At 49.4% G+C, this 60,948-nt stretch overlaps 1 protein-coding gene across 7 annotated transcripts; it reads left to right on the top strand.

Moving 5' to 3' along the window:
* The first annotated feature begins 276 nt into the window (after positions 1-276).
* On the top strand, positions 277-28,889 carry SH3BGR (SH3 domain binding glutamate rich protein). 7 transcript variants are annotated; one of them, XM_037524930.2, is made up of 8 exons: positions 283-351; positions 6,784-6,969; positions 11,756-11,836; positions 17,179-17,253; positions 17,890-17,982; positions 26,525-26,554; positions 28,211-28,333; positions 28,513-28,550. In XM_037524930.2, exons 1-7 carry the CDS (start codon positions 307-309, stop codon positions 28,301-28,303), a joined length of 603 nt encoding a protein of 200 aa, XP_037380827.1. In that variant the 5' UTR covers positions 283-306; the 3' UTR covers positions 28,304-28,333; positions 28,513-28,550. The 7 variants fall into 7 exon arrangements, with proteins under 7 accessions (XP_037380826.1, XP_037380827.1, XP_054556241.1 ...); XM_037524929.2 differs by lacking the exon at positions 28,211-28,333 and having other exon boundaries at positions 277-351; positions 28,513-28,889; XM_054700266.1 differs by lacking the exons at positions 283-351; positions 28,211-28,333 and adding an exon at positions 2,904-2,922 and having other exon boundaries at positions 28,513-28,889.
* Positions 28,890-60,948: the final 32,059 nt, after the last annotated feature.

Raw genomic sequence — 60,948 nt, 5'->3', positions numbered from 1 at the left:
CCCCGCTTTCTTGGGGGGGCCCCCTCCCCTACCCTCCCCTCCCCTCCCCTCCCGGGCTGCTCCCCCGCCTCTGATTGGTGCGCGCGCGGCCTGGCCTTATAGGGCCTGCTGCAGGCGCGCCCAGGCGATAAGGGACGGGGCCAGCGGCCGCTTTTATCAGCCAATCAAATATTTCCCTGACAGATCCCACAAACTCCGGGCCAATGGAGGGGAAAGCGGGCGCGCCCCCCTGCCTCCCGCGGGGTCACGCTGGGGACCGGCGGACGCAGGGGTGTGCTGGGGGGAGCCCTCTCTCCGCGGGTCGACATGGTTATCAAAGTGTTCGTGGCCACATCTTCTGGGTCCATCGCGGTAGGTGTCCGAGGGGGTGGTCGGGGCTGGACTCGATGCTGTTTTCTGAGTCACTCAGCTGCACAGCGCAGGAGCCGGTGGCCAGCGTGGGTGCTGCCTTTCTTTTGGGGCCCCCTGTAGGTCTCCCCGCCTCTGCACGCGCCCTTGTTTGTTTGCCTGGTGTTGAAGAAATGCATAAAGCGCGTATGTTAACATGCCGCTTGTATGTTCACATGTCACCTGTGCTCTGGGTGTTGTGGAAGCAGAGGGGCGTGCGTTTCCGCCATTCATTCTGTAAGCCTGACACTAAAGGTGCAAATAAGTGACACTTTGCGTGATGTTTGCACCTGGGACAGGCAGGTGACGAACATGACTCCCCGTAGTAATTACTTGTGCATGCAACATAACCAGACCCAAACTTAGCCTGTGTAATAATACTATTATTTGAGGAAAATGATGTCACAGTGACTGACAAGAACAAGCATGTCTAAGGCCACCTTTTTAAATGCTCTAGGAATTCAAGCAGATGAGAAACAGGCGCTCAGCAAGCGCCTGTCCTGCGTAGCACTGCTTTGTCCGCTTTCCTTGAGCCCCCTGGCGTCACCTGCCCACCTCTCCCCTCCTAGCCTCGGTGCTGTGGGATACAGACCTGCCTGAAGAATAGGTCACGGTGACTCCCGTCCCCCTGGAGAGGATTCAGGCTTTGATTCTTGCTTTGAACTTGTGTCTGGGATTGGCGTTTGCACCAGCGATTCAGCAGAAGTTGGGCTGTGGACAGAGAACACTTTATTCGCCCTGAGAGCTGAAGACCCGCAGTGGGCAGTTTCCTTTTATATCCAGGTCCCGGCCCATCTCGGGTTGCAGCTGGGGTGTCTGTGCTTGCTCAGCCAGGACGTGGTACCTTCAGGCGGTGCTGGCTCGGGGAGCAGTCCCCAGGCCTGGCTGACTACGCTGTCCCAGCCTGGTCAACAGACAGGGAGAAAGAAAGGACCCTGACTGTCCCATCAGAGCCGAACTAACTCATCAGCAACTATTTAGTCATGTCTAGATCATCTTTGAACAGACAAAGGCGAGGAAAAATTCCAGGTGTAAAACTGCAGAAATCTTTTGTGACTGTTGAAGACCCCAACACCTTTACTTATGTACAACGAGCACATATTTTTGGATTATTTGGATGAATTGTAACTTGTTGAGGAAAGTGGCTTTACTTTTGAGGACAGTTATGCTGTCGATGCTCGCTGGAAACGCCTGGTATCTTCTGTAGCCCACCTTTGAGGGGCCCCATATAACTTCCTGAGACAGTGAAGAAACTCAAAGATTTCTTAGGGTTACTTGATAGGCTGCATTCTTGAAGGCTGGAAGCAGGATCTAGTTAGCTGTGAAGGATCTTGGCAACGCCAAGTTAATGGTTCTGCAAGCAAATGTTTTGGGGCCACTTGGGACTGTGTGACCTTGGAAAAGTCACTTCACTTTGCTAAGTCTTGGTGCCTTGTCTGTAAAATGAGGACCCGAATAGTCCCCATCTCATGTCATGAGGACTTAGGAAGGGGGTGTCCCTATGATGTCAGTGATTAACCAGGATTCAATAGGTATTAGTAGTAGCTAGTGTTACGATCACAAGCTGTTTTTAATATTATAACTAAGTTGATAACTAATGGTTAATATTAATTAATATAGCTGTAGTTATAATTATTACTTAATATGAATAGATCTGAGTTTACAAAGATTATATTTCAAAAGAATCGCCCCAAGTTACATAAATGGAAGTTTCTGTTTCATCCTAATAAGAACTGGCTAGCCCTGTGGTGTCACTGCTGGCGATTCTTCCTGGGAGGCGGATTTCACCCAGAAGCTTCTGCAGGAGAACCCTGGAGCAGCCGCCACCTTGGGCTGCCCCGGGTGGCGGTCAGTCTGCAAACCCATTACACTTACTTTCTTCAGCCCAGGTACTTAGAAGTGCTCGAGACCTAGCCAGGAGCGCTTATGATTTCTGTGGGATGCATGAAATAGATGAAAAGGAAAAAAGAAAAACAAAACCAACAAATTGTCATCTCTTTGGGAGGGTCACTGCCTTCCCAGCAGGGACAGAAGGGAACCTCCAGGCACTGTCCTTTTTTTTTTTTTTAAAGATTTATTTATTTATGCATACAAGAGCTGAGGTACAGGCCAGAGAAGCAGGGGGTGAGAGGACTCACCAGAGACAGAGTGGGGAGCAGAACAGGCAGACTGACTGAAATACCCTGCTGAGGGGAGCAGTGGGCGAGATAGGAGAGGTCTGCCTCGCCATGTGGGTTGCTCCCTGGCCGGCCGGGGATTGAACTCATATTGCAGAGGCTGTGGATTGCTTCATAGTGGCCTGCTTAACCCCTTGCAGCACCAGGGAGGCCTAGGCAGTGTCCTTTTATGACATGACAGTGACCTCTGCTGGAAGGCTCCCAACTGTACAAGACAATAAACTAGAGGTGCCAAGGGAGTGACCCAAAGGTCACTGTCACGCGTGATGGAAACTAGCTGTGGTGCCAGGAGACTTCTGGCCAGAGAACGGTACCACCCAAATAGCAGAGGGAGACAGCCCCGGCAAAGGCCCCGAAGGTCCCAAATGAGACTGACCACAGGGGCATGAGTCCTTCAGAGGGGCTGCCCAGAAAGATGGTGCAGTCTGGGAGCCACATTAGCCAAGGCACCCCAGAATGGGGGAAGGGGCTGGAAGCAGAGCTGGGGTGTGTGCTGCCCCTGGGGTGCCCCTGTGCCATTCCTCCCCTGGAGCCATAAAAGAAAGGGTAGCGCCCTGGGAGAGGCTGAGGTCTGTCCCTGCAGCTCAGCTCAGGAGGCCCCATGGGGAAGGGTCACCTGGGTGCCCTTAGCAGGGACCCACCAGGGGAGGGCTGCAGGGGGAGGGCCACCACGAGGGGAGGGTAGGCATCAGGGTAGGCCAGGGACCAGGGCCAGCTGGGTGAGCTCACCTGTGCCCCACTGTGGGGTGGGGGAGCGGCTGGCCCAAGACCTTCTCCAGCCCCAGGCAGAGCTCACAGGCTGCAAAGGGCAGCAGCAGCTGTGCATTGGCCTGGTTTGTTATAATGTATTTATTCATTTTAAAATTTAATTTAAAAAATCAAAGTGACTTTAGCATACAGTGCTGTATAGGTTTCAGGTGTATAGCCTTTCGCCCCAGCAGCTGTATCATCCGTGCTCACCCCAAAGGTCCATCACCACCCAGCACCCAGCACCCCCCAACTCCCTGCTTCCCCTTGGGGACCTCCACCTGACTTCAGGCTCTAAGTTGGCCCAGTTTAAATCACTGGTTGTTCGGGGAGCAGGTGGGGGCAGATTTACATCTCTTTTCACAGGGTTGGGGGGCTGAGCAGTAGCACTGACAGTACCAGGCATCCACCCCCCCAAAGCTCCCCCTGGGGGCAGCTGATGTCCCACAAAGAGCCACAACAGGTTCCCCCTTCGTCTTTCCAACTCGCTGACTTCCTTACAAGAAGAAAGCAAGGCAGGATCTGTGCTCGGGAGCTATGGAGGCCAGTGGTGCCCTGTCCCCCTCCGGGCCAGGGCCAGGGCCAGGGGAGAGAGATGGAAATAGCGGAGCCAAGCGGTGTGGACCTGGGCCAGCCTGATCCGGGCTCCTGGGAGGGCATTTGAGAAGGGTTTTGGAAGGAGGGTTTGGACGGAATAAAGATGTTGCCGTCTGAACACTCAATTAAAGGTAAACCCTCCTAAAATAAAGATCCCTCCTCTTGGTAACAGCAAAATTGTCTCTGAAAACATCTAAAGCAACGTGTGATGTAGAAATGGCCCTGACCAGCATGGGCGGCTGGAAAGTGCGTGCAGAGAATGTGGTTAACTAAAACGATAATTTGGTCCAACAGCCTGTCATCGGGTCGCATGGGGTTTTGTAATATTCAGAAATTCATCTGTCAAGCCCTGGGATTTGGAGTAGGATTTCAAGAGGAGGAGCGGAGGGCGGGAGCAGGGCCAGCAGCAAGGGCGGCTCCTCTGTTGGCTCCACAGACACGACCCCGAGGAAGGTGCCAGAATTTTAAGGCTCTTTCCAGCACCCACAATTTTGTTTTTTGTCCATGCTCGCCCCAGAGCCCATTAAGTGCCGCATCGCAGCCGGTAGCCGTCTTTAATTGATTGATTTAATGCTTCTGGGTGCAATGTCTTTGTTAGGTGATGGTACAAATGTTAATTAAAAAGTGTGTGATTACTCTGTATAGGTGCACATATAATTTATATATAGAAAATATTTACTTTATGTGAACTTTTAAATGTTTAAAATTTATCTGATATTTATATATTTGTTAATATATTAATTTATATTTATATTTATATTGCTACTGATAGCAAATTCTACATAAATTCTTTTTAAGCATAATTATATACAGACATGTTCATGGTACAGATGTTAATTAAAAATTAAGTGCGTGATTACCACTTATATGTATGTGTGGATACATAATTTACATACAGATGATATTTACTTTATATTTTTTAAAACTGAAAATATTTTAGTATTTATATTATAATGAATATACTATAGACAACTCATCACTGAAGACAGTTTCTATATAAGTTCTATATAAATATAATTACAGATTATATAAAAATAAATATAAGATTTATATAGAATTTGTCTTTGGTGGTGACCTCATTCCAGAGTTTAAGCACCCATATGTGCCTTGTTTTTCCTTTTATTAAGCAAGTATGAGTCATTAATCAAATCATTCATTTTAACAAAAATTAATAAAATAGATCTTGGGGTGAAGTGTATAGATCTCTAAAGGGTTTGAATCCAGAATTAGGTTTGAGCTGGCATGTGTGTTTTACAGCATTTTTGGGAACTCTCAAAGTCTATTCCTTGGTGGATAAATTACATGAAAATAGCGAGAGGGCTCACACCATGCAACATATTTGTAATGACTCCTTTTCATTATGAGGCAATATTCAGCTGACTTTAAGAAATTGAGATATTACATATTTTCATATCAATGAAAATGTTCATTTAAATTTCTTTTTTTTTCCTAAAGATTTATTTATTTATTTACACAAGCGCTGGGTACAGTCAGAAACGCGGGAGGCTGAGAGAATTCACCAGAGCCAGAGCAGGGAGCAGAGCAGGCAGAAGGACCGAAGTACACTGCTGAGGGGAGCAGCGGACGTGGCAGGAGAGGACTGTGTGCCATGTGGGACCCTCCCAGGCAGCCGGGGATCGAACCTGCGCTGCAGAGGCTGCGGGCAGCTTTGCAACCCAGCGCTCAACCGCTGCGCCACTGGGGAGGCCCTGTTCATTTAAATTGCTAATCTTTAAAGAAATGACCCTCTTTGCCTCTTTGACATTGTTAAGATGTCCTATATCTAGATTGTACAAACGAGGTCCCCACATTTTTCTCACCCAAATGAGTGGTTTGTGAGTCCATCCCCATGCAGAGGGCAGCACAGGAGTTTTGGGCAGAGCAGGGGGACAGAGGACTGGTGATCAGTGATTCGATGGACCCTCTGGACGTCTGTCCCCCAGTTCTTAAAATGGGCTCCACAGAGTCTGCTGTTCCTGTGTACCGTGTTTAGCAAGGAAGGCACCACTTATTTCCAGGAGCAAATCTTTCGATGAAGAGAGAAAATTGTTGGAGCAGATACAAAGATGTAAATCTGTTCTACCTCAATAAACATAATTTGGGAAAAAATGCAACCATTTAAAAAAAAAAATCGTGCTTGTTTGTTGGGAAGGATTTGTAAGCTCAGAAGGTGGCCAAGCGGATCCGAAATGGCAGTTGGTAGAGACAGTCTCTGCTTGTGAAGCCGGGGTGGAGAAGTGGCCGCGGGGTGTTTGCTACTGAAGAAGGACTCAGGTGTGGGCAGAGGAGGGGGATGGGGGACAGGTGCTGCATTGCTGGTAGGAGAATATCCACCAGTCTTTTCTATCCTTTTCTCTGCCCTTCCCCTTCCTACACCTCCCTGTGGGCTGTCACTTTCCTGTGTTCTTCCTAACACTACTTTCTTCAGTGTGACTGATAACTTTGAAGTGCGTTTTACAATGGTCAGACTTGGAATTTCATAGTAGATAGTCTTTCTCTCTTTTCTTCTTTCTCTTCTCTCAGTCATATCTCTTCTGAACTAATTTTAGATACAGATTGGCCATTGAAACTTAGCTGGGAATTAAAAGTATTTTGAAGACCTCCAATAAAAGCTACAATGAAAGCATTTCTATTCTTATTATGCTGGTTATGCCATGATTTAAACATTGTGGAAATTAAAATTTTAGAATTTAAATCATTCTTTTATCCTTTGTAATGAAGAGAGTATAATGGACCCATGTGATTTTATTGTGCTCCTTATTAAAATATTCCAGAAATTATTCATGTTATATGATAGAGCTGGAGACAAGATATCACATTTACATAATATTTTTCAAAAATAGTCTCATAATTATCTTTCTCTATTCTTGAACAGATTAGGAAGAAACAGCAGGAAGTAGTGGGCTTTCTGGAAGCTAATAAAATCGACTTTAAGGAGTTAGACATAGCTGGAGATGAAGACAACAGGAGGTGGATGAGAGAGAACGTTCCTGGAGAGAAGAAACCTCAAAATGGAATTCCGCTGCCTCCCCAGATCTTCAATGAAGAACAATACTGTGGGGTGAGTACCTGTCTTCTTGGAAGTTTCTTCTGTAAGTGTGTTTATCAGAAATTACTTAAAGCGGACTAATTTGGGGGCAGCTTTGAACATGGCTCGCAATTTTCAGGTCATGACCAGTTTACACCCCCCAATACCTGGATGGCAGATCTGTGGTGAATAATCAATAGTTAAGATTTAGATAATGATGGCAATAATAAAGTAAAGGTTGAACATTTCCATGATCCAGAGTTTCAGAAGGGGATTATTTTAAGTTCCTTATTTTATGTAGAAGAAATTGAGGTCATTTGTTAGAACTGATTGTGTTTTGCTTGGGAAGGAATGCTAATCAACCTCTCAGATTCAGAGGTGCACACGGTGTGTTAGTCATGAAGAAAGATTTTCAGGTGTGTTGTCTTTCCATTCACGCAAGGTAAAATTATCTAAGTAGTTTGAAATGGTTGCATTTTAGCTACAATGTCATTTTATTTTATACATTAAATAGTTCAGTTGACCATAAAATCACATTTTTTTCAGAGTTTATAGGTTCTACTTAGTAAATCAAATTGTTGAAAAGAAACATTTAAAACCCGAAAGGGCTTTAGAATGTGAGAACTGGGTGTTGTCTTAGGGGTTCTCTAAGTGTGTACTGGACCTTTTTCTCCTGCTGTATCCCAGGTAGACAGCGGGCATTGTGTCCACGAGCTCCATGTAATGGACTTCTGCTGCATGATGAGTGTTTGACTTGCTTCTTTCACCAACATATTTTAAAGATATATTTTTATGTATTTATGCATATAAGAACTGGGGTGCAGTCCAGAGGTGTGGGGGTGAGAAGATTCCCCAGAGACAGAGTGGGAAGCAGAACAGGCAGATCTACTGAAACATACTGCTGAGGGGAGCAGCGGGTGAGTCAGGAGAGGTCTGCTGCACCATGTGAGTCAGCTCCCTGGCCGGGGATGGAACTTATGTCCTAGTGGCTGGCGATAGCTTGATAGTGCTGAGACTTAACCCCTGTGCCCCCAGGGAGACCCACACCCATGTTGGATGGACCGAGAGGGAATTACATTCAGTGAAATAAGTTTGGTCTTTCCGTCACTTGGTGGTGTGCAGAGAAGCCAAGCAAGGAGATGAACTAAATTAAACAAAAAGAAACACTTAGAGTAGGAGACCAGTCAGTGGTTGCTGGAAGGGAAGCAGGGGCGAGGGGCCATTTGTAAGTGAAGCATAGAACTGGAATCTGGTTAACTTAACATAGTCCACGCACACATTGATTTTTAGCGACACCCACCTGAGACGCACCTAGTGCCATCACACCATGCTCTGCAGTGAGAGAGCTGTGTTCGTGTTGGTGGGCGTTGATGGGTTTATTCATTTTTGCAGCTCCAGAACAGACATTGGACTCTTCAGTCTATTGGGGACTATAACAAAATACTTCACCTGAGTGCTCATAAAGAGCAGAGAAGTACTTCCCACGGTCTGGAAGCCCGGGTCACGGTGTCGTGGTCCTCAAGTTCTGGGCGGGAGCCTCTTCCCAGCTTGTGGATGGCATCTTCTTGCTGTGGCAGAAGTGGTGGAAGGATTAGGGAGGAGGGCTGGTCTCTCTTATAAAAGCACCAACCCTACTTGTGGGCCTCCAGTCTTGTGACCTGGGCACCTCCACCTCTTATTTCGGTCATCTTTGGGGGAGGGGGATGGTTAGGGTTTCAACATATGAATTTTTGGGGAAACCAAGCGTCCAGACCACAGCACTGCTCCCAACAATGCTGCTAAGTGAATGCTCTTGACAGGCTGTTGCTGACTGGCGAGTTCTCCTAGGCGCCAACGCAGCAGTGGGGAGGCTGGTCCACCAGCATGTGCCATTGTGACAGGTAATACAACGTGTTCTCACACATGGCTCTGCCCACTCGCAGCCCATGGGTAGTGGCGAGAGTTTTCAACATCTCACATCCTCACCAGCCTTTGCCTGGACTCACGTATATTTCTGCAAACCCTCTCTTGCCTCTCCCTAACGCCTTAAACATCTGTTTTTTTTTTTTTAAATAGTATTTTAGTTTCTTTTTCTTTTCTTTTTTTTTTTTAAAGATTTATTTATTTATTTATGCATGCACTGGGTACAGTCAGAAGCGCGGGAGGGTGAGAGAATCCACCAGAGCCAGAGCGGGGAGCAGAGCAGACAGAAGGACCGAAGGACACTGCTGAGGGGAGCAGCGGGCGGCAGGAGAGGTCTGCGCGCCACGTGGGACCCTCCTCTGGTGGCCGGGGAGCAGCCGGGGATCGAACCCGCGCTGCAGAGGCTGCGGGCAGCTTCGCAACCCAGCGCTCAACCGCTGCGCCACCGGGGAGGCCCAGTATTTTAGTTTCTTGATCTTCATCCCATCCCACAAATTAGACACTTACTGTTTTTACAATTAATGTTTTTTTAAATTTAGATTTATCCACCTATCTGTTAATGCTATTGTTCATCATTCCTTCTGGCATCTTAGAATAATTTTTCTCCTATGTAAATACATCCTATAATAGATTCAAATGAGAGTCCACTGGTGATAAATTCTCTCAATTTTTATCTGTTGCAAAAAGATCTTTTTCCAGGTAAATGTCTTTACTTTGCAGGTTGGTGGTTATTTTTTTCTAAACATGTTGAACTTATTTTATTTTCAACTGACCCCTGTGCTGCTGTTGAGCGGTCAGCGTGGATCTCGCCAGCCGTCTGCTGCGGGGAGGCCGTTTTCCTTCCCTGCCTCCCACCCGCCATCCCTCCTGCCCTGTTTCCTCTCCCTTCAGCCTTTTTCCCTGACTGTTTTTAATAATCCTTCTCTAGGACATGGCTACGTTGAGTCCTTCTTATTTGTTCAGTTGAGGATTGTGTGGATGTCCCGAGTCTAAGGATTGGTATCTTCCAACAAATTTAGAAAATCATAGGCCATAACATGGTTGACTATGGTGTCCACTTCTTTGTTGGTTTTCATTTCGCTGCTGGTTTCACTGGTAGGTGTTTGTGAGAATTTTCCACTCTGTTTCCCTATAATATTTCTCTTACTTTTTTTCATCTCTTTATCCTTCTCTAAATAATATCTTTGGTTGAATCTTCCAGTCAGCTAATTTTCTCTTCAGATGTGTCTGATGAACTCATCCACATATTTTGGATTTTCTGTCTTAGTTATGGCATTTCCATTCTTGGTACTTTTTAGGTCTTTCCTAAATTTGCTTGATTTTTTTGGTCTAATTTGTTCATGTCTTTTTTGGTTTCAAGCTTCTCTCTCATTTCTTTAGATATATTAAATGTAGATAACGTACATTTTCTGGTAGTAATTCCAATGTCTGATCCTGATTTCTGATTCTGCCTGAATTTGTGGATTTCTTTGACGCTTGGAAATAATTTTTTCTAGTTTCCTGGGAGTGCCAGCAAAGATAGAACCCTTTTCTTTTTATTTATTTATTTATATTCCTTTTTTTATTATTATTTTATTTTTATAATCCCCATACAATTGCGACTCCCTTATTATGACCCCAATCCCTCCCCTCCCTGCCCCCCACCCCCCATAGAGTGTCTCTGGTTCATAGTTGTTTGTTGATTTTGATTTTTACTTTCTTATGGTTATTCTTTTTCCTGGTCCCTTATAAGTTTTCTAGATTCCTGCTATGAGTGAGACCATCCGGTATTTTTCTTTTTCTTTCTGGCTTATTTCGCTGAGCATGATCCCTTCCAGCGCCATCCATGTTGCTGCAAATTGCATGTGTTTATCTTTTTTGAATGCTGAGTAATATTCCATGGTATATATGTACCACATCTTCTTGATCCAGTCATCTATTTTTGGGCATTTGGGTTGTTTCCAAAGCTTAGCTATTGTAAACAGTGCTGCTATAAACATAGGGGTGCAGGTGCCCTTTTGAATTTATGTTTCTGTGTCCTTTGGGTAAATACCTAGGAGTGGAATTGCTGGATCATATGGAAGCTCTATGTTTAGTAGGTCCAGAAATCTCCACACAGCTCTCCATAGTGGTTGGACCAGTTTGCACTCCCACTAACAGTGCAGTTCCTTTTTCTCCACAACCTCGCCAGCATTTGTTGTTGCTAGTTTTTTTAATATGTACCATTCTCACTGGTGTAAGATGGTATCTCATGGTAGTTTTGATTTGCATTTCCCTGATGACAAGTGATGTTGAACATTTTTTCATATGCCTGTTGGCCGTTTGCATTTCCTCTTCAGAGAAGTTTCTTTTTAGCTCTTCTGCCCATTTTTGGACTGGATTATTTTCTTTGTTTTGTTGAGTCTCATCAGCTCTTTGTAGATTTTTGTGATCAGTCCTTTATCATTAGTGTTGTGTGCAAAAATGAAGATAGAACCCTTTTCAATTAAGAATCCCAGTTAAGATTTTCTGGACCACACATGTCATGGGAATTTGGAATGTGAACTCTCATGAGTTGTGACTGGTGACCATGAATTCTCAGGGAAAAGGTTTTCCCCACCACTGAGCACCAAAGTTGAATTGGGCAAGTCTGTTCTTCATGGCTCGGCTGTTTCCATTTGCTGTTACACTGAGGGCAGAGCCCCCTCGGGGTGCTGGAGTGCGTGTGAGTGTGTGTGCACATCCTCCCTGTGTTGTAATGGAATTGTAAGGTAAATGTAATGTTTGCTATTCAATATCTTAACTGTGGGGTTAGTCACCTTTGACAAGGCAAGTTGGGGTATGTATGCTCTTGTGTTCCATGCTAACTTATTGCCTGATGGATAAAAAGATCAGCTTAGGTAAATATATGGCTCGCAAGTGCGCATGGGGCTTAAACATTCTTTTCCTTTGCTTCAAGGATTTTGATTCTTTCTTCTCTGCGAAAGAAGAGAATATTATTTATTCGTTCCTTGGTTTGGCTCCCCCTCCAGGCTCAAAGGTAAGCTTGACCTCCATGGGGCCGGTAACAGCTCGTAGTAAATGAGGTGGAGATGAGCATCACAACTGTTAAAACATGGTGATCTTTAAGTTAACATGATTTTAATATTTATTATTCTGATGAAGCCTTGTGTATTGAGATAATACAAGGTTTTTACTAAGACACAAATGTTCCAAATTTATGCTTTTCTTTCTTTCTTCCCTTCCCAGATTTATTTATTTATTTACTTACTTACTTATTTATGCATAGAAGAACTGGGGTGTAGGCCAGAGGTGTGGGGTGGGTGGGTGAGAGGATTCATCAGAGGCAGAATGGGGAGCGGGTGAGACAGGAGAGGTCTGCTGCGCCCTATGTGGGTCAGTTCCTTGGTCAGGGATCGAACTCAGGCCACAGCGGTGATAGCACTGAAACTTAACCCCTATGCCATCAAAGTTATGTTTTTCATATTTTTTGCTATGATAACACCTTGGTACAGTAAGTTTTATAATACCTGAGTTACATATCATTGCGCTCAGTAATCTTAAATACATCAACTAAATATGTAAAAATATAAGTTCCCAGGTTGTGCTTACCAAATTATTTTGTCATTAAATTGACTTTCTTTGTGGCTTATATTGGTTAATTTTATAGTGAAATATGTCCCTATATCAACTGTGTTTAATATATATATATATATATATATATATATATAAAGTCTGCTAAAGAGGGAGAAAGTAAGATGTAGATTCAAGAACAAAATAAATTTCTTCAGTGTTTTCCCTCTGGTGCCATTTCCTCTCTGGGCGTGTGTGTAATTATGTCAATTAAGTAGAGAATTCTGCTACTGAAGCTAATTATGACTGTGCCTTTGAGTGTCCGTGGAGTCTGTGCCGTGTCTACCGCTTCCCGACCTCTTCCGAGAATCTCATCATCACTTCACAGATCCAAGTGCACAGTTTTTTGATCCATTTATTTTTTAATTCTTTTTTGCTTTTTGGATTGTACTCAGCTTCATGTCCAAAGAGATTTGTAGTGACTGAGTCTAAATCGATTCTCACTGTAGGAGAAACTACTGGGTGTCTTCCCTTACAAGGATGGGTGTCTCTTGGAGATGCCTGTCATGGCCACGTCGGTGTTCTTCAGGTAATGCCACCTGAGGTCTCATATGCCAGGTGAGCACATGAGGTGTGGCACGGATGCCTTCTCCAAGTGAGAACATATACGCTTCACAGTTGGTTAATGGCTCTGCAGGAGGAAAAACCTTCCCCTTTTAATGAAATCCATTTCTGGCTTTGGTAAACTTAAATGGATCATATTTCATACACTTTCTTAACTTAAAAAAGGGCTATTTGTTGTTAACTGGGTTGTGTGAGCTGAGCTGTTAGGTTTCAGAGTGGGTGTCTTGGTGGCAAACTCATCACTTGTATCCTGAAGATGGGAGAGAAAGGTGGAAGGGATAGTGTTTCGTACAAAGGGCAGAGCAGGTGCAAAGGCCCTAAGGCAGGAAAGAGACTGCGCGTTCTAAGAATTGCGGGAAGGGTCGTGTTGTTGGCAGTGGGGTGGAGACACCCCGGGAATTTGGAGCGACAGGTGGGAGGCTCGTAGGCCAATTCTACTTGGACCTACTGTTCCGAATCACCAGGGGAGAGGCCCAGGTATCTTCTTCTTTTTATTTTATTTTATTTTATTTTATTTTATTTTATTTTATTTTATTTTATTTATTTATTTATACAAGCACGGGTACAGTTAGAAGCGTGGGAGGGTGAGAGAATTCACCAGAGGCAGTGCAGAGAGCAGAGCAGGCAGACTGACGGAATACACTGCTGAGGGGAGCAGCGGGCTGCAGGAGAGGTCTGTTCGCCATGTGGGACCCTCACCTGGCGGCTGGGGATTGAACCGGCGTTGCAGAGGCTGTGGGCAGCTTCGCAACCCAGCGCTCAACCACTGCCCCACCAGGGAGGCCCAGTGTCTTCATTTTTAAAAGGTTCTTTGGTTGATTTGGATGAGTGCAGGTGTTTAGCAACCACTAAAACTATGGGCGAAGCTCACGAATGCTTCTCCAAAGCAGACCTGATATGTCATTGGCTTGAGCTAAAGAACCCAAGAGGAGCTGCAAGTTCTCTTTGTCACCCTCCCGGTCTTGTTTCCTGCCATCCTTGGGCGCCACCAACATGATAGAAATTTCAGAAACCATATAGAAAATCATAAATAAAAATGATTATCTCCATAAGCTGTACATCCCATTGTTTTATATTTTTTAACGCCTAATTTTTTGAATGTTCTACAAATTGGTTTTTTAACAAAACATTGTTTTGCCATCTGTCCACACTAATATGTATGTGAATCTGTTGCGCCTCTGCAGTGTCACTTCTCTCCCGTTAAAAACAATCTTATCTCTATTTTTAGATTTTGTCTTGATCTGTGCTTTGGTGCTGCCAAATTGCATGAAATTCTCTTTAAGTGGAAGAAAGAGATGATCGTGGAATCACTGCAGCCAGCCAAGGGGCACCTAAGGGGCTGTCTGGTCCAGATTCTTCTCTCCCGGAGGAGGACTGTGGAGTCTGAGGAGTTTATGTGATTTTCACAAAGACACCCCCCTAATTAGAAGGGTAGCTCGTGCGGGAGCTTCTGGGTGCCGGCACTGCGGGCTGATAGGTGTTTATGTGCGTGCCGGGGAAGGCCTTCAAGTAGCCTTTGGGATGACAGACACAGGATGATTTACTGCTTGTCACAATGTCATTTTGTTGTAAACAACATTGTGGAAAAGTGTCAGCAAGGAAATGAATCCCGCTCAAGCTAAAAATAAACCATCTTAGCATTATGCAGAGAACCTATGCTTATGTCACGGCGTAGGGCATCATGAACAGTGTCATTGCTCTTAGAACATTTTTCTTGTCTTAAGCAGGCTGTCCCCCACCAAATTCCAGGCCGGTTTCCCCAAGCACTGTCTTGGCGGAGTCAGCCCTGATACTTTTTTTCCTTAATGTGCTGTAAAATCATATTATTATTTTTTATTTTACTGGTGTAACATTGGCTTACATCTTCTTTCTTTCTTTTTTTAAAATTCATTCATTCATTCATTCATTCATTCAAGCACTGGGTATAGTCAGAAGCGCGGGAGGGTGAGAGGATTCACCAGAGCCAGAGCCGGGAGCAGAGCAGGCAGAAGGACCGAAGGACACTGCTGAGGGGAGCAGCAGGCGGCAGGAGAGGTCTGCGCGCCATGTGGGACCCTCCCCCGGTGGCCGGGGAGCAGCCGGGGATTGAACCGGCGCTGCAGAGGCTGCGGGCAGCTTCGCAACCCAGCGCTCAACTGCTGCACCACCGGGGAGGCCCTACATCTTTTTTTCTTAAAGATTTATTTATTGGGCCTCCCTAGTGGCTCAAGGGGTTAAGATGCAACCTATGACGCTGTTTGCAGCCTCTGCAGCATGAATTCATGAGTTCGATCCCCTGGCTGGCCAGGGAACAACCCACATGGCTCAGCAGACCTCTCCTGTCTTGCCCGCTGCTCCCCTCAGCAGTGTACTTCGATCAATCTGCCTGTTCTGTTCCCCACTCTGTCTCTGTGAGTCCTCTCACCCCCCCACACCTCTGGCCTGTAGCCCAGCTCTTTATTTATGCATACAAGAGCTGGGGTGTAAGCCAGAGGTGCCAGGGGTGAGAGGATTCACCAGAGACAGGGATGCAGAACAGGCAGACTGAATGAAATACACTTCTTGAGGGGAAAAGTGGGGAGACAGGAGAGTTCTGCTGTGCCATGTGGGTCAGTTCCCTGGCCGGGAATAGAACTCGTGCTGAGACTTAACCTCTGCACCACCAGGGAGGCCCCACAACTTAGTTTGGAATTTAGAGGTCTACGATCTCCCTTTCAGATGTTACCACACCCACCACCAAAACCACTTATATTCCTTCACCAGCGTCTTCTGTGCTCCCTCCTTGGTTGGCTCCCCCCCACCCCCCACTCCGTCTCTGGTAGCCTCAGCTCCATAGTCAGATTTCAAAGGTTAGTTTATTAGCTTGGCTTTATCTGAAATTTTGCTTGGTTTCTCCACATTCCACACCTAAGTGACACTATTTGGTATTTGTCTTTCTGACTTATTTTGCCTCGCATAAGTCCCTCCTGCTCCATCCATGTTGTTGTAAATGGCAAGAGTTTGTCTTTTTAACAGCTGAGTAGTATTCCATTGTGTATCCAGACTGCAGCTTCCAGACCCGATCCTCTGTTGTTGGGCACTTAGGTTGTTTCCATAGCTTGGCTGAGGTAAACAGCACTGCACTAAAATAGATGCACAGGATGTTTCTAGGTGCACTATTTTATTATTTGTTTCCTTGCCTTTTGCTTCTCTGTTCTATACTTTTTTACTTTCTTTGGGTTAATTAGATGCATTTAAAGGAATTTATTGACTTTTTAGCTCTCTGCATTATTTTTGCCATGGTTGCTCTAGTGATATATATTCTAAATATTTTGCAGTATAGTTACGATTATGATACTTTATACTGTGTCATTCATGTCACAGATGACATAAACATAATTGTCACCTGTGTCCACCATGTCCCCAACCTTTATGCTACATCCTCATATATATTACATTTGTATGTGCCATCATATCCACTATATAACTATTTGCAATGAGTAGTCCTATGTGTTTTTTTTTTTTAGTCCTATGTGTTTTAAAGAAAGAAAAGAAAAAGAATCTTTCATATTTACCCAGACATTTTTTTTTTATTTCTGGTGTTTTCACTCATTTATAAGAATCAAATTTCCACCAAGTGTCATTTCCTTTTGGCCCAAAGAACTTCACTGAGGCATTGCCTGCAGAGCCCTTCTGCTGGAAATGAGTGGGAGAGCATTTATTTCCAGGAGGCTTGAAGTGTCTTTGTAATAAAAATAACCTAATTCTGTCCCCCAGTGTTAGTGAGATATATGTAGAGTTATACGTTTAACATTATATTGCCTTGGAATGTTTAGCCTGACGACTTGAGAGGCACGTGTCATGTGAAGTGATGACCACAGGAAGTTTACTTAACAGCTACTACCCACATGGTTAGGGTGATTTCCCATGGCATGAGAAAAATATCCCAATTATTTCAAAAGATTGGAAACCACGCCATAAAGCAAAAGAGCATAAAGTAGGAGGCGTAGACCTGCCTGGTCCCTGACTTGCTACGTGACACTTTCTGCCCTTATTTCCTCGTCTCTGAAGTGTGATTGTCAGTGACTGTCCTGCTGCCTTAGGTTACAGCGTTGTGAAGAGAAAATGAGAGATGCAGGCGGACATAACTGAAATCATTAAAAGATGTTAAATGCAAGCTATTATGTTCCAGAAAATTCTCAAACAGTGTCAATTTATATGATGCAGGTGACAAAATCTCCAGAGGAAGCACCTTCCCTCCCCAATGGCGATGTGGTGGGCGAGGCACAGAGCACTGAGGAGGTAAGAGTGGTGTCTTCCTGCCCGGCCTCTGCAGAATAACCACTTGGGCCTGACTTCCTGTGTCTGTCTGCCTCTCTCCCCTACCTATTCCTATTGCATCTCTCCTTTCTGTCTGGTCTATTCTATTCTATTCTATTCTATTCTATTCTATTCTATTCTATTCTATTCTATTCTATTCTATTCCATTCCATTCCATTCCATCCCATCCCATCCCATCCCATCCCATCCCATCCCATCCCATCCCATCCCACCCCATCCCACACCACCTATCCTTTTTAATCTCTACACTTAGAGTGTCTCTCCATACAAGCAATAGAAAACAAACACTGCTTAAATATTAATCCTTTGGAGTTCTCTACATAAGCCTTAAGTGGGTGAATTGAGATTCATCACCCAGGGAGCTTAATACCCTACTGTGCACATGGTCAGGTCAGTGGACTCGCACCAGTAGAGCCGATCATTGATTTCAAGAGTTGACCGCCCTATAGAAACTAAGTGATGCAATACACAGGAGGTCTTGGCTTGCTTTATTTATATATTATGTATCTAAATAAGAAAACTTTAGCCCCTGTGGTCTGTTTTTTCCTTGGAAACTTCCCTAAAGTCAGTGATATTGTGGGCTTCCTTTGTGACCAGGGAACAGAGAAGGCTGAAGAAGGTGGAGAAAATGAGGAACAGAAGGAGGATGAGGAAGGTGCCGCTAACCTCGCTGAGCCCCAAGAGAAGAAAGTGAGTGTGTTTTTTTAAAAAATGTTAGTTTCATGGGATTTGGCTTTCTTTAATAAATGTTTATTGAGCTTCGCCTGGGTGCCAGGAATCTTTCCGGGTGCACAACCAAGAGCACAAAAGTAAGGAGCTGAAAGCAAAACTAGGGGGAAACAGCTGACTCTGACTTAGGATGTTAACTGCGGTGGCTGAGGCTCGGGGGCTCGAGGGACAGAGAAGCACCTGCTGCAGGCCTGGGGGGTGGGTGGGGCTCTGACAGTGGCTCTGCACTGGGGTGCGGTGAGGTGCTTGTGCTTTACACAGCAGGGGCCCTGCTGCCTTGGTTATAGGACTTGACAGACTCCCCGTGTTCGCCCCCAAGAGCATGCCTGAGGAATGGGGGACGTTCCTGGGAAGCCGACGGGACTGAGGTTAGAGAGGGCACCTTGCAGAGGGAAGCTGACATCGGTTCAATTTAATCGGGAGAATATTGATCCCAGCTGATCCAAGCCCTGTGCTCTAATTGGAAAGGGGTTCCTATTCAGGGGTTTCCCCCTATTGGGGGGAACCTGTGGTTTTAAAAGAGCCAAACTGAGATAATGGGGGAACTTGTGGGCCAATTACTCAAGAGATCCTCAAAAATATAGGTGGGAAGCCAGGCAAAGGGAGGCCCTGTGCAGAGGGAGCCTGATGGCGTGGCGTTGCCAGTGTTTGGCCGAGTTTCTGCTTAGGGACTCTCAGCGGGCTTCTGAACTGGATCAGGTGTGGCAAAGACTTCTTACCAGACCTGAAATGTTTGCATCTTTACCTGTTTATTGTCTCCAGGGCATGTATGGGCAACTTTGAAGATTAGTTGGTGGGCATGTATTTGGTGTAGCCATTATGGGAAGCAGCATGGAGATTCCTAAAAAAAAAAAAAATCATTATGATCCAGTTACCTTACTTCTGGATACTTCCTCAAATAATACAAAACACTGGTTCAAAGAGACACATCCACCTCCATGCTTATTAAAGCACTATTTACAAGAGCCAAAGTTGTAAATAACCTAAATGCCCATCAGCTGATGAATGGATAAAGAAGGTGTGATCTATACAGACAATGGAATATTACTCAGCTATGAAAAATGACAAACCCCTGCCATTTGCAACAATATGGATGGACCTAGAGGGTGTTGTACTTAGTAAAACAAGTCAGACAGAGAAAGGCAAACACTGTATGAATTTTGTCATCTGGTACAAATAAATGGACTATTTAAGCAAAAACAAACTTTTAGGCTCTAAGACCAATTAGGTTACTGGAAGAGAACGGGAAAGGAGTTGTGTCAATAGAGTAAATGGGACCAATTTATGGCAAAGGAGAGAACTGGACTTTTGGTGGGGAACTTAATGTAGTAGAGATACATGTTGGTTAATAATTATGCACACCTGAACATATAATGTGGTCATGCAATGCTACTTAAAAAAATTAGCTGGGCCCTGTTCCAGCAGGTGGATTGTAGTCAGTAAGGGAGTTAAGACAGACAACCACACTATGGGAAATGGGGTGTAGTAGCGTAAAGATCTATTTGTCTTTATCTCAGGAATTTAAATTTGGTAGGGATCCTGAGCAGTACACGCCCTCGTTTGTGAAGATGATGATTTCAAATTGTTGATCATTTAAGATTCTCTAAATTTTGTTTAAGAAAGATAAAATCTTCAGTCTTGCCTAGAAGTGGGGTTTCATGGTAGCCTATATAATTCAGAATTAATAAATTATTCTGTCTCTGACAGTTTCATTATCTTGTCATTAAAAAATTTCTGGGTTTCTGAGCCTTTCATGAATTGCCTAATGTACTTTTACATTATATTATTGATTTATACTTGAAAATTCAGTTTGCGTCTTTAAAGTGAGAGACACAGATAATAAACATGATACCCCAATCCCTTTCTCCCGTGAAACTGAAAAGATGGCAGCATTTTCATAATCAGATTTTCCTGAGTCAGGGGAATCTGACTTGCGGCTACCAGGCCAGGCCCATCCCCTGAGCTGGTGACCTGTTCAGCTTGGAGATTTTCCTTGTCACTATTTTGAAAACTTGTGAGTCCTTTAACAAAGTAAATTATAGTCTTGTGAATCCTGATAAGAATTACAAAATAATCATGCTTGTTAGTTTTGCATGGGTTGTGATGAACAAACAGCTGAGTAAAAGACGTTTTAATTTTAGATGACTATATTATTAACATGATCAAATTCATTTTCAACTCCAGTAGTATTTATTCTACATAAAGTCAGATTCTGACTTCCACCCTCTTAACAAGTGATGCTCTTTTTTTTTTTTTAATTTTTTTTTTTTTATAGAGGCATGTTTTATTTATTTATTTTATTTGTTTGTTTGCTTTGTTTATACAAGCACTGGGTACAGTCAGAAGTGCGGGAGGGTGAGAGAATTCGCCAGAGCCAGAGCAGGGAGCAGAGCAGGCAGAAGGACCGAAGCACACTGCTGAGGGGAGCAGCGGGCGGCAGGAGAGGTCTGCGCGCCATGTGGGACCCTCCTCCAGTGGCCGGGGAGCAGCCGGGGATCGAACCGGGGCCGCAGAGGCCGCGGGCAGCTTCGCAACCCAACGCTCAACCGCTGCGCCACCGGGGAGGCCCAACAAGTGATGCTCTTTGACCTACATTAATTAAATAAGAGCAAAATAATGAGTTGTCAGTAAACAAATTCAAAATGACATCATAATGTGGTTAGCTTTGAGACTGAGCACGAAAATCAATTGAAATTTAAAAAGGAGATGAAAACTGTAGTGTCTGGATGAGTCATGGACTTGGTTTTCTGATCTCCACACTTGTGAACACACACACACAACTCCTGTTTAATGGGAGAAATATTAATCTAAGAATATTACATTGTTTAAGAAAATCAGAAAGGGAGACAGAAACCATTATTTCCTGTAATCACATATATCTTATCTGACACCTCCCTAAGACGGTGGGGTTCTTAAATCCAAGATGCTAAGATGTATTTAATTGACTGTGTGATTATAATTATCTTCAAAGCCAAGTTTTCCTCAACTATTTGTCACAAAAAAGGCAGTTCAAGCATTGTATACAGGTGACTTGAAGGGTCGGCCTCATTCAGATATTTTATAATTCTGCGAGCTAAGGAGGGAAGCCAACGGGAACTGTTTTTATTTAACTAATAATTATTTTTGAAATAATCAAATCTATAAATAAAGAAGATATGCAAAATATAAATGCTGGGCCAGCATTTGAACAGGCCATCACCTCATGCTGAGGAGGATCTGAGCTGTCACTTCAGATGCTCCGTAGAACTTCATAGGCCCTTCCTGACAGCCAGGAAGGGAGAGAGGTGGGGGCGCAGAAGGCCCCTCAGCATCTGGGCACTCTCAGACAGGAGCCACAAGCGGGGGGCATCCTGAGAGCTTCACAACACCCTGGGGACCTTGCAACTTGTTCTTGTTTGTGTTTGGTTTTCACTGGGGAAAATGACTTGAAGTTGTGTTCTTTGCTGACTCACTGGTCCTCCCACCATCTTTGAAGACCTTAACTTGACCAGCTACATGGCGGTGGCCTGTAAATCAACTCTCTTGCCTTACTCCAAACTTGAGGAAAGTCACTTTCTCAAGAGACAGATATGTTGGCTCAGGTCCAGGAGCTCCTGGACCTGCTGGCAAGCGGCACAGGCCCTTCAGGGGAGGAGCCCTATCTACTCTTGCCCAGCTCTGACGCCGTCTCCCACTTCAGGCCGCTGCTGGCTAGCCCTCAGTGCCCTCCCCCACCAGCCACTTGTCCTAACCGGCCACTGCCTGACACTCACCACTGCCGACACCTGTCCTTGGTCCTGGCCACTTGCCACGTCAGCATCTGCTCCCCTGGCCAAGTTCCCAACCAAAATAGCTGTTGGCGAAGGTTCTAAGACTCCCTACTTCTGAGACGCCCCCGACCAGCTTTCTTAGAAAAACAACAAAATAAAATGACTTTAAGTGGTAGCTTTGTCACTCCAGTGGAGCATGTCGCACCCCAAGATTTGCAAAGGCTGGGGTTAGTTGACTGCGGGATTATAATAATCTTCAAAGCCAAGTTTTCCTCAATCATTTGTTTTTTTTTTTTTTTTTTTTAGATTTATTTATACAAGAACTGGGGTACAGGCCAGAGGTACGGAGGGTGAGAGAATTCCCCAGAGACAGAGTGGGGAACAGAACATGCAGACTGACTGAAATCCACTGCTGAGGGGAGCAGCGGGGAGACAGGAGAGGTCTGCCATGCCACTTGGGTAGCTCCCTGGCCAGGGATTGAAATTGTGCTGCAGTGGCTGTGGACAGCTTCATAGCTTGCTTCTTAACAGGGAGGCCCTCCTCAATTACTTGTCATAAAAAGTCAGCTCAAACATTGTAGACAGATGACTTGAAGGGTCGGCCTCATTCTGATATTTTATAATTCTGTGAGGTAAGGAGGGAAGTTTAAGTTTGTATTTAATAATTATTTTCAAAATAATCAAATCCATAATTCAAAGAAGAGATGCAAAAAAGATAAAGGGCATGCAAATATGATATATAAATAATAAATAAAATAATAAGTCAATATTAAGTGAATACGTCTCTTAAGAGGGACTTGAGGCGGAAGTGGTGGACACACATGCTGTCACTCACTGTGTTTTGATGGACCGGGTGCCTGGCAGACGTCCGGGGCCGGGGCCGGGCAAAGAAAATGACAAGGTCTGAGGTCATCCTTCTTCATTTAGGAAACATATTACAGACCAACGATGTGATCTTAATCGTGCTACTTTGAAAGAAAACAGTCAGATAAATTACTTTTGCTATCAGGAAGATAGCAATAAATTAGAGGATCAGTTCAGTACTCAAAAGAGCTTATCAGTGCTGGGAGTGAGTAAATCAGGCAAAGAGAAAAAAACATTATTTGTATATTGACTTAAAAAGTAGCAAGTAATATATGGTTGAAATTTAGGCTAATCCAATAACTTAAGTAATATTAATAATCAAATTACTAGGTGCTCAGCAAGGGGAAAACCCTGCTAAATTTCAATAAACTGTTGTAAGGGTCTTTTAAATTGATCAATTTTTGGGGGGATCTAATTTGCCATTGTAAAAAATGAAAGAACATGACAAAGTCTCTGCCCCCACAGGCCTTCCGTCCTGGTAGAGCTGTGATGTTAGTATTTAAGGTTTTCCAAAGCTTACTTGACCTTTGGAAGATAAATATTTCTAAAAATGCTCTGAGCAATTACTTTCTCTATTTAATGTGTCTTTCAAGAGAAATAAGGTCAATCCAGCTACTGCCAGCGTTCCCGGGTGCTTTGGGAATTGCTGCTGGCTGACCTGTGAAAATCCACACAAGCACTTACTCCTGTGAGGCCTCCCTGCTGCCCCCAGCGTTGTGCTAAGGAGGACCCCCCACCCCCCACTCTTCATAGTTGGTCATTCTATGTTGTTGTATTTTGTGTTTTAATTTGAGGTCATGTGGAAAGAAGAAAGTTAATGTTCTTGGAGATTCCAACAGCTAATAGCAGACTCTGTGTGCTCAGAGATTCAGACTTTTTTTTTTAATTTATTTTTTATTATTTATGCATACTAGGGTGTAGGCCAGAGGTGCGGGCGTGAGAGGACTCACCAGAGACAGAGTGGGGAGCAGAACAGGTGGGTCTACTGAAATCCACTGCTGAGGGGAGCAGCGGGGAGACAGGAGAGGTCTGCTGTGCCATGTGGGTTGGCTTCCTGGCCAGGGATCCAGCTCAGGCCACAGTGGCTGGTGATAGCTTGATAGAACTGAGACTAACCCCTGCGCCTCCAGGGAGGCCCCAAGATTCAGACTCTGAACATGGGTCTTGAGCTCACATCTTGGCCCCAGACAGTGTCCTGGTCGTGCAGCCTGAGGGACAAGGAAGGCCCCTGCTGTGCTCCGCAGGGCAGCAGGTGATGATTTGACAGCGCAGAGTCCCCACAAGACCTGTGGTCTTAAAACCAGCATTTTAATCGATGTGCGGGAGGTGCGGCTGATTTGAGCAAACTGTGTGTGATCCCCTTGGAGGAGGTGAGGAGCCATGAGGCTGGAGGGCGAGTGAGGGCCAGACCCAGGCAACCTTTCCGCCATCCTAAGGGTCACTGATGCATCTTGAAAAGATGGGAGTTTTTTATTTTCCCGATTTCCCCCTCAACCCAGCCCCTGGAAGCCACTTGTCTACTCTGTTTCTATGAGTCTGACTTTTTAAAAAACATTCCACACAGACCTGACACCATGCAGTATTACCTTTCTCTTCCAGGCTAACGCCCCTTAGTGTACTGCCCTCAAGATCAGCCGGGTTTTGCAAATGGCTACATTTCCTGTTTCTCAGAGCTGAATAGTATAACATTGTCTGCTGTCTGTCCGTCCGTCTGTCCGTCCATCATCCAGCCATCTAGCCATCTATCATCTGTCTATCTATCTGTCTATCTATCTAATCTCACATCTTCTCTGTCCCTCTGTCTGTTCATAGACACGTAGGTTGCTTCCGTGTCTTGTCTGTTGCAAATAGATCTGCAGTGAACGCGGAGGGCAGCGTTCTCCCCGGCATCCTGTTTTCTTTTCGTTTGGACACAGCCCCGGGAACAGGGCTGCTGGAGCTTGTGGAAGTTTCAGCTTTAACTTGTTGAGGAAACTCCCTGTAGGTGTCCGGGGCGGCTGCCCTCTTACACGCCCGCAGTGCCCAGGGGCCCAGGGCATCGCTCCTGCTCAGCCCCGTGTGGGCTACCCCTTCTTCTGGAGGCAACCGTCCTACCAGGCGATAGTGGTTTCTCATGGTGGTTTTGATTTGCATTCCCTGCCGACCATTCATGTGTCTACTTTGGAAAGATGCTTTTCGAGTCCTCTGTTCACTAACCAGCTTGCTTGGGATGGAAGTTCTGGAACAAGAGGGCAGCCTGGAAGCTTTGCTGTCTTTTTGGATGGAACCAGGTTGCAGCGGGAGGGCGGAGTCAAGATAAGGAGAACTGGATGCCATGGGCACTGCTCAGGGGCTCCTTTCACAAAGTTCGGTGGCAGAAGATGGCGGTCATGGCAGGAGGGACCAGGACGCACAGAATCAGGCGGTTTAAGGAGGTGCTTGCTGCACCCCTGCACCCTGGCAGCGCAGCTCTCCTGGCTGGCATTTCAGCGCTGACGCTTGGCGTATTGCCCGTGGTGGTTAGTGTGGGATTAGCGTGGAGGTTCCCAGCGCTGGGAGAGCCTCTTGGGCTGACTCAGCCTGGGCAGCTGTGCCAGGCTGTCCTTTTATTTTTTGTCCAACCTCAGAAAAGTGAGAGCGCTGCTCTGGAAGTAGCTGGCCGGGCACACAGGCCGGGCCTGCAGTGGGACAGTGAGAAGGGTTCGCTAAAACTTGCCTCCTGCTAGTTGGCTTTTCTGTTACTAATCTTGAGAGGCGGCCTGAGCGGGCAGGAGGCAGGCAGTGGGTTAGCAGCCGGAGATCAGCGTGAGCCCCACCATTGCTTGCTTGTCCCTGGCCTTCGGCAAACTACTTACATGTGTGGTCTCTGTCCTCCTCTGTCCTGGGAGGTAAGTGGACACTCGTCACTGCAGCACCGCTACGGCAAGGCCCCACTGCTCCCTGGGTCTAAGGCCATGGAAACCGCTGTCTCCCCTTAAAGCCACTGAGGTGCTGTGGACCCAGAGAGCGATCTCAGGGCCCCTTGGGAGGGACACAGACACTCTTACTTCCTCGCATTTTAGCAGAGGTAGCCTGGCGCCGTGACTCTGATCCAGGGGAGCAGAAATCCCAGTGGGTTGGCAGAGTGGAGACTTGCTAGAGCCTGGTATCTCTCTTACTTTGCCGGTTTCTCTCCTAAACCAAAAATTGGTGTTAAAAAAGTACCTCGTTCAGGGCCTCCCTGGTTCGATCCTCAGCCAGGGAGCTGACCCACAGGGCGCAGCAGACCTCTCCTGTCTCCCCGCTGCTCCCCTCAGCGGTGCATTTCAGTAGATCCACCTGTTCTGCTCCCCACTCTGTCTCTGGTGAGTCCTCTCACCCCCGTACCTCTGGCCTGCACCCCAGCTCTAGTATGCATAAATAAGTAAAAATAAATCTTTTTTTAAAAAAGCACCTTGTTCAGAAATGTTATTTTGTTCTGATGGAGGAACAATTTATGATCAACTTTTATTAGCTTCAAAGCTAATATTTATATGGACATGGAGGCAGAAAATACATAGTTTTGTTCAAGTGTTAAAACTGCTTACATAAGTTCTTTTTTTTTTTTTTTAGATAGTTCTGGAGTCTATAATGAGCTTTGGATATAGAGACAGAATTAAGCATATCAGTGAGCAGTATTAGTAGTTAATTATATTTTCTCAGCAGTGTGAGTGATGGGAGAATGTCTTTAATCTCATAATATTCTAAGAGTTTGAAATATGTAGACATCACTCAGGTGTCACAGCCTCGCTATTTATAGATAGTATCATTAAATTAATGTCTTTCATTTTGACAAGCATGAATTTTATCAGGGTTTGCTTAATTTTTGGATCCAACTGGTAAAACTTATGTGAATTTGTATTTTTTCTTTAATGTCTGCTCATGGACCCAAGGAAGAGGAGGGAGAGACAGCCACTGAAGAGGTACAGTAACAGGTTTAACAGCTCTGCTTGAGAAAAACATCATTTAGGTGCGAGCATGGCAGCTTTAGCCACACTCTCCTTGTTCTTCATGAAATGAAGAAGCAGACACAACCCGCACTCTCAGAAGGTTCTCGGGTTGTCTGCTGAGAGGGGGCATGGGAGCGGTTGGAAATGGATTTATCAAAGGAGATGGATAGAGAAATAAGGTGTGACTGTGGACCTTTCCGGCGCCTCCTGTGGTGAAGTCTGCAGTGTATCAGGTGGAGAGTTCTCCGTTCTCCTTCCACCCACTGGGTGGGCACAGTTGGGGCACCCTGCTTGGACCTTGGGCGTGCCGCTGACTGCCTCCTATTCGCCTGGTGGGTGAGGGAGTCTCTCCCTGTGGTGAGGGGGTGACTGCTACACAGCCCGCAACACCGGGCAGGGGAGAGGGATGCTGTTCGCTAAGTCACGTGGTCTCATAGCCCAGGCGAGGGGCGTCCTCAGGACAACCCCCCCCCGGTGCGCTTGGGAGCATGTGAACCAGCCAGGCTGTGAGGCAGGCTGTGTAGTAACTAGAGGCTGTGTAGTAACACGGGCCACGTGGTTGGCTTGTTCTCATAGTCCGGAGGACCCGAGTGCTGTGCCTGGCGCTGTCTCTGCTTAGGGGGTCTCCCGAGTGGGAGCAGAGGGCCTAGTGAGGCCAGGCACCACTTCTACCAGGAAGGGAAAACTGAGTCTGCACTTTAGGTCTTCCCCTCCGGGTTTAAGCTACATGAATGTCTTTCATTTCGATGAAATTTAATGTTAACTTGGATTTAACAAACACTTCCTTTAAATTGAATCATGCAGCTCATCATTAAGTGTCAAGAAGCGATATGACCTTGGGAATCCACACGGGTCAGCATTTCACGGGGGGAGGGGAGACCTAGTCACGGAGAAAATTATTGAATGGGAGGAATTTTTAACCCAAGTTGGGGTGACCTCAGCGCAGTGGTTCTCAGTCATCGGTGCGTTAGAGTGGCTGGTGGTGGGCTCGGGCATCCAGGCCCCTGCCCCCTTCGGCTGGTGAGTAAGATCCTTTGGGCCTGGTCCCGCGGGCTGTTGAGATGAGAGGCCGAGGTTCCAGGCTTCACTTTAGGGAGGAAGGGGTGGGATGAGAGCGGTCGTGACACTCGCTGGAACCCATGTCCTGAGCTCAGGCCTCCAGACCCAGGGCGGGTCAGAGAGATGTGTGCGCTGTGTGTGTGAGGGTGTTGCGTGAATGCTGTGTGTTGTGCCCAGTAGGTGTGTTGTACGTTGAATGCATGTTGTAAGAACACCATAGTGTGTCCAACATGTGTTGTGCTTGTGTACGTTGTATGCATGTGGGCCTTGCGTGGATGTCGTGTGTGTGGTATGAACGATGTGTGTGTGTCTGTGTGTATTGTGTACGTGTGGCTCTTGCATGAATGTCGTCTATGTCACATGAGTGATGTGTGTGTCTGTGTGTGTTGTATGCATGTGGGTCTTGCATGGATGTCGTGTGTGTCGTATGAATGATGTGTGTGTATGTGTGTGTGTGCGTGTGTGTGTTGGGGGGGAGCTGTGGGAGACCCTCAACTCTGGCCCGAGATTCCTCGCTGTGTCTTTTGACCCTTACCTTTTCAGTAATCCTCTCATTTGTGTTAAAATTAGACGGAAGGCGTCCCCGAGGAGGGAGCAGAAGGGGACGCGGAGCAAGAGGACGCTGAGCAGGGGGAGGAGGAGCCTGGTGCGGAGGAGTCTTAGGCCGCCCTGCAGTCCCTCTTGCTGCCCCAGGTAGCCTGACTGCGTGCAAGGTTGTTGATGACACCGCGCTGTCTCTGCGCCATTTCTCTTGCTTTCTCATAAAAAGCAAAACTGCCTTCGCTGCCTATTAAATCGTGAAGCCTGTGGTGCAGACGCTGTTCAGAAGACCCTTCAACAGACTCCTGTCTAATATTTTCCTTTTCTTTTAGAAACCCAGGACCCGAACCAACATTTCAAGGGTCTCCCCACAAACCACACTCCGTCAGAGGCGGCGCCCTGGGCTCTCAATGCTTGAGGGCTTCCCGAGTAATCGCCCCTCCCCTGTGCTCCCCGCGCGCGGACAGCCTCCCTCGCCTCTTCAACAAGAAGGTAAACGTGAAGACGACTTGCAACCTCCCTGGCTGCACGCCTGGGCCTTTGCTTTACAGTCACTACTTGCTCCTCACAGATCGCTCTTAAGAACACCCTGAAAGAGTTTTCAACACATAGAATCTCTCTGTGATAGAACAAAAATGTTTCTTTGTATGTGCCTTATGCTGTTTTCTCAACCTCGATAGTGAGCAGACAAATAAAGGAATTGCAAACGCCTGGTCTCCCCATGGTGTCTCCTTGTGGCGTGTCAGGCTGCTGGGGTGTCGCCGGGGCTGGGTGCTCAGCAGGACCCACCTGTCTGCTCCGGGATGGGTTTTTGTTGTGGCTCTGATTATTTGGACCCTGTTTCAAATGACCTGGTTGTCTTGTGACCTGAACATTATCCTGGAGGTTTTATTTATTTATCTTTATTTTTTATTGAAGTAACATTGGTTTACATCACTGCTTGAGCACTGCAAGTATAGGGTCTCCCCCTCAGGTGTTGCTGCCACACCTCACCCCCCTCCCACATGCCCATGTCCTCCACCACAGTCCACCGTCTCCCTCCCCACCTCGCCCTCCCGCCTGGCCCTGTTTCAGTTCTCAGGTCAGCTTTCAGGGGTTAGTTTTTTTGTTTGGCGCTCTGTGACCCTTTGTTCAATTTCCCTGCCTCCCGCTTGTGAGAGACAGCCCCTGGCATTTGTCTTTCTCACCCTCCCCATCTCTCCTCTCCTCTCCATGTGTTGCTGCCAATGGCAAGAGTTTCCCTTTCTGTCTGCGGAGTAGTTTTCCATTGTGTCACCAGACCACATCTTCCCGATCCACGCATCTGTCGCTGGGCACTTAGGTGGCTTCCATGGCTGGGCTGTTGTAGGCAGTGCCCAGCGCGCGCGGGAGTGCTGGCCCCTCTCTGAATTAGTGCCCACGGGCTTCTTTACGTGGGGCGCTGTCCTGCGCTGTCTGCTCCTCGAGAGCTCCGCTCCGGCGCCTGGACTTGCTCACCAGGCAGCTGCGTTTGCGTGTCCTACCTGCCAGCCCCACCTCAGTTTGCCAGGGGTATTTTTCCCTTCTTGTGAGATTTTGCTGCCTCCCCCCCCCACCCCGCGTGTGCACGGTCCTTGTGTTTTTCTAGCTGCAGACATTGCTTCTGTGATGCCGGAGGGGCTGACCTCCTTGCTGCTTTCCTGTTTAGTGAGAGTTTGGTCATTCAGCGCAGAGTGGCCACGAGCTTCTCCTCCCACCGTGTGCCTGTTGCTCGCGCCCCTGGCCCTGCTTGTGTCATTGGGAGACAGCTGGATGGCCGCAGAGCGAATGTGGGTCACGTGAGTGCTGGAAAATAGCTCTTGTTACACTAGTAACAAAAAGTGGCATTTGGGAGAGAATTGAGATTATTTTGTTCCCAGTCATTGAAGTAGATGACTTTAAAACATTTTGCCCTTGCCAAAAATAAGGTGGAAGACCATTGTGAAATGGAAATTCATAGAATTAGAAATTAATTTCTATTTTGGACGTCATTGCATTAAATTGTGGCCTAGCTAAAGAGACGCGTCATTTATAACAACTCCGCGCATGAGTAGGCCTCAGCTTTTTGCTGGAGCCGAGGACTGGTGCTGAGCTCATTCGTGGTCAAGTGGGATGGGCAGGTGAACTTCATCAGGTGCCAATTCCCCTCATTCCTCATATTTTTAAGAGAAAGTAAGTATTCTGGCTAAATAAAAGCAGCCCAAGATAACCATCGAGGCCACTTGTTGAAACTGAGTTAATAATTTTTCTTGTCTTCTGAAGCCAGAAGACGAGCTCTCTGGGAGAGCAGGCCTCTTCTCTCACGTCTCACTTTCTTTACAGTGTTTGTTGACATGCAGACACCCCTGAGCTCAGAGCCACGGTGCGCACGGGTCAGCTCTAGCCCTGTGTTGCCTGCCGTGGCCGGGATGCCCCGTGGCCGGGGCCTGTGCACAGTGAGGAAGATCCTCGTAGGGCCATGCCGGCCATCTTGATTCGGAAGTTGTAGGGGAAATGAAGATGCTCAGGCTTTTGTGCTGTGGGCCGCTGTGGCTCTCACCTGCGGCCTCGAATGCAGGAGGCACTTGGGGGTGTGGGCGTGGGGCAGGCGGGCCTGATGGTGGACACCTGGGGTGTGGTGTGGGCGTGCGTGAGTGGGCGCACCTGAGCCTGGAGGCTGAGCAGAGAAGGGCTGCATCACAGAGGCGGGAGCACAGGGTGCCGTGGAGAGGCCACGAGAGAGTGTCAGAAAGTCCAGAGAGTCAAGATTCGCCAGGGACTAGGAGGCCTGCCACCCTCCTGGCCCCCAGCCCGCCCCGGACCTGGTTGTCTCACTACAAATGGTGTAGAAAGATCATTAAAAGTCTCAAAAGTCTACTGAGGGCTCCAGGACTCTCCTTTACCCGTCTGCCCCGATCATAGAGAACCTGCCCCGTGCCTTCCTGCTGCTTACAGAAGTCCACAGCCTTATCGATATCGGACGTTTCTAGAAACTACCCATGAATATGTCCAAGGGTAGCACAGATGAAAAGCCGCAGTGAACAAGCAAATCATTCTGCCCAAAAGAGAAAAGACCAGAGAAACAGAACTCTTCTATGATGCCCGGGGCCAGGGGGTGTTCAGAGACTGATTGTGTCTTGGAGGCCCAGCCCTTCAAAGCAAGCCCTTCTGTTGTCTTTTCTTTCTTAGTGTAGGGTAAGGAAAAATGTCAGGCTTTTCTGCCCTCCCGCCATCAGGATAGATGAGGGAAACCTGTGATCCTGAATGCATGCCTGATGGCGGCACCTGGAGTGGGTGCACCTGGGCTGAGAGACTGAGTTTATAAGGGCGGCGCTGCGGGGACGCCAGCAGAAGCCGAGGAGAAGCCGAGAAAGAAGTAGCAGAAGCCGAGAGGGAAGCAGAGATCACCAGAGAGCCCAGATAGTGTGCGGATTTGCTGGGGGCTGGGAGGCCTGTCAGCCTCCCGGCCCCTCAACACCCCGGCCCCCCAGCACCCCTGCCTGCCATATGCCTGGTGAACCCCAATAAAATCCTGCAAAAAGCCACTGAGGACTCTGACTCCTCCTTCACCCGGTCTGCATGGGATCAGAAAACCTGCACTGTGGCCAGTCCTGCCCTTTGCACTGTGTCCTGTTCCTGACTTTACACTTAGTCAGAAAAGAAGCCACAGAAAATTCAAGTGCATTGTTCTGAACCACCGAACAAGGGCCCCTGTCCCCTCCTCCCTCTCCCCCACCCGCGCCCCCAGATTTCCCCTTGGGGTTGAAATCTTCCTCCGGCACGAGGCCGCAAGGCAATCAGGCTGGTTCATGGTTCTCATTGGGATCTTAGTTTTATAGATACACAGTGGTTGGCACAGAAGGACAGTAGGACACGTCCCGTCTGCAGGAGTCCTTGGGAAAGACTTAAACCATTTCCTTCCAAAGACAGGTTCAGCGTCGAGCCCGCAGGTGCGGGGACGCCACGAGTTGTAGTAAAGAGAATGACCACCAGGTGGCAGTAAAGGACAAACTTCCCAGTCCGGGGGTGCCTTCAATTAGGGGTGTCGGAAGGGAAGGGGGGTGCGCGCAGGGGTTAGGGGAACAGAGGTGTGTGAGGGCTCGAGCTGGCCTGAGTGGGGCGGGACCGCGTGCCCGTCCGTCCTCCAGGTGGACACTGAAGCCTGCAGAGCGCGCGCTGCAGCTGCTGCAGCAGGGAAAGCGGAGTCGGGGCGCCGCGGAGCCGCCGGCGGGCGTGAGGCGGGAGGAACAAACAGAAACCCCCGCACCAGCTGGTGATCTAACTAATGTGCTGTTTATCCTGCTTCACCCAAGAGCTCTTCTGGTGGGCGCAGTGTTGTGCGTCCTGAAAACCCATCGGGACCGGGCGTGGGGTCTGCGTTCACACCTGCGCGCCCCGTCGGGGCTGAGCGCGCCCCGGGGACACAGGATCCCCTTTCGCGGTGGGGTTCGGCCCCCCCCAGCGCGCGAGCTCGGCCTGCAGGCGGCGGCCCGCGCGGTCCAGGCCCTCTGGCCTGATGGGGACGCGTTTCCCGACGTGGGGAGGTGCTGGGGCCTTCGGTGGTTGCCTGGGGCGCCTGGCGGCTCCCCACCCCCCCGGGCTGGCGGGGGGGGGGCGCCGCGGGGTGCACCCCTGGCAGGGAGCTCGGGGTGCGCGTGAGGCTACGGGCACCTGGGCTGGGGGGGCGCCGCGGGGTGCACACCTGGCAGGGAGCTCGGGGTGCGCGTGAGGCTCTGGGCACCTGGGCTGGGGGGGCGCCGCGGGGTGCACACCTGGCAGGGAGCTCCGGGTGCGCGTGAGGCTACGGGCACCTGAGCTGGGGGGTCGCCGCGGGGTGCACACCTGGCAGGGAGCTCGGGGTGCGCGTGAGGCTACGGGCACCTGGGCTGGGGGGGCGCCGCGGGGTGCACACCTGGCAGGGAGCTCGGGGTGCGCGTGAGGCTACGGGCACCTGAGCTGGGGGGTCGCCGCGGGGTGCACACCTGGCAGGGAGCTCGGGGTGCGCGTGAGGCTACGGGCACCTGAGCTGGGGGTCGCCGCGGGGTGCACCCCTGGCAGGGAGCTCGGGGTGCGCGTGCGGCTGCGGGCACCTGGGCCGAGGCCGGGGCACAGCGGCGGGGGCACGAGAGGGCCCGTCTGGGCCGAGACCCGAGTCCACAGGGGCGGGAGCGGGAGGGCCAGGAGCGAGGCCGAGCAGCGCACAAAGATTCGCAGGGGCGGGGGCCGGTTGCCTCCCTGCACCCCTGTACCCCCCAACCCCCCGCCCCCAGCGCCTGGTTCCCCGAGACCCTGCAAAACCCCCCGGGGCGCCGGGGCCTCTGCCAGACAGCGCTGCCCTGTGCCCGCGGGCACCGCGCTTGGCTCTTGGGTCTCGGAGGACTTTGTCCTAAGCAGAAAACAATTGGTTGTGAAATCTTGAGAACGTCTCCGTGGTCAGGCGCCTTCTGGAAGGAGAGACTCAGGTTGTTCAAAGACCTGGAGATGCTCTTGGGGCTGGGCCAGGGGGTGCGGGCCCTGGGGTCGGGGGAGGGAGAGCCTCACGGCCTGCTGGGGAGTCTTCTCAGCACAGAGCGTGGCGTCTCCCGGGGCACCCGCGCATCAGCCCCCAGCTTAGGGTAAAATTAAATATTGAAATGATTCACTGTCCCAGCGTTTTTATTTGCTAATGAAATTGGAGGCGCCCCTGCTCCGCCCTAATGAAATTGGAGGCGCCCCTGCTCCGCCCAGGGCTCCAGCGCTTGGCCCCAGCCCAGCTGGCAGGCAGTGCAAGCAGCCGGGCTGTGGCATTTTACTGCCCACCCCACAGTGACCCCACTGGGGCTCAGGCTGCAGCCGGGCAGTGTGTTGGCGGGCGCCGGGTTCCCCAGGGCAGCAGCCTCTGCGTGGGTGGAGGGGTGGGGCCCACGCGCCAGCTCCAGGCGGAGGCTCCTCTTGCTGCCCCCGTGGGGAGGCTGGCTGGTGTCTGGGCTGGCCCGGCCCTCAGTGTGGGCCAAGGGGCCAATCAGCTGCCCAGTCAGGCTGGGGCTGGGGTGAGGGAGTAGATGGGGCAGGAGGGAAGCCCGCCTGGGGCTGCTGCGCTGCTGTGCTCGCTGAGACTGCTCCCCCGGGACTCACTGGGCTTGTTACAGGGCAGGGAGCGGGGCACCCAGAACCCCCAAACCTGCCTGCTCCAAGTGGGTTCTGCCACCTGCCACATCAAGACAAAACATGTAGACCTTTCACGGAAAGGACCTTTAATACAATTAGTGTGGGACGGAAAGGGGAAGACTAGAGTTTCCAGATCAAGCACCTCAAGTCACCTCTCCTCTCGTGGGCAAAAGTCCAGCCAAACAGAATTGGCCCGAGCAAGGCCTGAGAGCCCGCGGCAGTCTAAGCACCTTCCGGGGGACCCATAGAAACAGAAACAGCCAGACAAGTCTGGGATGGGAGGAAAAGAGCAAAATCAAAATCAAGATAACAGCTGCCGTGGTCACCTCGCGCGGGTCTCACCCACATCTGTGTCCCCTGTCCAGGACCAAGAAGCAACACAGTTTCTTCACCTGTCTCTGCCCCACGTGCCTCCTCCAGGTCTCCTTGCGCTCCAACCTGCTTCCTCCCCTGGCTCCACTCCAGCTTCTCCCCCTGCTCAGCTCCCCCCTCCTTTGGGTGGGGCAGGGAACTTGGAACTTCCCCTTGTCCTGGGCACCGCCCTGTGACAGACTCACTCCCTTGGGCTAGAAGCGCAGATGCACCCAGCAGCCGTGCAGGGTCAGGTGCAAGTGTCAGGCTTCTCTGCCCTCCCGCCATGAGGATAGATGACGGATCCCTGCGGGCCTGAGTGCAGGCCTGATGGCGGCACCTGGAGGAGGGTGTGGGCCTAGGTAGATGGGATTCACCTGGGCTGAGACTGGGCTTATAAGGGCGGCGTCACGGGGACGCCAGCAGAAGCAGGAGACCAGAGAAGCAGAGAGAACGTGAGAGAACATTGGAGAGCCCAGACAGAGTGAAGATTTGCTGGGGGCTGGGAGCCTGCCAGCCTCCTGGCCCCCCCGGCACCCCTACCTGCCATGTACCCAGTAAATCCCAGCAAAAGCCTGCAAAAGCCACCAAGAACTCTCCAGGTCTCCTCCTTTATCCCGTCTGCTGGATCAGAAAACCTGCTCAGTGCCCATTCCTGCCCCTACACGCCGCTTCCAAAGGGAGAAGAGAAAGTTCTGCCGAGGAGAGTGGGAGGCACTGCACCTGCCTCCGGACGCCCCTGCCATCCCTGAAAGGACCTGTGAGCCCTGGGCCTGGCATCTCAAAGAGCTTCTTGTTGTTGGCATGGGCCAGTGACTCCCAAAGCAGTAATGCTGGTGGCCACTAGTGACCGGCACTGCTGGCCAGTGCTGCCCAGCACTGCTGACGAGGGACCCGCGCTCTGTGTCTGGGCCAGCTCTGAGGGCTGTTAATCATCCAGCACCGCCTCCTGGTGCTGCTGCCTCCACTGTCCAGCGCTGGTGCTGTCCATTCTGACTGAGGCTGGGGCTGCGGCATCATCTCAGCAGCCCCACAGGAGCGCCTCCAGCTGCGGTCAGTCGGATCCCGGCCTCCTGCTTGCTGGCCGCCACGCGCTCCAGGCCCTCATTGGCAGGACGGCGCCATCTTGGATGAGCGGCCTTCTGTTTGGGACTCCTGGATGCTGTGGGCATTATCGGGTGGGGAGCTGCCACCTGTGGCCTTAAAAACTGTTTCCCCATTTGTTAAACCCGTTGCTTCCTGAGCCTGAGTGGCCTTGGGTGTGCGTGCGGGTGAAGAAGCTGCAGTGGCCTGCCCTCCCCGCACAGCCCTGGGATGGCTCTGGCCCCACAGCCCGGCTCGCTGCAGTTGGCTGCCCGCTCCGAGTCCGGCTCTGTGCCGGGCGAGGTAGTCCTGCAGCAGCCTGCGTGGTGGATTCCACCCTCATTTTATAGCGAGGGCAACTGAGGCGTGGGGCCTTCAGTGCTTGCCTGAGCTCATGCAGCCTGGAAATGGCCGGGCAGAGACTGAGGCCCCCTGTATCTCGCTCCAGGTCCAGCCTTTCCAAATGCCCTTTCCTCTCTGTCCTTGGCCAGGGTGGCATCCCCAGATAGTGCCTGGCTGGGCTGCGGTCAGTGGGCACCATGTCCTCAGAGGCCTCCTTCCCTGCTGTCGCTGGCCCCGACCCCATCTCTAGACCACGCCGGACCAACTGTTCTGTCTTGGGCTCCAGGCCGCAGTGCAGGCCCCCACCCCAGGTTCAACAATTTGCTAGGGACTCACGGACCCGGAGAAGTGCTACACGTATGGTTATAGTCTGTGAGGTGAGATCCAGGTGGACATCCAGCTGGACAGGTGCACAGTGCAAGGTTGAGAATGGTCCTGGGGAGCCTCTGCCCTTATGAAATTGGGATGCACCACCCTCCCAGCACATCCACGTGATCAGCAGCCAGGATGTTCCCCCAAAATTCATCTTTGAGGTTTTTTTTTAAAGATTTATTTATACAAGAACCGGGGTATAGGCCAGATGTGTGGGGGGGTGAGAGGACTCACCAGAGACAGAGCGGGGAACAGAACAGGCAGACTGACGAAGCACACTGCTGAGGGGAGCAGCTGGGAGACAGGAGAGGTCTGCTGCACCATGTGGGAATCTCCCTGGCTGGCCGGGAATTGAACCAGCGCCGCAGAGGCTGTGGACAGCTTCACAGCGCTGCGCTCAACCACCTGCACTGCCGGGGAGGCCCCATCTTTGAGTTTTTTCTAGTTTTCTACTTCCTAGGCCCGACTGATCAGATCACCGGCCATTGGTGATTGACCTCAATCGAATGCCGCTGGCAGAGGCGCAGGGATGCGACAGGAAGTGTTAAGCTTCTAATCCTTGGTGGTCTTTTCTGGCAACTGGCTCCCATCCTGAAGCCCCCTACACCCCCTCCCACTCCAGTCCTCATGAGGCCTCTCATGGTCCCAAGGGGCTTGTTATCAATGACAGAAGATACTTCTAGGTCATTCTTTTCTAGAACCATCAACTGGATTTTCAAGACAATGATTTACTCTTTTTTGTCTGGTCTTCAGCTGCTCAGTATGCTTTGGAGATTCATCCATGTGGTGTCAGTAATTTGCTCCTTTTCAAGCCGGGTGTGGGGTTCTCGGTTTGTTTATTCAGACATCTGTTGATGGACATTTGAGTCACTTTCAGTTTCTGCCTATTGGGAAGAGAGCTGTCACAAATACATGTAGAGCATGCATTTGGCACACAAGCGTTTTTATTTCTTTTGAGTAAATATCAAGGGAGGGATTCTGAGGACAGTCACTAACCTCTGTGGCCTGGAGTCTAATGTCTGGAGCTTAAATATCAGCATATTTCTTGCTCAGAAAAGGGAACTAACATTATTGAATGTTTACTATGTGCCAGACATTCTTTAAAAGACTTCCGGTATTATCTCATGTAATCCTCCCAGTGACTTCCAGTCAGGCCTAAGTGTTATGTTTACAGAATTTTATTTCTAGCTGTGGAAACATCGGCTCCTAGGAGGTAGTTAGCCGGTCCTGGAGCACAAACAGGTGGTCAGCTGCAGGACTAGAATCCAAACCCTATTTGCCTTCAAAGACCAGGCCTATTTGTTAAGCGCTATTTTTGACGTCCTATCCAAACAGCCGGGGCAATATAATTTGTGGGAGAATCCTTAAATTCTCCAGAGAAGCTCTGTGGGATCAGCAGATGCTTTCTGGCCACCAAACTAGGTCAGTGCGTGCTAAACGAAGCCCAAGAGCATGCCTGTAGTTCTGAGACTCTATTTTATTATATCATTTACTGTTAAAACTAAGAGAACCATGAGCTGGATTGAAAACTCTACCCATATTTTCCAGGTTGCCCACATTTTGCTATTAAGATAGTTACTAATTGCCCCCTGGTGGAAATCTGGACCTTCTTATTTGACTTACAGCAGAAAACACTGCCACAAAGTTGGTAGACTCTTCTGGGACCCTTTTCTTGTGCTATGGCGATCTTTCGAAGAGAAAGATCTTTGAGGAGACCCAGTACTCTTTACACCCGATCACCTCCCCCCAGTGCAGTCAGATGCAGGTGTTGCTTGGGTTGGAGCTCAGGCCTGAGCGGCCCACGTGGGGCTGGCCTGGGTGGGGCGAGAGGCTTCTGCCCCGTGATGAGCACAGCGAGGGGATACTTTGCGGAGCTGAGTGGCAGGCAGCCCGCTCCTCTGTGGGGCGCTGCCCCTGACTGTCCTGTGATCTGGCAGCGAAAGGTCAGCCGGGACCCGAGGGTCCACTGTCCAGTCCTGCTGCCTGGCCCCGTGACGTGAAATTGTGCCGCCATCTGAGTCTTACTCCTGGCTACAAGCTGTTTGCAAAACTGAAATATACGGGCCTCGGAGGGGGAGACACAGCGCAGGAAAGGGAAAGAGCAGAGACTTTCAGGAGCAAGTGTGTGCTTGTCTCCATGGCGATGCGGCCAGAGGACTGTTTGGTGGTGGTGGGGAGGGTTTCAGAAGCCTGCAGTGGCCTTCAGAGAACAGCCCTCCTTTGTGTTCCCCTAATCTTGATTAAACGCTGCTTTGGTTTGTCCTGGGGAAGACCAAAGAAACGAGAAATAAACCTAAAAAGTGAAAGATTTCCCCAAGCGCCCACAGAGAAAGCGCCTTCTTAGAGATGCAGCTGCAGACAAGCCCTGCAGACAGGCTCCATTTGTTTCATTAAAAGAAATCTAATAGAGGTTCCAGCAGCAGAATCTCCATGTCAATTAAGGTCAGCTCCTTGCCGTTTCGCTTAAACTTGACTCAGACTCCTGATTCCTTCCCATCATCCGAAGGGAATTTTCCAGGGACAGCGATGGTCTTGGTGAAATGTCATCTTATGAGAAAAATGGCACCGGTGGAATGTTTGTGTTTGCACATAGCGTGTGTTTTCATGGGTGTTTTATAGTTGCTTTGCCTCGTAAGTGGCCTAATTACTTCCATTTGATTAAAATAATTTCCTTGTCTTTATTTTTATTGAAGTAACATTGGTTTACACGTGGCTTATGAGTTCGGCGCCCGGGTGCAGAACCTCTTGAGATGTAAGCCACCGCCCGTGCCCGCCACCGGTGAAATAATTAAGTTAAAAAGAAAAGGAACAAAAGGACAAAAAGGTAAACAAAAACTTTTTAAAATGTGTCATTTTCAAAATCACAACGGCATTTGTGTGGTTATCTTGAGTGTCCTGTTTGGTCTACCTGGTCTGTTTTGTCTTAGTGAGGGGCCAGCCCTGCAGGTCAGTGTGTGCCTTCCACACTGGGCACGTTGCACTTCTCAGATACCTGGGCACCTTCCAGCCTTTGACCTTGCAGCTCTCTGCCTGGCCTGCCGTCCCCCATCTCTGTGTGTGGTGTCTTAGCGGCGCCTCCCCAGATGTCTGTGCAGTGTCATTTATGAAGCTCTCTCCAACCATGGGATTTAAAGTGCATTTAAAGTTTAGTCCCCAAGACTCAACATGGAGTTAGCCTCTGCCCCAGAACTCCCACTCCTAAGTGGCTTCTCAAGAGGTGCAAACACAGCCGTCCGCACAACTTGTCCATGAATGTGTGCTGCATTATTCATAATAGCCCCAACGTGGAATCAAGCAGATGTCTATCAGCTGATGGGGGATAAACAAACAGCGGTTAGTGGTCCTGCACGATATTACTTACTCACAACAAGGAAGAAACACGGCCCCTTGCTATAACATGGATAAGTCTTGAAAATAGCATGCTTGCAAACATTTATTATGAAGACAGACACAGCCTGGATGATTCCATTTGCATGAAATGTCTGGAATAGGCAAACCCCGAGACAAAGTAGATGAGTGGTTTTCAGGGCCTGGGAGTGAAGGCAGTGGGGAGTGACTGCTAATGGGTATATTTTTGGGGGGAGTAGCGGGGGGAATAGAAATGTCCTGGCAGCAGACAATGGTGATTGTACAACAAATACACTAGAAACCGCAGGGTTGGATAATTTAGAGGGTGAGTTACGTGGTATCTGAATGATACCTCAATAAAGTTGTTATAAAATTTTTAGAACTGCTTGTCTTCTGGCATTCCTGTCCCTCTCCTGCTCTGTTTTCCTAGCCCCCACCTAGCCTGCCATTTATTTTGTTTGCTGTCTTTTTCACCCCACTGGATTATAAACACCATGTGATCAGAGACTTCTGTCTATATTGTTCACTATTGGACTTAGAGCACACAGTAGGTGCTCAATAAATCTGTGTTGAATAATTGATTGAATCAATGTGATATCCAGTAAGCAGCACAAGGATGTAGTTCCAAAATTATAAAAAGATGGTTGCTCAGATGAGGAAATGAGATGATACACAGAGACACTTCTGGGTTAGAACTGGGTTACTGTAAGAATTAGTGGAACGAAGTCTGGAATGAAAGCGTCAGTGCTTTCTCGTCATCCCTAGAGCGAGTACCTACTGAGTGTCCGCTGCCTCCCAGGAGTAGTGGCGGCACCGGGTCTACCGTCTCATCAAGTCACGCAATGGGGCTTATTGTCCTTCTGCCGTGAGGAGATGGTTGCTCAGAAGCCCCTGTGGCCGCCCACGTGTGCCAGGTGGCCCCGCTGGATTGACCTCTGTTTGCCTGATCTCAAAGCCTATGCTGAGCCCCATGGACTTGGCCCCTGGACACCTCTTGCCTTTAAGTCTTAACTGCAGAAGAGCGCAGGGCTTGCCTGCAGCCCGGCCGCCACGCTCCTGAGGCATTGCTGGAGCTGGTGGAAAGTTCCCAGGTAGACACCAGTGTGTTCTAGGCATGTAGAATGGGTTGACCTGACCTTGTTCCATTTCTTGCTAATGTGTCGCACTCACCCCAGGAGCGGTGCAGGGGGTGATAATCCAGGAGACAAGCTTCTTGGTCAGCTGTGTTACTCCAAGAATAAAACCAACGGAAACTGCACAAGTACACGCCAACACACCTCTTTTCAAGCAGCATCTGTGACCTGGGAAGCACCCAACTTCCCTGAGAAGCTGTGACGCTCATTTTTCAAATCCAAATGTTTTAACAAGTTCGGTGGCTTTCCAAAATCCTGTTTTCACATTTCTTTCCTTTTCCAACGTGTTTTTTTTTTTCTTATTTAGCATCAGCAACCAATAACACAGGCCAACTTACTAGCCTAGAGGACTCAACTTGAAGCTTATAATTTTTCCGGGGAAGGACCGTGGGGGGCCTGGTAACCAAGGCAACGGCCAAGTGGCCTCACAGCCCAAGACCTCAGGCCAGGAGGCTAATTTCCACAACAAAGCCTTTCTTGTGTTCAAATTCACAGGGGAGAGCCTGGGTTGTGACAGAGGCCATGGCCAGCCTTCAGCCCAGGATCCCCAGGCAAAAACGTGGCTCAGTCGTCATGCAGTTCATGAGAAGATGAATGCAAAATGTTAGCAAGCCTGATGAGGTCCCAGGCAGCTAGTGCTCCCCTCCTAGGAGAAAGGCATCTTCCCTTCCCATGACATGTTCCTAAGGACATACACGGATTTGACACTCACCGTGCCTTTTTCTGGACCTGTTCTTGAAGTATTTCTCACACTGCATACCAAGGACAAGCATCCACGCTGTCTCCAATGCTGATGAGGGGTTATAGAAGCTTCCTGCAGAGCTTGTTTTAAAGTAGCTCCCTCTCAGCACTATCAAGCTATCCACAGGCTCTACAGCATGAGTTTGATCCCTGGCCAGGGAGCTACCCACAGGGCGCAGCAGACCTCTCCTGTCTCCTGGCTGCTCCCCTCAGCAGTGGATTTCAGTGGATCCGCCTGTTTTCCCCACTCTGTTTCTGGTGAGTCCTCTCACCCCTGCACCTCTGGCCTGCACTCCAGCTCTTGTATGCATAAATAAATAAAATAAATCTTTAAAGTAGCTCCCATGATTAGAATATTAGGCTTCTGTGAGGGGCTGGCTCAGTTCAACTCCAGACGAAGTGCCATTAGAAGCGGCACCTTCCTGGACGATGCTGGTGAAACAAGTAAGAAGCAAAAAGACAAATACCGGAGGGTTTCACTCACGCGTGGAATATGGAGAAACCAGAGGGTCAGGGAAAAGACAAAACTTGCCAGCTGACCACAGATCGGGGTCATCCAGCGGGGGAGGGAGCAGTCAGAACAGGGGACGGAGAGCACAAGGGACTGTGTTGATGGTCACGGGGGCTGTGGTGCTGGGACTGGACCTGAGGGGAGAAATCAAATATGCCAAAATGAACAATGATGTAAGAAAATAAATAAGAAAAGAAGCTGCGCTTTCCTCAGGCAGGACTCCCGGGGCCTGCTGGGGTCCCCCAGTGAGGCAGTGTAAAGTCAGTTGACAACCAGAGTGTGCTAAGTTTTAGAGAAAATAGGCCCCAAGTTAATGAGATGTTTTGGGATTGGCAGCACTGAGCCTGCAAAGAGGATTAATTTTGAATTCCAGAGAAAGAGGAGGTCCGAGTCTGGACATTTTTTTTTTTTTTAGTATTTTATAGAATTCTTACATCATTTTTCATTTTTGCACAATGTATGCATTTTCATTTTGATTATAATCCCCAGACAGTTGCACCCCCCTTATTTTGACCCTAATCCTTCCTCTCCCTACCCCCCCCGCCCCCCTGCCATAGTGTGTCTCTGGTTTATAGTTGCTTGTTGATTTTGGTTTTTTCTTTATTATAATTAGTCTTTTTCCTGGTCCCTTATTCAGGTTTTCTAGATTCCTGCTATGAGTGAGACTATCCAGTATTTTTCCTTTTCTTTCTGGCTTATTTCGCTGAGCATGATCCCTTCCTGCTCCGTACATGTTGCTGCAAATGGCATGAGTTTATCTTTTGGGTAATATTCCATGGTGTATATGTACCACATCTTCTTGATCCAGTCATCTATTTTTGGGCATTTGAGTTGTTTCCAAAGCTTAGTTATTGTAAATAGAGCTGCTATAAACAAAATTTTAGTGGCAGTCAAAATGCCTGAATTCCATTTCATTCTGATCTATGACAAATTCTCTGTGGGTGAATATAGGGTCAACGCTGAGGCTCTGTGGGCATGCCTTGTTTTTTTTCTTATTTGCAGGTTGCACCAAAGTCCCTTGTTCTCTTCCCTCCCTTGTTGCTTCCTCCCCCACTGGATGATCCTGATCTGTGGTCAGCTGGCAAGTTTTGTCTTTTCTCTGACCCTCTGGTTTCTCCATATTCCACATGTAAGTGAAACCCTCTGGTATTTGGAAGAAAAGATTTTTTTCCTTGTGATGAGAACTTTCAGGATCTACTCTGTAACCAGCTTCAACTATGCCAGTGTTAGCTACAGGTATGTTACACATGCCACTTAACAGTTATATTACACATCCCACTTATAAGTGGAAGTTTGTATTGTTTTGATGACCTTCATTCCCTTTCTCCCCACCCTAGACCCCTCCCTCTGATAAGCACAAATGGAATAACTCTTCCTAAAAATTTTAATTTTTAAAAAAGATTCTACGTATAAGTGAGTTCATACAGCATTTGTTTTGCTGCCTCTGACTTTTCTCACTTAGCAGGATGACCTCAAGGTCCATCAGTGTTGTCATAAATGGCGGGGTCTCCTTTTCATGACCGAATAATATTCCACTGTGTGTGTGTACTCACGCTTCCTTACTGCTCATCTGTTAATGGTCCTTTCATTGTCTCTGGGTCTTGGCTTTTTAACCAGTGCTGCTGTGATCCTGGGGCTACGGATATCTATTCTATCTGGATAAATTCCCTTGGATGATTCATTTGCAGATTGCAAAGCATCTGTTCAATAACAAAGACAGCCTAGAGTGGAGACCACGGGGATCTGAATTATGAATGATTCTGAACCCATTCAACGTGTTCTCACATGAGGGGTCCATGCCCCAGCCCACCTTCTCTGTCTGGTCGTGGCAGCTCCGGCACTGCTGGGTGAGGACAAGTGGGTTTTCTCACACCAGGGCTGGCTTCTATAGATGTAACGCATGCACTTACATGGTGGTCGAATTCACTAGGGACGTCTCTGCACAGCCTAACAGGCCTTTCATACACAGGCAGCAGGGAGACAATCAACCCTGCTTGAGAAATTGTATTTCAGGAAATGGCCTTTTTCTTGGAGAAAAAAGCAAAGTGAAAGACGCTTGCAAGCCTGTGGGAATAATGCGTGGTGACAACTAGGTGCTCATGGACCAGAGTGCCTTCCAGGTTAAGGGCCCAGGGTCGTTCCTGGTATATATGTGAGAGGGATTGAAGTGGTTTTTAAAAATGTTGAAAGGCAATTTTTAATCCATGACTATAAAAATGCCAAGCAAAGAATTTAAAATGCTTTCTTTTATAAGGTCGCAGCTTCTTCCTATCGGGTGTGGTCATACCCGCTCTGTGAAAAATTGCCTCATGAGGCTGGAGGGATACTTCTCTATCCAAGTCATTTAGGAGTCAGTATGATTCAATAATTCATCACTCATTAAATCAGACATTGCAATTATTTACAAGTCTCAAAACTTCCTTATCAGAGACAAAATGCCTTAGGGGAACCAAGGAATTCTGGTTAGCTGACGACAGCTGCTAAATGGATGGTTAACCTGAGTTCGGGGAAGTTTCCCGACTTCAGATCATAAAGGAAGGCGGAAACTATGAACCAGAGACACTTTTTGGCGGGGTGGGGTGGCGGGAGGGGAGGGATTGGGGTCAGAATGGGGGGGTTGAAATTGTATGGGGAATATAAAAATAAAATTTATTATTTAAAAAAAAAAAAATAAAGGAAGGCGGGCTGGGCAGGGCCTGTAACACGTCCACAGGAGGCTGCACAGGAGAGTCTTCGAGCTCAGCTTGGAAAAGTAATGGAGAGAGTGGAGGCCGAGGGGCGCCGGCCCCACAGAGAACTCTGATGCACGGCTGTAAGGGGACCAGGGGACTGCGAAGGGCAAGGCCTGGCCTCGAGGAAGCTTCTCTTGATGCAGCTGAAGGAGGAAACGTTCCCTCAGTCTTGGTCTGTACAAGAAGGACTTCTGGTCGGAAGAGGGGACAATGCAGAAAGGGAGGGGCACGGGAGGTGAGGGGGTGGTCAGGGACTCCTAGGAGCACTGAAGAGCTGAAGGGACATGCCAGCTCCAGGCAAGTCATTCCCACAGCATTTCTCAGAGGTCCTGCCGGGAACCTGGAGGAGTCACAGATGTGGGAAAAGTCTCTGGACACGGGTGGGACTAGTGTGAGTTCCCTTCAAAAACAGGGCAAGAATTGAGACTCCCTGGGCTGGCAAACTTAACATCAGGGCCTGGCAGCTTCTGGAACAGATGGTTCCTGAGCATTTGTAACAGGAAATAAAGAACACTGGGTGCCAGCTTAGTCTCCTGTGAACACAACCATAACCAATTAGCCTCATTTCCTTCTTGTTTTTAATTAGGGAATTTAAGAGTATTTTAAGTATTTCATTTCCTTCCAATGCTTGATGAGGTTTCTTAAAGAAATATTCTGAGATCAGGTGGGAAGATGAGGAAATAGGAGCCTGGAGACCAGAAGGTGGATTCTTACCTGATCAATGTCTGTCTTCAGACAGAGTTGATGAAGCATCAAGCAGAGCTGACATGGTATCGCTATAATCCTGGGCTGCCTGACTCCGTCCTGGGGTGGTTTTGTTGACACTAATGCAGATGGAGATGCAGTAGATTTGTTTATGAGAATCCAGTGTTCTTTAAGCAGTTACTGTGTCTTGTAAAAATCCACAAAACATGTGAGGACTTAATTAAAGACTTTCACGTAGCGAGGTATCAGCATCTGTTGACAGAAGAAGGGAAGAAACAACACATGTGAACTAAATTTGAAAATCACAGAAAGCCAAGTGGAAATTTCCATGGAATACTCAGATTTTAAAAACCTTTCTAAATATTGGAACATTTGCCAAGAATCAATGTCAGATTTAAAAAGAGGAAGCATCTATATCTGCTTCAGTTTTTTTGTCTCCTTCTTCCCAAGTGCCTGTGCAGATAAGAACTGGAGACAACTGATAATGAGCCAAAAATGAGACAAAACTCGGTGCTCTGTCACCGGAGGTCTTCAGGCAGAGTCTGGCTTCTGGGAATGTTATTAAAGAAGGATTCTGGATTTGGGAGGGAAGTTAATTTAGGAGGTTTGAAGATTCATTGATTTAGCAAATATTTGTTGAGCGCACACTACAAGGTTATGGCTATAGGGCTGAATAAAGACCAGTCCCTGCCTTTTCGGTGCTCTCATCCTGTGATTTAATGATTTTAACAAAATCCCCTAAAGCTTGCCAATGTGTGGAAAAACCCAAGGCATGTAACACCACAGGGAAACATTTAAATTTAACTTAGAAAGACCTGTAGTTCTGTTTTTTTTCCAGCAAAGAGTTAAGTTGAAAGAAAATAAATAGGGGAAAATGATCTTTATGAATTTAGGCAAAAAAATTGGCAGATGTATAAGGCGCTATCAAGTATTCTGAGAGATCTATATAGTGTTGGCATATGCAAGGGGATGAAACCACGATGTCTAATTAGCCCACAGATGGAAAACACTAGCAGGCGGGTAGGTTGGCCACCCAGAAGAGAGACACGTTGGTGTCTGTAGGTTAGTGAAGTCAAAAATTAGGCTTTTTAATGCCCTCCCACCATGGGTGGATGCCTGGGGCTGAGAGGCATGGCGACCGGCACGCAGGCCTACGGTTGTGGACACCTGGGCTCAGAGGCGCAGGTGTGTGCATGTGTGAATATTCACACTGAGCTGAGAGGCAGGGATGAAAGGGTGGCATCACTCTGAGCCAAGACCAGGACATGACATGAGGACTCAGAGGCTTATCTGCCTCCTGGCAGCGCCCCTCCCCCAAGACTCCCCCAAACCTCTCTGCCGGCGCCGCCCAGCCTGCTCATCTGCCCAGCCCGGCAAGCCTGGCACTACAGTGTCCTCTTTTACTCACTGGCCTTGCCAATGGGTGTCTGCCAAAGGGTGTTGGCTCAGACAGGTTTTTGAGCTTCCTTTGGGTGTCAGCCAGAGGAAACAAATTCAAACATTTTGTTGCCCTCAATGACTTGGGTTACTACAGGGCCAATGTTGTATTCAGTATATTCAAATTATGTAATTGAAACAAGTAGTTTAGGGATTAGAAGGATTCACTGGTATTATCTTTGAATTTAGTGTTCAGTTGAAAAAGCTTTAAAGATGTACAGTCAGGACTTCTATTTCTATCAGTTGTGTGATCCCCACATGCAGAAAACCCTATACAAATAGACCCAACCCCAGAAATATTGGATGCCTGTAGGGGAAATGAAGGTGAGGCCTCTGTGGCTCTCACCTGTGGCCTTGAATGCAGGGGGTACTTGGGGGCGTGGGCTCGGGGCACGTGGGCCTGATGGTAGACACCTAGAGTGTGGTGTGGGCGTGCCTGAGTGGGCACACCTGAGCCTGGAGGCTGGGGATATAAGGGCAGCATCACAGCGGATGGTGTGCAGCAGAGGATGATGGAGAGACCATGTGAGAACATCAAAGCCCAGAGAATCCAGAGGGAGTAAAGATTTGCAGGGGGCTGGGAGGCCTGCCAGCCTCCCAGCTCCCTGGCCCCCACGCCTGCCCTGCGCCTGGTTACCTCACTACAAGTGGCGTAGAAAGATCATGGAAAGCCTGAAAAAGCCACCGAGGGCCCCAGGACTCTCCTTTGCCAGTCTGCCTGGATCCACCGAGAACCTGCCCTGTGTTTCCTTCCACGACAAACCACACGCAATGCAAGGATCCTTCTAAATGTAAGGTCGAGCTTGCCATTCCCTAGGCGAGGACCTCAGGAGGTAAGCACCAGTCACCATCTTGTAACCAAGAAGGTTGTATTTTAACCCAAAATGCCCCAAAATAGATGACTGGATCAAGAAGATGTGGTCCATATACACCATGGAATATTACTCAGCATTCAAAAAAGATAAACACGTGCAATTAGCAGCAACATGGATGGAGCTGGAAGGGATCATGCTCAGCGAAATAAGCCAGAAAGAAAAAGAAAAATACCGGATGGTCTCACTCATGGCAGGAATCTAGAAAACCTAAATAAGGGACCAGGAAAAAGAATAACTATAAGAAAGTGAAAATCAAAATCAACAAACAACTATGAACCAGAGACACTCTATGGGGGGTGGGGGGGTGGGGAAAGGAGGGATTGGGGTCAAAATAAGGGGGTTGTAATTGTATGGGGAACATAAAAATAAAATTTAAATAAAAAAAATTAATCGAGATGTTTACTCAAAAAAAAAAAAAAAAAAAAATGAAGGTTGTATTTTAACAGCCAGTCTGGGGAAGAAGCAGAGTCTCAGGTCTGCTCAAAGGAGAAAACTACAGCCGGGAACTTCCACATAACCAGGGCCCACAGAGTGCTGCTCCCTCAAGCAGAGGGAAGACTTGAAAAATGATCTGCCCACAGGGCATGTGCCAAGGAAACACGTCTCCCTTGGCCAGGGCTTGGGGCGAGAAGGAAGGAATCTCCACTGGCAATTTGCAGCTGCTCCTCTGCCCTCGGGAGGGCCGGGGCTCGTGTTCCCCTCACCCATGGAGCCTGGCAGCCAGCACCCCACCCGCTGAACAGTCACCCAAGGTGGTCTAGGCTGGTCATCTCCCTGAGCTGCCCGCGGAAACCAGCTGCTGTGGGGCCGCCTCACGTCAGCCTGCACAGGACCACGCAGGGGGCTCCGTGGGGTGAGCGCACGTCCAAGCCAGAGCACACGGGGACTCGGTTTGCCTTGTAGGGAGGTCCCCGTCACACAGGACCAGACCTCCAAGGCCACACAAAACACTAGAAAAGGAACAATGACACGATGAAAAAGCACTGCAAGATGTGAGCGAAATCAGGCAGAATTTCTGTAAATGAAAATAGTTGTTGAAATGAAAACCCAAATGGAGTAAAAAAGGAAGTAAATGAAATACCAGTTAGATCTGAAGAAATCACTCAGAACACGCACACACACGCACACACGTGCACACACACACACGAGGGTGTGCAGGAAAGAGACCGTCAAGGCAGGCTTGGTACAGAGAGTCACTGAGTCCGACGCTTGGCCGGTGGGTGCTCCGGGGAGATCACGGAGGACCCAGCCCCAACTGCCTTAGAAAGAGCTTTGAAGTCGGTGGCAGAGCGAAGACGTGGGTTTCACCTCCACACACAGCTGGATCACAGCAGAACAGAGCCGAAGTCTCCTGAGGGAAGAAAAAGACGATTCCAGCACATGTGAGGAGCACTATCCAGAGGAGGGGGCGACCGTGAGCAGGGCTGGGCCAGCGGGCCTGCCCCGGCCGCGGGGGGAGCGCCGGTGGTGCTAAGAAGCCTCCTGCGCCGTGAGCATCGTGACGGGGTCCAGAAGGAGACCCCCGCAGACCTCAGGGTGGCTTTGGGAAGTTCCCTGGTGGGGCCAGAAGGCGAACCCGCCATAGCAGGCCTCACGGGCATCGCGCAGCCTCCCGAAGCGCCGGCAAGGCCTAACGCTGGCCAATGGGCACGTGATAAAAATCGCTCATTACTGCTGATCAGGGAAGTGCAAATCACAACCACGGTGAGATCCCACCTCTCCCGGTGAGACTGGCCCACATCAAAAGGCCAGAAACAGCAAGTGTCGGTGCCGATGTGGAGAAAACGGAGCTTGTATACTGCTGGCGGGCAGGTGGACAGGCCCCCGGAAGGCAGTGCGGCAGTTTCTCCAAGGATTAAAAATGGATCTTCCATGTGATCCAGCAATTTCACTCTTGGGTATGGATCCAGAGAACACAAAAACACGCATTCAAAAGGAAACCTGTGCTCCTGTGTTTCTTGCAGCACTCTTCACAAGAGCCAAGACACGGAGACCATGTAGGGGCTCAAAACAGATGAGCAGATCAAGAAGCCGTCTGTAGACACAGTGGAATACTACTCAGCCCTCAAAAGAGAGAAACGCTTGCCGTGGGCGACAATGTGGATGAAGCTGGAAGGGATGATGCCAAGTGTAATCAGCCAGAAGGGGAAAGACAAGCACCGATGATGTCACTTACATGGGGAATAGAGAGAAGCAAAACAAACGGTCAGATAAAACCAAATCAATAACTAACCCTAGACATTTGAGGCTGCCGGTGGGGGAAGGGTAGCGGCAAGACAAAATGGGGAGGGAGCCCCGTGGACTGTGACGGTGGACCCTGGGTGTCTGGTGATGGATGTAGCTTAGTAACAACACCTAAGAGGGGAGATGCTGCACTTCTGAAACACCAGTGTCCTTGTAAGCCAACGCTGCTTCAATAAGATGACTCGCGACGCCCTCAGAGTGATCGTGAAAATGCAACATTTCAAATCAGCGTGACAGAAGCAAACATAATCTTGATCTCTAGTCCTCCTTCAAGAAGAACGCATATTGCGTCCTGTAAAGTGACCCCAAGACACCTACTCCCGGATGGCCAGAGTGGAGGAAGCTTTGCTCCACCAAGATTACACGAAAACTAGACCCAGAGCAAACAGCAAGCACTAGAGGAAAAGTAGAAGCTGCAGGAAGGTCCAGGAGAGATGTCTGGGCTTGAAGCAGCGACTCCGATGAGAGGCGTGTTCCAGGCGTTCTCTCTCAGGGCTGAGTGGGTTGTCCTCGTTGAGGAGCCACGTCGTGTGTGGACAGCAAAGGCGTGAAGAGAAGCCCCACCTTTCTGGCCAGAGCTCCTGGGAAGAGGCCTCTGCCAACCCGACAACGTGGGGTGAACCCTCACATTGTTCCCCCTTGCTATTTCTCTCCAGTCTTGTCCTAGTGCAGATGTCCCTGAGGGCAACACTGGCAGCGGGGAGGGTCAGAGAAACCCCATCTTCCTGGCAGATGAGAGTAACTGGAGGAGGGCGCCTCTGCTCAAAGCGTCGTGTTCTCGCCTTCCTGCCTCTGCTCTGCCCCGAGAGGATTCCAGTTCGCAGACCTGCGTGGCAGCCACGGGAGCCGCTGAAACGCGTACACGGTATGTTTCCCTGGACAGAAGGAGAGAGAACGGAGGCTCCTGGGAGCTGGGGAGTGCAGAGATCATTGTGATGCCGCAAATGGAGCTGACATTAAAACCGCTGGGTCACACACAAACTTCAACACATTTTAAAGACTTGAAATCATTAAAAGTATGTTCTCTGATCATAATAGAATTAAGCTAGAAATCAACAATAGAAAGATACCTGGAAAATTCTCAAATACTTGGAAATTAAAATAATCCACAGGTCAAAGAGGAAGTGACAAGGGAATTAGAGCATATATATATATACATTTTTTTTATAGAGGCATGTTTTTATTTATTTATTTATTTATTTATTTATTTATTTATTTTATTTGTTTGTTTTGTTTATACATGCACTGGGTACAGTCAGAAGCGCGGGAGGGTGAGAGAATTCACCAGAGCCAGAGCGGGGAGCAGAGCAGGCAGAAGGACCGAAGTACACTGCTGAGGGGAGCAGCAGGCGGCAGGAGAGGCCTGCGTGCCATGTGGGATCCTCCTCCGGTGGCCGGGGAGCAGCCGGGGATCGAACCGGCGCCGCAGAGGACGCGGGCAGCTTCGCAACCCAGCGCTCAACCGCTGCGCCACCGGGGAGGCCCAGAATTAGAGCATATTTTGAAGGAGTAAATGGGAAAATATTGTCTATTCAAATATATGGAATTTAGCTTAAGCTGTGCTAGAGGGAATTTCATAGAATTCAATACTTGATTAGGAAGGAAGAAGGGTCTCAAATCAATCAATGAATCAATGAATCAATCAATCAATCAATCAATGAAACACAACAGAGAACTGAGGAACAGACCCACATAAATAAGTCCAACTTATTTTCACAAAGATGCAAGAAAAGTTCAGTGGAAGAAAGCAAGACTTTTTAGCAAGTGGTACTGGAACAACTGGACATTCATAGGCAAGAAAGTGAGATCCAATATAACCTCACACTTGATACAAAAATGAACTCACAATGGATCATGGGCTTCCATGGAAATCTATAAAATTTTTAGAAAAAATACAGAAGAAACTGCGACCCAGGGCTTGGCAAAAAGTTCTTAGATTTTGCACCAAAAACAAAGCTCAATAAAGGAAAACTTGACTCATCAAAATGAAAAACATTTGTTTTAAGAGGGTGAAAAAAGACAAACTCAGTCAGGGAGACAATATTTGCAAGCCACATGTTTGGCAATGGAGGCATGTATATAAAGTAAAAAAACCCAAGTAAATTATATACACATGTCTTAGGCATGTATAAAGAGCTCTCAAAACTCAGTTGCAAATGTGAAGGTATTTTTTAGATATGATTACCATGCTTGTTCACTTATTTTTTTCTGAAAATGATTTTTAATTGACGTGACTGGTTTATAACATTCCTCAAGCTTCAGGTGTGCATCCTCATGACTCAACGTTCATATCTACTACCTTGAGTTCATCACTAAAAGTCCAATTCCATCCTCTATCATATGATTCACCCCTTTGCCTGATATCTAGCCCCACCTCTTCCCTCCTGGTACCCACTCATTTGTTTTTTTTTTAAAGATTGATTTATTTATTTATACAAGCACTGGGTGCAGTCAGAAGCGCGGGAGGGTGAGAGAATTCACCAGAGCCAGAGCGGGGAGCAGAGCAGGCAGAAGGACCGAAGTACACTGCTGAGGGGAGCAGCGGGAGGCAGGAGAGGTTTGCACGCCCTGTGGGACCCTCGCCCGGGGATCGAACCGACGCTGCAGAGGCTGCGGGCAGCTTCGCAACCCAGCGCTCAATTGCTGCGCCACCGGGGAGGCCCCACTCATTTGTTTTTATAGTCTAAAAGTTTGTTCTTTCAATCCTTTTTTTTAACGTGCCACACAGGGGTGAAATCACATGGTGTTTGTCTTTATCTGCCTGACTTACTTGACTGAGCCCCATCCCCCCAGGTCCAGTGGCATTGCTGCCCGAGCAGAATTTCATAAATGTGGTTGACAATGTAATCAGCAGACTCTGAGTAGCGGATTTCCCTGTATAATGTGGGTGCGTCTGGCCTTATGAGTTAACAGACTGCCAGCTCCCCCACCCCACCTTTTCTCCCTCCCCATAGTTTCTGTTTTTCTGAAAGACCCTGGCTAATAAAAGTTTGCTAAGGAGGAACTTCAGAGCGTTGCAACTGCCAGACAGGGGAAGTGGCAGGAAACAAGACTGGGTGAGCAGTTGGGGCCCCATTTTGAATGTTATTCACTTAAAACATGGGTGTGCACCACACACCCTCCACTTCCCGAGCCTTCTACCAGCCCTGCCACCTTGAGACAGTTGTTAGAGAGCTCACAGAGGGTGGGACTTCACAGAGAGGCAAAGCCAGGTCCAAGCAGTCCCTGGCATTCTTGGGCTCCAGGGTGAAGTGGCCAGGAAGGCCTGCCCATGTGTCTCTGTGTGTGGCTGGAATTTGGGGTTGTGCTGGATTTTTTGAACCTGTGCATTCTATAAACAGGAGCTAGTGCCCTAGCGAGGTGCCACGACTCATTCAAATGAACAGATATTCCCATAACTTAAAGACCATGAACAACATGTGTTGTCAAGTCTGAGGAGAAAAAGGACCCCTGGACACTGGCAGTGGGGCTGTAGACTAGTTCAGCCACCATGGAAAACAGTATGGTGGTTCGTCAACACATTAAAAATAGATCTACCATAGACCTGAGGCTCCCACTCCTAGGATCTGCTAGAACAATATAAAAACATCGATTAGAAGGGATCTATGTACTGCTATGCTCCTTGCAGCACTGTTCACAGTAGCCAAGCTCTGGAAATAACGTTAGTGCCCAAGGACAGATGAGTGGATAAAGAAGTGGTGGTATATCCACAGAGTGGAATATTATTCAGCCATGAAAAGGAGATCTTGTCATTTATCATGACACAGGTAGACTAGAGGGAATGATGCTAAATGAAGTAAGTCAGAAGGAGAAAGTCAAATGATGGATGGTGTCACTCACACGTGAACTGTAGAGAAACCAAACAAAGGAACAGACAAAACGTGACCAAGCTAACCCTGGAAATCTGACCTTACACTTGAGGCTACCAGAGGAGAAGGATGGGGCCCATGGACTATGGTGGAGGGGTACAGGGGTGTGCTTTGGTAGTGGGTGTGTTGGTAACATACATCTGAAGAGGTGTGAACCTGTACCCCTAAATCCTACACAGTGCTGTAAACCATGACCTCAATAAAAACAATTTAATGATAATCATAATTAACAACAAACAAATGAGCAGATTCGAAGCTCTTGCTTTTCTACTTGTGTTTTCTTAGACAAGGCAGAAGGGCTGAGAAATCATGTTCTGGCTCCAAGGAGAGAGGAATCCAGTATCTGGAAAACATTCCATAAATACTTGGCTTTTCTTAAAACACTTCGGTTTGTTTCCGAGCATAGTCTTTATTTCTGCCCTGAGCACCTGGTGACCGCGGCCAGCTCCGCAGAGGCCCAGGGGTCGGATCACTCCCCGCAGTGCTCGACCAGCTTCCTCTCCTCCGTGCACCAACGTAGATGTCACGCTGCCAAGGGGGTATCAGATGATAGCAGAATAACAGATGGGCCACGTCATGATTATTTCCCTTTGATTTATTTTGCTTGAGAGCATCATTCCCCAGAGTGAGGTCTGGCGCACTGCTCCTGAGACATGCTTTTTGGAAAAAAAAATGGGTTGCATGAGAAGAGAAGTTTGGAAAGGCTGCATTCTTTATGCCCTTCTGGAACACTCAAATCCACAGGAAAGGCTCTGACAGGTCCTGCAATAAAATTGATGTCATCGATGACACAACTTGATGTCAGTGCCAGCAACACTGTTTTGTATATTTGAAAGTTGCTAATTGATTTGTTATTATTTTTATTTTAAAGATTTACTTATTTATGCATACAAGAACTGGGGTACAGGCCGGAGTTGTGGGGGGTGAGAGGATTCACCAGAGACAGAGTGGGGAGCAGAACAGGCAGATTGACTGAAATCCACTGCTGAGGGAAGCAGCGGGCAAGTCAGGAGAGGTCTGCTGTGCCGTGTGGGTTGCTCCCTGGCCAGCCGGGGATCGAACTCACGCTGCAGGGGCTGTGGACAGCTTCATAGGTTGCATCTTAACCCGTTGCACCACCAGGGAGGCCCCTGATTTATTATTTTTTATTGAGTCATGTTAGCTTATGACACTGGCATACAATTCAGGGCACTAGTTCACATGTGTGTTACCACACCACAGGCACTATCAAACCCCTATTTCCCTACCACATCCTTCCCACTTTACTATTCACCGCCACTTCCTCCTCTCGGAAACTCGGTTCTGCAGTCAGATTTCCAGGAACGGGGTGGAGAGCGATGAGAAAAAAATTATTAGAGGCAAGGTAAGTGGAAAAGGAAAATCAATGCCAAGAACAGGACCCTCAGAGTCCTGGACACAGCCCTGAGGTTCCTTCAGTGTTTCCTCTTATTGGACTTAGGAACGCGACCGACAAAGCTGTGGTTTAGGTTTGGTTTTGTTGTTTTTTTCTCTATATTTCACACAAGTGGAATCATCTGGTGTTTTTCTCCCTCTGATCTGTTTCCCTCAACATTATCCCCTCCATCTCCATTGATGGGATGGCAAATGGCGACTTTCATTTTTTTTTTTTTTATAGCTGAGTAGTATTCCCTTGTGCTTCTATACCACATCTTCTTAATTCACCCACCTGTCGTCAGGCACTTAGGTTGTGTCTATGACTCGGCAACTGTGAATAGTGCTGTAGTGAACACAGGGGTACGGGTATCTGTTTGAATTTGTGTTCCTATATGAAGAGAATAGCTTTGAAGAATTCTCATCATAAGGAGCAAATGTTACTCTGTGGGACGATGGGTGATGAGCACGTCCCAGTATCCAGTCATTAGCCTTAAATTTGCTCCATGCTCCTGTCAGTGTTTGTAGGGCAGACGGTGACTCCAGAGGCCCCGCCCACCAGTTACAGCTCAATAAAACTGGGGAAAACTGTGCCGATAGGGTGTCCCAAAGTCGCCAGTACGAGACTGCTCCTGTTGGCTTCAGTCCATTTTTAATGTCAGATTCTGTAGACAGAGCTCCCACGCACAGCCTTGTCGGTCGCGTTCCTAAGTCCAATAAGAGGAAACATTGAAGGAAGCTCTGGGCTGTGTCCAGAACTCTGAGGGTCCTGTTCTTGGCATTGATTTGCCTTTTCCACTTACCTTGCCTCTAATAATTTTTTTCTCATCGCTCTCCACCCCGTTCCTGGATGTTTTGCCTCAGCAGAAAGTAGGATAATAGGTTGCTAATCGCTTTAATGGTATCTCCTCTGCTTCAAGCCCAGCAGCAAAAGAGTCTTTATGGGCTTCCCCCTCTGAGACCTATCTCTGCTCCTTCTGCCGCTCTTCAGTGGAGTCAGGCTAGAGCAGCAAGTGTGTGTCCTTAATTCTCCAGGCAACCACATTCACAACATGTATGATCAAAAGTGCAGGAGGAGCTCGGTGGGCTAACAAGATAACACACACTACAGCTTTAGGCTGTTTCTCCTCGGCAAGAGCTCCCTTCATGTGGGCTGACTGATCAGCCTCTGAGCCTGTTTTCTCTTCTGTAAATGAGGCTAGAAGGGGGGGCCTTGCAGAGCCATTGTGAGAAATGACGCGTTAATACTTGTAAAACATTTGCAGCGATGACTGGCACAGAGCTGTGGTAATAATTAATAATTCTGTTCCAAGCATGATACCCAAGTGAGTTTTTCTAAATTGACTAAGATTCATTGTTTCTTCCAGGCTTTAGACTCAATAAAACCCGTCATGAAATTTTCCTCCATAAAATCAACTATTTCTCATTATAATTTTGCTTTATTTTTAGTTTTCATTCATTTTTTTAAAAGATTTATTTATGCATACAAGAACTGGGGTGCAGGCCAGAGTTGTGGGGGGTGAGAGCATTCACCAGAGACAGGGTGGGGAACAGAACAGGCAGACTGGCTGAAATCCACTGCTGAGGGGAGCAGCAGGAGAGTCAGGAGAGGTCTGCTGTGCCATGTGGGCTGCTCCCTGACCAGGGATCGAACTCGTGCTGCAGAGGCCGCGGATTGCTTCATAGGTTGCATCTTAATCCCTTGCGCCACCAGGGAGGCCCTAGTTTTCATTCTTATTTCATTATTACTAGCACTTTTTATTTTATTTTAGAGGTACGACGTGCCCCTGCGGGGCGGTGCTTATCAAGCAGCCACACATAGGACCTCAATATTCCCCTGGGGAGGGGGCCCTTCCCAGAGGTGTGCTCCTGGGTTGTTTGCCTACCTGAGGGTCAGAGTCCAGCCCAGGAACACCGTGGCCCAGGTCATGGCCCTGTCCCGCCGCCCCATGGGGACATGCGACACAGTGGAGAGGCCGGAGAGGCCTTCGGAGCTACCGCTGGGTCAGTTTGATTTGAGAAATGCTAACCCTCGGGTCCTCCCGCCGTCTTGTTCTGTGTGACGGCGGGATGAAAACGGATTCCTCAGAGTCCATGTCCAGAACAAGGAGAAGCTGAGGGGACTCCACCACGAAGGCGCAGCCCAGCTCCAAGAGCAGTCTCATTTTTATTTAGAATCAGACAGAGCAAAAAGATCAGAGGCCAGCAGGCCAACGGGGAATGCGCGAGTGTACGGGGGATGCGGAGCCGGCTGGCCCCAGCCAAGGCTGAGAAATAAGGAGAAAGTCAAGGAAAGGCCCCGTGTTTATGCCGCTCCAGCCATCACACCTGTTGCTGTTTCTGCACGTGCTGTTGTCGGCATGTAGAGATCCTCGCACCAGGACGTTTGCCCTGAGAGGATCCTTATCAACTTGCCCTGTTTCCGCACACTGAGAGGCACAGAGCAGGCAAAGCGAAGACTGATCAAGGCCAAGACACGGAAGAGTCGATCACATAGTACAGGCTGCACATCCTGCCGGTGAGGTGATCCGTCAGGCACATAAATGGCGCTAGGCGAAGGCCCAGCGAGCTGTTGGATGAAGCGTCTCCTGGCCCAGAACCGGCGCGTGCTCAACGGCAGGAAATGACAGCAAAGCCGACGCCAGGACCAGCGAGGGCTGAGACGGAGCTCGGGAAACTGCCTGCCTCGCTCTTTGGGCTTGCCCTGTGGTCCCCCGACCTGACACGGTGCTTAGAACTGGGGCACGTGTCCCCCCACCTTGGCCACAGAGGGTCAGCGGCGCAGCCTACCTGGAGGGGGGACGGCGCTGTCTCCGGGTGACAGACGGGGGTGCTGGGGGCTGGAGGCTCAGGCTCCTGAGTCGCTTCTTCTCTGCTCCCCACCCCCGACTGCAGTCAAGCCAGCGGGCCCGAGCATGCACACTTGGAATGGGCCCCCCCCCCCCGCCCCGCACGCGTTCCCAGCCCCCGCCTCTGCTCAGCGTGCGGCCTGGGGGCTCCAGGTCAGTCAGAGGAGGGCCTGGGCACGGTTGCCGGCAGTGCGGGTGGATGCACCTAGACGAGGGCGCTGACCCCTGAAGGGCCGGCTTCTGGACGGCTTCCCGGGTTGCGGTGAGGTGTGGGTGGCTTCCTGCCCCCCAGACGAAACAGGTTCAACCAATCGCCACACCGTGGGGGATGCCCCAGGGCTACGAGTGAGCGCCCTTGGGTGCAGCGGCTGGAGTAGCCCATGCCGGGTGGGGGGTGGGGCTGCACCCGGGACCAGGCTCTTCACATCCAGGTCTCCCCATCACCTTCTTGGGCAGGTGGCACTTCCAGCCTTAAGCTTCCAGACGCACCTCTACTCCTGGTGCCTGGCTCCGGTGAGGGGCAGACCGGGGGGAAGTGTCAGGCTGAGCAGCTGATGCGCGGAAGCCGGGACATCGCCTAGAGACTGAAAGTTTTAGGGACAACTGGTAAGCACCCCAAGGCCACACACACACCCTGATTTATGCATTTCCAGATGCTTGTACCCTTTGCTTTAGTCAATAAAACTCTGTAACCCAGTTGCTCGGGGCTCGGGCTTAGGGGCGAGGTCTCTGGGCCCACAGGGGTAAAGCCCGCCAGGTCTCCCCGCTCCTGGCCGATGCTGCCTGCTTCCCTGACGGCTTCTGCCGGAACATTTTTGGTTCCCTGACTGGGAAGCCGGCCGTGCTGGCCCCTGTGCCACTGGCCTGGAGTCGGGGCGGTGCCCGGTGACTCTTCCTGAAGAGAGCGAGGTGATGCCTCCCGTCTTTGTTTGACGGCCCTCTCCAGGGTGGGAGTCAGCCGGCCACTGCTCCGCACCCCAACCGGGCTCCGCCGAGAGGTGGACGGAAGTGCCAGGGGCCTCGGGACATGGTGAGACCCCGGGGGCCCTGCCTGAGGTAGGCCGGTCCCAGGAGACGGAAGGGGAGCCTGACTACTTCCCGGACCCCGGTTGCGGGACCAGCCAGGAGCCCCTGCGGGAGGGGATAGGGTAACCTCCAGACGACTGACCGTGTCGATTGGGGTGTGTGTGAAGAATCTCCACGGCAGCGGCTGCGGAGACTGAGTGGGCTTGGAAGTGCGGTTCCGAGGAGACATCAGACGGCCCCCAGCCCTCGCCTGCACCTTGGAGCTTCAACACTCCGAGAAAGGCTGGGGGGGGGCGGGGGCTAATTAGCACAGAGGCTGCCCGGGGAACGCCGTGTCCCCGGCCTCCTGAACCTCTGGTGAGTGTGCAACTTTGCACGAGGGGCCTGGGACGGTCTCAGCGATGCTAGGGCTTGCATCGGGCTCTTTAATTAGAAATGAAGCATTTCCCAGGAGATGGGCGAGGAACAGGCAAGTGCTCCCCTCCCTGCCCCCACTTCTCTCACCTCCCCAGATCATCAGCACACTTAGGAGGGAGAGGAAGGGCTGGCCATGTCCCCCCACAGCTGCTGGGCCCCACACAGTGGCATGAAAGAGCCCCCTGCTATGTTCCCCCTCCAGCCCCTGCACCCCACACTGCCAGTCCTTCACCCCGGCTTATACATTTGCCAGGCGTGGTTCCAGTCTCCACTCGCCGCTGGTCCAGCGGGCGTCCCTTCTGGAAGGGCAGACGAGGGCATGTTCCGGCCACTTCAGGCAGCAAAGCAGGAGCACATGGGCCGAGGCCCCCACTGCCTGGAGTGGGGGAACCCGGGCAGGGGTCCGGATGAAGCCAGGAGAGGCCTGTGAATCTCCACCAGAGGAACATTCCAGAGGGAAGGGAATCCAGCAATGGCAAAGGGCCGGGCCCCTCAGGGAGGCTGGAGTGACCAGAGAAGGCAACTGTGAAGGATGCTGGTCCCTGGCAGGGCGACCTCCCGCCTGAGGGACGGCCGTTCCCGGGCCATGGCTGTCCGGCCTGCGCTCCCCATGAGTCCACTGTCTCCTCTCAGAGTGGCGGTTCTCAGTGGGGGCAGGGCTGCTCCCTTGGGGACATCTGGCAATGTCTGAAGACACCACTCACACGTGTACCCCGGTGGGGGGGTGCCCCCTGGCGAGACGTAGCGGGCAGAGGCCAGGGACGCCGGCAAACAGCCTACAGTGCCCCGGACAGCCCCCACCAAAGAACCACCTGGCCCAGAGTCAGCTGTGCGGAAGCGGAGAGGCCCAGTTTTGGGTCTCAGCCACCTGAAAGGTGGGGTGCTGTGTGGCCGCCAGGGCCCCCTGCTCTGGAGTGGCGTGGGGCAGAGGAGGGGTACATTTGAGGCATAGGGCAGTGGTCTGCCCTGCAGAGAAGGGAGCGGCCCGGCCTCACACAGCAGGGCCAAGGCCGGTGCTAGGGCCCGCACACCTGCTTTCACTCTGCCGGCAGGTGTGTCCCAGGTTAAGCCACGGTGGGCGTGGCCTTCCTGACAGCCCTGCCCTATCAGCGCCTCTCCCGCAGCTGGATGCCCGGCTCAGGGTCTCCCCTTCGCTTCTGGCGGCCTCTTCAAGGTTCCAGGTGAGCGCACAGGTCCCTGCGGGGACACTGGCCCCTC

This window comes from Talpa occidentalis, unplaced genomic scaffold (assembly GCF_014898055.3).
Source record: "Talpa occidentalis isolate TD23 unplaced genomic scaffold, MPIMG_talOcc4v2.1 talOcc4.4, whole genome shotgun sequence".
NCBI classification, from domain to species: Eukaryota; Metazoa; Chordata; class Mammalia; order Eulipotyphla; family Talpidae; genus Talpa; species Talpa occidentalis.
This window is presented reverse-complemented; position numbering and strand designations above follow the sequence as displayed.

Bases quoted from the DNA above. Each gene is read 5' to 3' on its own strand.
- SH3BGR (XM_037524929.2), top strand. From the start codon at position 307: ATGGTTATCAAAGTGTTCGTGGCCACATCTTCTGGGTCCATCGCG. The intron at 6,970-11,755 runs GTGAGTACCTGT...CTTTGCTTCAAG, and splicing joins ATGAAGAACAATACTGTGGG to GATTTTGATTCTTTCTTCTC. The intron at 11,837-17,178 runs GTAAGCTTGACC...TATATGATGCAG, and splicing joins CTCCCCCTCCAGGCTCAAAG to GTGACAAAATCTCCAGAGGA.